Source organism: Juglans microcarpa x Juglans regia, chromosome 7D (assembly GCF_004785595.1).
Source record: "Juglans microcarpa x Juglans regia isolate MS1-56 chromosome 7D, Jm3101_v1.0, whole genome shotgun sequence".
Taxonomy (NCBI): Eukaryota; Viridiplantae; Streptophyta; class Magnoliopsida; order Fagales; family Juglandaceae; genus Juglans; species Juglans microcarpa x Juglans regia.
In genome coordinates, this window is record NC_054606.1 from 17019190 (window position 1) to 17080137 (window position 60948).

At 35.8% G+C, this 60948-nt stretch overlaps 1 protein-coding gene and 1 non-coding gene across 4 annotated transcripts; one reads left to right on the top strand and one right to left on the bottom strand.

The window, feature by feature from the left end:
- Window positions 1-32597: 32597 nt before the first annotated feature.
- On the bottom strand, window positions 32598-52486 carry LOC121239457 (ubiquitin carboxyl-terminal hydrolase 8-like). 3 transcript variants are annotated; one of them, XM_041136706.1, is made up of 14 exons: window positions 52309-52483; window positions 52160-52261; window positions 51515-51763; window positions 50928-51069; window positions 48591-48650; window positions 48426-48521; window positions 40507-40854; window positions 40207-40347; window positions 39912-40082; window positions 38676-38933; window positions 38398-38546; window positions 35250-35783; window positions 34190-34463; window positions 32598-33426 (listed from the first exon to the last, which is right to left on the bottom strand). In XM_041136706.1, the coding sequence occupies exons 2-14, from the start codon at window positions 52243-52245 to the stop codon at window positions 33310-33312; spliced, it is 2625 nt and encodes an 874-aa protein (XP_040992640.1). In that variant the 5' UTR covers window positions 52246-52261; window positions 52309-52483; the 3' UTR covers window positions 32598-33309. The 3 variants fall into 3 exon arrangements, with proteins under 3 accessions (XP_040992640.1, XP_040992641.1, XP_040992639.1); XM_041136707.1 differs by having other exon boundaries at window positions 40507-40833; window positions 52160-52486; XM_041136705.1 differs by having other exon boundaries at window positions 52160-52486.
- Window positions 52487-59095: 6609 nt separating this feature from the next.
- LOC121240128 lies at window positions 59096-59203 on the top strand. The gene has a single exon (XR_005935457.1). It is a non-coding gene; the product is annotated as a small nucleolar RNA R71 (small nucleolar RNA).
- The last annotated feature ends 1745 nt before the right edge of the window (window positions 59204-60948 follow it).

Below are 60948 nucleotides of genomic sequence, written 5' to 3' on the forward strand. Positions count from 1 at the left end.
CACTTCATATGTGCCTATCTACTTTCATGGCCAAGTACTTCATTAGAAAGAAGTCCAAAATCCTAGTGATGGTCATGTGTCATCTATCCTTCAAGGTTATTTTACTTCAAATCTTCCTAGTTGTGGTCCGGTCTCCTTGAGAGAAAAGCCTTAAACTCTCATCTTGACAACACCTAATATGGACATTCCACCATCCCCACGACTCAAGACAAACGGATGTCACACATCTCTTTCTCACTAAAACTGAAACTCTTGGACCAGCAAAACCCTTGTGAGTGTGTGTGTGATCAAAAGAAAATAAGTGGAGTAGAAGTGTGAAGGTTCCTCACCGTACAAATCCTTTGAGTGTGGTCTTCTTGTTTCTCTTCTCACCCTTGGAGTTGGATGGTAGGGAATGGTATGGGTGTAGGAGGTGTTTGGTTGGAGAGAAAGTGAGTCTTCCCCGAGGGTGGTCAAGAGAGAGAGAGAGAGAGAGAGAGAAAGGGAGTGAAGATGTGATCCGAAAATGCAAGATGACCAAATGACTCTTAGGTATCCCCTTTGGGTACCATCCCCATAAAGCTTCCCTTATATATCTCCTCGTTTTCCCACACAATCCTGATAGAGAATCCAAGAGTCTCCATGCATGGGCACCATGTGGCACTATACCTCTTGTTTGGCCGAAACCCTTCCTTTCTCTACTTCATCATTGCCTTACATTGGGAATTCCAAAAGTCCCTCTGCATGTGGCATGATCCTTAGGTGGTCCAGGTTCATTGAACCTCCAAGGACGTGTAGGTCTTTTGTGACCGAAACCCTAGTGTGACTCTTCAAAACTTGAACTTTCTTGTCCCTAGGCATATGCATGCTTGCCATTTGGCATTGGCATGTGGGTGTTTCTTGCCCTAGCTGACCCACTCTCTCCTTTTCTTGTCTTTTTCTCCCACTAAGATTCTTCTACAATCCTCAAAAGACATGTGCCATTTCCCAAAGCCATCCCTTCTTCTTCCTCATGATTGCATATCTTCTAGAAATTCTAATATCTCATGCATGCATGACAAGTGGCAAAGTGGTGGTTGGCTTTCTGGGTTAGGCATGTGGCTCCCTTGGCCGAAATTCTAGACTCTCTTTGGCACTTGTGCTCCATATTTTTGAAGCTTCCCTAGGCATCTCTTCCCATTCTCCCTCATCCAATTTGCTTCTTCTACAAGCCTCCATGCATTCTTGCCAAGTGGCAACTAGATGCTAGCCAAAGGTGCTTCTTCTCTAGGGTTCAAATGATGGGATTCTTAGGGAAAGCCAAAGACCTATCCCCTTCCAAGTGGGCGCCTTTCATGCCTAAACCCTAATTAGGGATTTTTCTAACCCTTAAGGCCTTAGTGGCTGCCTCTCACTAGCCCAGTATGGACCTCCTAGTGGGCTTGGGTGCCTCTTCTCTAAGATGGACAAGGCCCTTGCTGCAACTCAAGCTTCTTTTCATGCCAAAACTTGTGCAATATCTAAGTGGGCTAAGATTAAGGTAACAAAAATGGCAAGTAAGGTCTTAGCAAAAGTCTGGGTCTTCACATTTTCTCAAAGAGTCTCCTTCACAAAAGTTGTTCCTCTTTGATTCTAGTTTCTGTGGATATGTTAATGTTAATTTTTGTGGTCATTTGATCGGTCAAAAGTTTGGTTTAAACATGAAAAGGTTAGTATGGGCAATAAACTGGACAGTGTATGATATTTTGATGATTTTAACCAAGTTATTGGCAAGCCCATGGTCTAATTTTTTTATGGAGTATACTTAACATGCTTATATGAAAGTTTGATGAGGATTCATTGCATGTTATAAGATTTTGACGAAAGTTTTACTTAGATCAAAGAAGTTGAAAACTAGAAGGAGTAAAACAGTTTCTATCTTGTGTAAGCTTGAATCATTTGATGAGAATACATACACCAATGGCTTTGATCATTTTATATGATGATCGTAAGACTTTTATCTACATGTTAGGATGTTAGTTTAAGGATTTTTGGTGTTGGTTTTGAAGGTATGATTTTTTTATACATGAAAAGGTTCGGTTAGGTCACAGATTTGAGGTTTTTTTATAGATCCAAGTTTTGGTTTAATTTTGGCCATGGGATCTTGAGTTTAATGCTTGGATCCATTCTAGAACATGATTTTCTAAACCATATGATGTTGTTTGTTTATGATTATTTTCATGAAATATTTTAGATTAGGTGGTTTGATCAAAACCAAACCTTGAGGAAATCGGTTTGTGAGAAAGTGTTGAAGACAAAAGTTTATAAATGGATTTTTGTAACTTTTATGATTTTTACTTGATGATTCAAGGCATGTTAGCTCTTAGGAGTGTGTTATGAACAGATTAGAAGAAATGTTTTGAAATTTTGGAGTTCTTGGAGATGTTTTAAAAAGAGTTGTGTTTTTAGTGAAAAAGCTTGAAACTTTTTATTAAAAAGTTTTGTGATTTTGTGAAGCCAATTTTTGTTGGTTGTTTTATTATGCTATTTGGATATAGGATATGATTTTCTATGTTGCAATATTTTGGTTTAAGCATGCAAAATGTGGTTTTATAGAATTCCAACAAAAATAGGAAAAATGCTCTATGTGTGTTTCAGCTTTGAGAAAAATGGACAAAATTTACATGAAGAATGTAAATTTTAGTGAGTTTTGTAGTTAGGATGTAAAATCCTTAAGTTAGGGGTAAAATAGTAATTTTACTCTAAGATAATATTTTCATGTTTCTATACTATTAGTGATGAAGTTCCTAACGTTTAGAAATCCTTACTTACAGTTTTTTCATATTTCGCACATTACTCTGTAACGCAATAATCATTGTAAGTTAGCTTCTAACTTATTGTCAGATTACTATGTATGTATTTTGGTAAGGGAAATAGTGGTTATGTACTTATGTTATCATATATGTCATGCTATGACACGTCACTACATGTATGGCTGTTACATAATATATTCTGTCACAAAAGATTTACCTATCACACAATATATTTTGTCAAGCAATCTTTATTTGTTACACAATATATTCTGTCATGCAATGTTTATCTGTTACACATTATGTCATGTTATGAAACGTTTATCTCTTTTATGTTATGCCATGTCACAAAATATTTGTCTGTTTCATGTCATGTAGCCCATGTACATGTCACGTTACGTTATATCAGGTCATCTATCCTTTTAGTTTCATGTCACATTATGTCTTGAGTATAGTTTCCAAGTTAAGTCAATTCCTTTTATGCTTATTACGACCCTAAGTGTTAAGATGGGGTAATATCCTAGTGGAACTCCTTTGTTCACGCTAAAGTATCTAAATAAGTGTGAAATCTCCTAGGTTAACAAGGTAAATCAACAAGCTATGAATGGGGCCCAATTAACTGGTCACCGAAGCGCAACAGGCGCTAACGCCAATGGTTCCAACCACATTTCAATTTCATGTTATACGTACTCGTGCTAGTGCATATACCTAACACGGGATACATACATTAAGTTTTCCACAGCAGGTGCATATATCTATGAACAGATGTGTATCTTAACGCACTCATAGCTGGTGCAAATACCGATGTTGTGATGCGGTAATCGGTAAGGACACATGGCTCAAGGGAAACTGTGTCGCACCCATACATTCACTTTATTAATGATGTTATTTATTGAACAAGATTCCTAGTTCATGTATTTTACATTCAAGCTCAAGTTATTCAAGTTCAAGTTCATGTTACGTTAAGTTGAAATTCATATTCAGTTCAAGTTCATAATAAGTTCATTTCCAAGTCTATTCATGTTTAAGTTCACATCATGTCAAGTTCAGTCTATGCTCGAGTTCAAGTCAAGTAAGTTTATGCCATGTTATATGTCAAGTCATGTCAAGTCATTTACGATCATGTTTTGCATTCATGCTTTTACTACCATCCATGCATTTGTAACCTGTATGTCAAATTTTTTGCTAACTTGTTGTATTCAAATCTCAGCCATGGTAGTCCTAACTACTAGGATCAGGAAATACAATGGACTCTGACCGACTGGAGATGGTTGATTAGGTGACGCCAACACAACGCAAAGCTCGTAGCATCCATGATCAGATTTATAGATAGTATTTTGGCGTCCTTAGTCGAGTTACTCGACATACTATCCCAATAGTTTTGTTTTGTGCATGTACTTACGAAACTCTGTCTCTCGTACCTTTGAGATTTCAGACATTTTAGACTTATGTTGTAATCTTGGATATCTATCACTTTCATGTTTATGTAATATGTTTTAGAGTTATTTGGGATACTTATAGTTTGGTGCATGGTATCGCTGCAAATATTGCATCTTGCTAGATGCATGCTAGGTGTATTGCATCTTTATTTATCATGAACGGGGATAGGTAATCTTGTGTTGCATATCCCGACGCTTCAAATGTCATTCCAATCCCAAGCGGAATCTTGGTGCATCATAAGAACCAAACCCATAAAATCTTGGCCCATTGTGTCACCTGGAAACCCTGTGAGGAGCAGCCCAACCCCACATCAAGAGCCACATGCACGTTGCATTTTCTTCACCTTCATCATAAATTTGGGGTTGCTACATGTGTATAAGTTTACACTTGTGAGTCTCCACTTCCAATCTCTCTCTCTCTCTCTCTCTCTCTCTCATGCACGTTACAACCGGTTGGTACCTACTCATTACGAGTTGCATGGAACACGAGAGATCACATGCTATGGGTTATACATGGTTACGGGTTTGTATGGTTGTGTGCTACTTGGTTACATCGGTTTGGATTGATTTGTTTTGGTTTAATATGCTTTAAGATCTATCTTGATAATTTAAGGTTGATGAGTGGCTCGACTTGGATATTAAGGATTGAATATGTGTATTTTACTAGCCACGGTTTCATTATGGGTTTATCCAAATCCTTGAAAGCTCTGATGCCAAGATATGGCACCCTCGATCCCCGATAGTTCTTTGTAGAGGAACCGTGGTGCCCGAGATGTGATCTGGTAGGCTATCTCCCTTATGATCACGTAAAACTTGTGTGCAGATGAAGCAGATTAAACCATTAGGTTCGTATGAGTTTTTAAAATTTTATGGTACAATAAAAAGTTTTGAGATATTCGTGTGCCAAATGGGCCAATTGGAGAGCGTCACATGGCACCTAGCGCGCCATGTCACCAACCAGCTGTCACATTGCCATGTATGATGTCCAAATTAGCCTAAGATCTCTAGAGAATCTCATGGACACATGGCACCATCACCACCCTCCATTTGGAACCCACTTTACACATGTCAAGTGAAATACACTTGTGTAAGGAGGTTAGGTGAGAATCAAGCAAACTACATGCTCTCTTACATGACCATGCCTCTCTTACACCCACCACACTTATTCCACTCATAAGAAAGGTATGGAATCACCCTCTAAGCAAAACACACGTCTCGAAATTATTACAAGAATACCAGCTATGGGGAATCACTCACCTATTTAGCAAAGGGAATCTCTCTACCCAGCTAATACATGAAATACATTCCCCAAAACACAATGAGAAATCATTTTACCCATTCAACATGAAATATATACAACCAATCACGACGGAAACGTGCCACCTGATCAACATGGGGACTCTCTCTACCCGCATTATCATGTGAAACCATAGGGAAACGCCCCCACCCTGATCATCATGGGGAATCCCTCTACCCATATGAAACTCGTAGTAATGTTTCGCCAAGAATGGTCTGGGGAATCCTAAACCCAATCCCATGAGTACATAGCACATTGGAAGCACATCACTTTAAATCATATCATCTTGAATTCACATCATCAAATTAATCAATAAATGTAGTAGGAAAAGTATATACTTTCATGAGAGAAAGAGATGAGAAGCAGAATATGAAACCTTGTACAAGGCCATGAACATTTACTCCATATTTCTAGTAATGCTATAGGAGTGAACCTACCAGGACAACAACTAAATGCAAATGGTTGCGCTAAAATCGTCAATTATTGTTGATTAAAACTCTAACACCTAGTCTTCTCGAAGTCTTCAAATAGCATAAGAGAAAAGGGATAAATACTTTAAGATCTCAAAAGTAAGATGTTGACTATCATTTAAGGTCTTTTATGTGGTAGGATTGTCAGTTACAATCATAACGCTTCTTTGAACTCTATAACTCCCCAAAAGAAATTTGAAGGAAATAATTTCTTTCAGTTAGATTGTTAATAGGCCTTGAGAATTTAGGAGAGATTTCATGGACAGACGACTAGTTAAATTTCAATTCATTAGCATAGTCGGATTATGATCCGCTAAGGGAATGAAATGTTGTTTGGATTTTTTTTTTTTTTTTTTTTTTGAGGCACTTAGGATCATAATTAGATGATTCAGGTTGCACCATTAGGTTCGTATGAGTTTTTTAAAATCTTATGGTACAATAAAAAGTTTTGAGATATTCGGGTGCCAAATAGGCCAATTAGAGAGTGTCACATGGCACCTAGCGCACCATGTCACCAACCAGCTATGACATCACCATGTATGATGTCCAAATCAACCTAAGATCACTTGGGAAGCTCATGGACACATGGTACCATCACCACTCTCCATGTAGAACCCACTTTACACATGTCAAGTGAAGTACACTTATGAGGTTGGGTGAGAATCAAGCAAACTACATGCTCTCTTACATGACCATGCCTCTCTTACACCCACCACACTATTCCACTCACACATTTACTTCTTGGTCAGCCCTCAAAAGGAGGTTTGAGACCTCACACCCCTAGTGAAAACCGAAAGCCCAAATTGGCCAAATAGCCCCACTCAATTTTGACAACCTTTTTTCCTCTTGACTAAAGCAAGTTTTACAAGCAACCATCACACCTCCAAGTACTTATCTTACACACGCATCCACACTCTTACACCATAGTATCATCCATGAAGAACCCCCAATTTAATTGGAGTTTGAAACCACAGCAGAACCCCAACTAAACCCTAAATAGGTGCAATCGGGTGTTAAGGATTCTGCCCTAACCCCTTGGCTTCTTCGACAATCCATGACACCCTTATTTGACCACTTCAATGACCTACCAAGTACACCCATATCAGCCCAATTAGTGACCTTAAACTCAAGCAAAAATCACACACTTCATCCCCCTTACTCGATCGGTCAACACCTAGTCCAATCACCCAAGATCTTTGTCCAAGCCATCAAGCAAGCTTCCCATCAACCATGACCTTCCCTAACCACCATATGTAGCAACCTAAAATAAAATCAATAGGTGAATTTCTTTAGACTTCAGAGACGTGAGTGGAATTTCTTTAGACTTTAGACTCATTAGTATAATCGATCCTGATCCACTATGGTGATGGAGTTGTCTTTTTATTTAATTAAGGCACTTAGAATCAATTTTTTTAAAATGAATTGTACCATTATACTCGTAGGAGTATTTAGGATTTTATAGCGCAATAAAAATTTTCAAGATTTTTTTAGGTGAATAGTAATATCCGGGATAGTGCCACATGGCAACTGGTTCAAACAGCCATCAAATCACCATGTAGGATGTCCAAATTCACTTAGGATCACTAGAATTACTTTTTAGTTGGACACATGGCACAATCGTGTTCACCCATCTAGAAACCCTAAGACACATATCAAGTGGAGGACAAATGTTTAAGTGTTGGAGTGTAAATCAAGCCACGAGATCATGTCTCTTACACCAAATATTATTCCACCCAACCAAACACTATTTGGTCAACAAAAAATGGGGTTTCAACCCTAATGAAACTCCAAACCATTCGAATCCAACCAAACCCTAAACCCCATGTGATGGCTGAAACTCTAAATTTTGTTTTCCAAACCCTAAACCACTCAGTTTTGATTAAGTGTTTTATCACTTGGTTAAATCACTTCCTCATAGAATTAACCACTCAATTACACTCATACAACCTTAACCACTCCCTTAAATCTTGGTAATTTCATTTAACCATAAAAAGTTTGATTTGAACCAAGCACTAACTAGACCCCAAAATAAGTGCATTTTGGTTAAGCCCTTTTTAGTCCATTGAAAACCCCCACTTAGGCCAAGATTCTTGGACAAGTTTCTTCCCACTTACAAGGTGATAATTATGGTGTCATGTCACCTCATGATTGACCACAAATAGTGTGATCCCCCATATGATATAAATAAGGGTAGGTGGTATATGTGATCCCACATTGTTTGAAAATGAGAAGTTTTTGCTCGATACCATTTGTAACACCCAATGGAAGGCCCAAACCACATGACCTATATTCCAAAAGAACTAGTCAATGATATAATTGGAGCCTCATTGAAACCTTATAAAGAGCAAGAACTTCTCCTTCCCAAGCAATATGGGATCTCATACACCACCTACTCTTATCTATATCATATGGGGGTATCACAATCTACCCTCCTTAAATTCCTCACATCCTCGTCAGGCCTGTCCCTTGTAGACACGACTCAAGTCCCACATTTCTAGTTGGGATAGACTCTGATACCATTTATAATGCTCCAATGGAAAGCCCAAATCACATGACCTATACTCAAAAAGGACTAGTCAATAATGCAATTGGAGCCCCATTGGAACCTTATAAAAAGCAAGTGTAACGCCCCAATAGAAGGCCCAAACCACATGGTCTATACTCTAAAAGGACAAGTCAATGATACAATTGGAGCCCCATTGGAACCTTGTAAAGAGCAAAAACTTCTCATTCCCAAGCAATGTGAGATCTCGTACACCACCTACCCTTATCCATATCATATGGGGTATCGCAATCTACCCCTTAAATTCCTGACATCCTCGTCAGGCCTATCCATTGTAGGTGGCACGGCTCAAGTCTCATATTTCTAGTTGGGAACCTGGCTCTGATACCATTTGTAATTCTCCAATGGAAGGCCCAAACCACATGGCCTATACTCCAAAAGGACTAGTCAATGATACAATTGGAGCCCCATTGGAACTTTATAAAGAGCAAGATCTTCTCATTCCCAAGCAATGTGGGATCTCATACACCATCTACCCTTATCCATATCATATGGGATATCACACAAGTACACAAGTATACTTCTTTCACACAAAAAGCTATTAGGGTTAATAGGGACCAACTAGCACCGAACCATTATAGGTTTTACAAAGTAAAGGAAGTACTAGCACCATTCGGCCTAGGATTTTTCCTCACATAAGTAATACATAAGCATGTGTTTTCTTCATGTTCTAATTCTTTCAAGCTATAAATGTGATGCACTCTTAACATATGGTATAAGTACATGACATTGTTGCATGAAAGTTACATGGTCACATGTCAATGTTTTCGGGTTTTGCATTAAAAGAAAAATGGTTTTGTCATCACCCCAAATGGTAGGATGGGAGAATATCCTAGTAGAACTCCTATGTCCACTCTGGAGTACTTAAATTAGAGTGGTAACCCTCGGATTGATAAAGCACAATCAACAAACTTCGAAGGGGTTCTTTTTAAAAGACTCTGTAGCGAAGAAGCACTTAATGCTAGTGGGTACAACACATTGGAAATGTGGTGAAGGTGAATATCGAACTTCCATATCATACCATCTCTAGCCTACACTAGGTCAAAAAGGCCAACAATGTGATACGGTAACTAGTAGGGAGCTCACGATGCATAGGGGAGCCATGAGGTATCCACCCACATTGTTATATGGACTAATGGTTATAAGTGATTAACATGGATTGAAAAATGATATTTGCACAAGGTATTTTGTCACTCTGTTACATGATTACATGGTCAATGTTTTAAGAATAACACGTACAAGAAAGAGTAAGTTTTTGGGTCAAGTTAATGTCCATGCATTCATATTCATGGTTTGCCTATACTTGTTTATATTATCTTCTTGTATGTTATTGGTTCAACTTACTGAGATTTCTTAAAATCTCACTATGGTAGTTTCCACTACTATTCCCCCCAAATGGTAGAAGTTGTGATAGGTCTAGGAGAAAGCAATGGCCAAACACAAGAGAGAAGATCCCCCATGAACTAAGGAAGCCACTAAGAGTCCTGAACTTTTCCGCTGCAATTATTGCATACTGCTATAAACATGCTAGGTGCATTGCAAGTTAACTGTCATGAGCGAGGGGTGTGTAATATTGAGTTGCATGTTCTGACGCTTTAGTCTCCGTCCACTCCCAAGTGAGGTCTGGGGGCATCATAGGGCGTCACACCCCACACTCTCATCACTTCTGCTCACTTGCACACAAAGCCAACTTTCACACTTTTACAATTTGAGAGTAAACGGAGTGAGAGACTTGAGTGACAAAGAGCTAGGTTTTCTCTTAGTACTCAAAGCTTTGTAAGTCTAACTTTCAAGCCTCATCTCTTACATTTTATGTTACCTTAAGTCATGATCTCGTAAGTGGAGTGTCGGATTATTTCCCTTAAAGTTTTGGTGGTTGAATATTAAAAATATGGAAGTGATGTTTCAACTAGCATGTTTTGTTGCCTTGGAGTTTTTGTGTTGAAGTGTTGTTTGGTCCTATATATTTCGGTTCTAATGAAGTTAGTATTTGGTTGGAGTGCAAATATTTTGGTTGATTTATAGCAGAAGAGGTTTCATTAGAAGAGGTTTCATTAGAAAAAAAAAAAATTGCATGCTCCATTAGGGTTATGGAAACTGAAATAAGTATGAAACTCTTTGTTTAAGTTTATTCTTTAAGCCCTAGAGTCTTGGCTTAGTGATTGATCCTATCAACTCTTGCTAACAAGATTTGAGTCTATGTTTTAAATTCTATTTTGAGCCTTGTAATTAGGCTTTTAAGTTGAGTTTTTATTGAACATCCAAGGGCATATGATTTGATTCAAGTTTTGAGGATCTTGGCATGTTACGCGTTTTAATATTGAGGTTTGATGTGTTGATATGTTTTAAATGGTGCTAAGGCTTATCTAGGACGTTAATTTGAAGTGTATGAATGACTTAGTTCATAAAAACTTGCATGCTGCCTATGGATTTAGTCTAAATGGTCTAGAACAAAGCAAGAATGAATTGGTCTAGGGTTTATGGCACAAACCAATTTCTTTCGTTTGTTATCTTGAATTTTATCGCTTGGAGTAATGTACTATGAAGCTAGGAATGAGTACTTAACATGATAGAAGATAGGGTTGGTGATTTATTAAGGTTCTTGAAGTCATTTGCAAGAAAAATGCTAGAAATGCCATACTAAAGTTTCAGATTGCATGGATATTGATGTTTTGAGTTGACTTCTTCATATGAAAAGTATGTGACTATGATGATTGTATATATGGTGTCTTAACATGTACTAAACTACGAATTAAGAGTTGGTCATATGTTAAATTTGGATCACAGCATAAATGGTATGCAAAGACGACCAAAAATTACATCAAGTGGAAATAGGGTTTAGAGGTTTTAGCCAAGGTAGATATCTCATGGTAGATGTTTGATTTTGTAAATTCTAAGTTCATGAATGGATTAATAATAAAAAATACATGAGGTATCTGAAGTTTTTTTAAATTTAGGGCCTATTTGTAATTGTTGAAAGTTAGGGGCTTGTTTGCAAATTCTCAAAGTTAAGGGGCAATCTTGCAAATAATTCTCTAGGAATGGTAAGTTTTGTTTTTCTAAGTTAAGTAAAATTTTCTAACCTTAGAATATCTCTCATTTCTGCCCGTTCTACTTTTGTACGCAAAAAAGTTTGTAAGTTAGCTTCTAACTTACTCTCGATGTATGACAGTATGTTTGATAGTAAATTTTATGCAAGCATATCATGTTTTATCTTGATTCTCATATGAGCAATAATTAGGTATGCCATAAAGTCATTTGTCATACACATGAATATCTGTCAAATACCACGAACATATGTCCTGAAGCATCATGAAGTCATTTGTCATACGCATGAATATCTATCACATATCACGAACATATATCTTGAAGCATCATGAAGTCATTTGTCAAATGCATGAATAACATATGTCATGAAGCATCATGAAGTCATTGAACATAAGCATGAATATCTGTTATATAGCTCGAACAAATGACATGAAGCATGCAAGTCTGTCACGTTTCTGAGTCAAGCATGAAAATGTTAAATTTTATCACGACCCCATGAGATAAGACATCATTGTAACCCCATGATATAAGACTATGGCATGAAGTATGGAAAACTCTGATGTTGATAAAGTTATGTTTGGTAAAAGCAAGTCCATTACTGTCACGAGATTTGTTTATGAAAGCAAGCATGTCATAAAGTATGAAAAACTCTATAATGCCCGTTCTAGTGGTGGGACTTTAGAAAATAATTTTAGAAAATGAGACGAGAATTACTGAACCTTTTAAAACTTTTTCATTTCCTTCCCAAGATATAAAATATTCTATATTTAAAATTAAAACCTGCTTGTAAATTAAAAGAAAGTTTATAGCAAAAATCATTACATTAATTACAAAGTCCTTTTATTAAAAAAATATTCTTTCATACATTACATAAATAGGCCTAGGCTTCTGTCACCTTTCCCTTGGGCTATGTCTGTCTTGATGCTTTGTCCTCATTTTGTTCCTTGGAGGGGGAGGGACATAGATAAAACAAAATGAGTCAAATACTCAATAAGCATTATTTCATACTGTAAAAATATACTAACATAGGTATGCATTCATGCATTCATCATTCATCTACATACTTTACATAAAAAAATCTATTTCCTTTGAAAACATTACAAGGTGGAGTTTTTCTTTAAAAAAATTTTCCTTCCTGCTAAAACATTTCTCACACATTGTACATTCATTCATAAAGAAGCTAAACTATTCATACATTCAATTACTCTTATCACTTTTCCTCTGGCCGGTACACAATGTTATACCCCGTGTGTTGGGGTTAATAGCCCTTTGGACCCGAATTCCAACCATGGCCACAAGTTGGGAATTCTTTTCAATCAAGGAGCAGCACTCGGTACAATACAGTACTACTTACCTGGCACTACAATCTGTCCAGTCCATTGGTACCATCATTCATTCATTTAGTCATGGCCGTTACATAGTTTCATACATTAAAACATTCATTCATTTCCTTTCCTTTCATTTCCTTTCATTCATTCCTTTCAGTCCTTTCCTTTTTATTCTTTTTATTCATCAGTTCATTTTATTTCATAGCATAAACATAAACATCATCAATAAACATCATTTCATAGCATTCTTTAAATATTCTTTCATAGCATCATTTAAATTTTAGTTCATAGCCTCATTTAAATATCCTTTCATAGCATCATTTAAAAATAATTTCATAGCCTTATTTAAACATCATTTCTTAGCATCAAGTATAAACCTCAACAATTAATTTCATGAAAAATAAAGATAATAGCTACTACATATAGCATCCATCTCACATGCATACAACTATTTTTGAGGTGCATAAATAGGGGCTGACAAAGAAGGTCATTACATACATATACCTTTAAACATTAATGCTTCAGTGTCGTTTCATAAACAACATTTCATTTTCCTTCATTGCATAAAAAGGGCATTTTTCATAAAATTTTTTCATTTTCATTTTCATATCATTTAGAAAATTCTAGAAGAGTATGAACATAATACTTACCTAGAATTTATGTTATTTTCATTTCATGCAGTACATTCATATGCGTGTCAGACGGCAACCTACGTGCGTACATAACCTTAATATCATTCCCTCTACAAGTGCATATGCAACTTAAAATTAGAAATGCATAAAACTACCCTTGACTTATACTTCCTTCACTTAGACCCATTCAATTCATACCTCCAAACACAAGCTATTCAACTCCATATCCTTATACCTTAAAGTGAATCTCCATGGTTCACTTAAAATGTTAAAAGCACAATCCCATCAACTCCGTCACTCCCTTCCTCCGTTCATGCATAACCTAGCCAATACTTCATTATAAACCAAACCAAGCATAATATTCAACTTAAGACAGACTATCCATTACATATGGTAAATAAATCATGCACATGCATCCAACCAATTTATACATATATCCTACCCTTTTATCACATAAGATAAACATACAATTTACTAAAACGTCCACTTGTGTATACAAACTTCATATACACTAACACTAACATCCGACTCAAATTACACATGCACCCTGCCTTTTATCACCTAAGTTCAACATACAATCTACCCAAAACACCCATTTGTTTTTACAAACTTCCTACCAACCAACATATCCCTTAACACAGCACATCTAACTACATAGCTTATCCCTACACTTCACACAACATACAACCACATTACACTGCAAAAAAATCCCAGCACTTCACATGGCATCAGGCCACTTCACAAACTACATAATCACCCCATCACTTCACACAACACAAACTCAACTACACAGACATAATAATCCACTAGATAACGGAATAAGGAGTATACCAATTTAAGGGGCTGAATTGGAGATTCATGGTGGCTCTTCATGTTGTTGCAGTGTGGAGGACAAAATCATAAATCTAGGGTTGAACATTGAAGTTAGCTGCAGTGAAGGGTGATTCACGATGGGGGGAGAAAGAGTTGCTTTGTTTTCAGGTTGTTGGGCTTGCCATGCATGGTGGTGGAATTGGAGGAGGCAACCCATGGCTAGGAGACTCATGGTGGTGGTGGTTTAGGGTTGTTATGGTGGATGGAGGGTGCTTCGTAAGTGGTGGCAGGGGCTGTATGGAGGATTACAAGGTTCTCCACTGGGTGCAGTGGCCGTGGCCATGGGTGAAGGAGACAATGGGAGCTGGAGGCATGAGGCGTTGCTGCTAGTTCTTCATGGCAGTTGGTGGTGGCGCTAGATGAAGGAGAGAAACAAAGAGGGAGACGGACGATGAGAGAATGAGGAGCCAAGGAAGAGGAGGGTTGTGGTTAGCCAGCGACGTGGTGTTGGTGGCATTGCAGACCGCGGCAACGGTCAGTGATAACAAAGAGAATAGAGGAGGGAAAGAAAGAGTGCATGCAAGGGAGAAGAGAGATCTGAGAGAGGGAGAGTGAAACGAGATGGATGAGAGGAGGAGGTGGTTGCGGCGAGGCTTGGTGGCAGCGCGGGAAGAGCAAGGGCTGAGGCAGTGGAATGAGAGAACAGAGAAGGGAGGGGGAGAGAGAGAGAGAGGAGAGAAGTGGGGGCTAGGGTGCTGCAATGTGAAGGAGGGGTTGCTCATGGCAGCTTGTGGTGGTACGACGTCCTTCATGGCGGCGACACTAGTTAGCAATAAGGTGACAGAGGTAAAGATTGAGGAAGGGAGGGGGACGGTAGTTGGTGGCCGAGGACGTTAGAGAGGATGGAAGAAGAGATTAAGGTTTTTGGGCAATTAATCAAGGCCCTACATTTTGGGGTTCCTAACCTAGACCCAACTGTGAAGATTAAACATAAAGGGAATGAAAATAAACTAAACAAATGAAGTAGATAAATGAAAACAAAATGAAATGAAACTTTATTTAAAAACTCAACTTTGTTTTCTTAATCCCAAAATAATATTTTACATTATAAAATAAAATGACGAGTTTCTTAGGAGAAATAAAATCATCTAAATAAATAGAGTTTTTAACATAAAATAAAATGGTGAATATTAAATAATATTCCTAAAGAAATAAAATCATTTAAATGAAATAATTTTCTAAAACTTTATTACTTTCGGGGCTCCAAAAATTAAAGAGGCTTACTTTACAAATTAGGCTTGGTTCAATAATACTAAAATACCCTATTAAAATAAGTTTTTGACTCATAAAAATATTTAGAAGATTTCAAAACACTTGGCTCAATTTTAAAATCATCTGGTAAATTTAAAAACAATGATTCAAAATTTAAAACCTAAAGGCGAGACTCGTGACCAATCGAGAGGAAAAGAAGCGGTTGGTCACAAACTTTGATATGAATAAAGTTATATTTTTCAAAAGCAAGTTCATGCCTATCATCCATACATGCCATATTTATTATCATGAATGCTTGATATACTGTCGGTCACTTTGACATATAATTTGCTGAGATTTGTAAAATTCTCACTGTAGTAGTCTCAACTATCATTCTCACTCAGAGTGGTAGAAGCTGTGTGAGGATCAAATAGAGCAAAACACCCTAGACTAGACAAGGTTGAATATAACGATAGGCGGCGAGCCTGAGCTGACTGAAGACAAATATACAGTGGAAGCCCATTTTAAGTTAACTTATTTTTACATGGAAATTGTCACGCTTTTGTTAAAAGATATTCAGGAGTGTAGAGGGGGAGCATAAGCCCTACTAGATGTCGGTAGTTGAGAAAATTCTCACATTTGAGAATCGTTTTGACCTAGTCGACCATTTCATGAAACTTGTTTTGAAGTTGATAATTGAGATCCAAGAGATGTTGGGAGGCACAAGATAATGTTTTTAACCATATAACCTAAAACAATGTGCTTATATGTTTTTGTTATTACCTTCAAATCGAAGAAAAGAAAATAATCAGGTAAAAAAGCCTAGTGCTCAGCGCCTTCACTCAAGCTTGCTCTCAAACTTAAAATATCCTATTAAAAGCTCTTTTTTTCCTATCTACAATCTAGAGAGAGAGAGAGAGCGCTTCAAATATAGGTATGAACATTTGGGAAAGAGGGAAAAGTTGGAGGAGCTCACAACGTTAACTTACATTTCAGTGTTTGTTCGAATGTAAATAAATTGCTAGAAGGTATTTTACAATTTTACTAACAAATTATTTTTATTTTAAATATAAAAACCATCACAAAATATTGCTCAAATATATATCATGACATTCAAACATGAAAGAAAATTTGCTAAACTTTTGTAACGATTTATCATAATCATCACGAAAAATCATTTTTAGTGACCGTCACAAATTTTAAACCGTCATAAAAAGTTCAATTTGTTGTAGTGGTTTGAGCGGTTGTTAAAGGTCTAGTATTTTTTATTATGGATCATGGAATTAAAATTAGGTTTTTACGTAATAAAAATAATTTGTTAGTAAAATTGTAAAATAAAAATGAGTTATTTTAGGTCAATGACAGCCCCTTATACATTTATCCTAAGTATCACATCTGGTGTATGATTGGAATGACCTATATGTTTGAGTGTGATATATATAGTATCACTATAAATTGAATGAATGAAAGATAAGGATAGGAAATGATAAATGAAAGTTTGACTGTTTGATGAAAATGTTAAAAAGCGTTGACAGTGAAGATGGTACCATAAGGTTAAGAAGGGATTGCAACACCGAGATGCATTATTGGCAATGGACCTAGTGATACACATTCATGAGGAGGCTAGGTTCTTATCCACTCGCCACAGAAAGAGTCATGATTGCAATAGTCGTTAACCCTAATACATAAGGGTTAATAGTGTGTATCGACCATAATGTTAAAGGCATAATTGAGATTGAATGTGGCTGCATGACTGGACTGTATGACTGAGATCTTGAGAAGTCAAGAGGAACGGATGTATATTTATTAATGTAACTAAATGTGATTAATGTGACTGAACGTGATTGAATTTGATTGTGAATGTTATTGCATGACTGGAACCTACGTTTTTATGTGTTTACAACATGAAGTAGTTCTTACTGAGCGTTTGACTCATTTTTACTTTCATATATGATTGTCCCAAGTGATATTTAAACTAAGGATTGAAGCTATATATAGGATGGGAATTGGCTTAGTAAGAAGTGCAAGAGTCCTAGATCATGTACAAAGGTTTTTCAAATTATGTTTTTGATAAAACAAGATTTGAGAAATTTAAATAAATTCTTCCGCAGACTCTTTTTGATATTTAAAGTAAGTTTTATTTTATGAAATGAATCTTTCTCTTGGATATATACGCAAAATCCTCTTGCTAAGCTTATAATGGTGGCTAGTGTAGTGAGGTGTGGTTGGTGTGATAGAGAAATGAAGCACAAACTGAAGAAGAGAGAGTGATTTTTATTCAAGTGAAGATGGGCATGAGTTTTGATGTGTAAACGGTTTTCCAATGGTCTTTACATGGGCTTAATTTCTTACACTTGGATACAAGAGAGGAGAGTGGCTTGGAGTGTGATTGGAAGAGTTAGGAGGCAAATAAATGATGGTCTTGAGCATGGGGTGCAGCTGATAGTGGTGGGGTAGCGCCATATGAAGTGTATGAAAGTACTTTATGGTGTGGTAAGGTAGGGGTGGTCACTTTGGAGGCAGGTGTTTTGACACTTTGTGGAGTGGACATAGAGTGGATCTTTTATGACAGGAAAGTGGCAATTTTGTGGCTGCCACATCATCACACATTTTCTTTTTCTGAAGCCTAAATGTTCGAAATAGGATCAAACCATATTTCTTTTTGTTCAAAAATAATTTCTATTTGAAGATTTTGGTTTTCTAAATTTTTCTATCTTAGGTTTCCTACGCAATTCAAGTCAAAATCTACCTTTGTACTTTGTCATATATATTTTATTTTATCATATCCTTAACGTACTTTCATTTGTGCATGACATACTATAAACAAACATAATATAGCGTGCAAAGTATGCATAAAAAAATCTGTTGCCTACATTGCTTTCATAAATAATTGTACGAGTGCATGGAATAAGGGATACCAAAGAATGTGTCATATGTATAGTCATAGATTAAAAAAAAAAAAAAAAGTGAGATATGAGAAGGATTCATAACTTTCATTTGAGATCTTTTAAAATCGAAGGAAATGTGAGTTAAACACATTTAGGATCCCTAAGAGTTAGACAAAAAGGAATTGTGCTACGTGGCAATCAGATGTCACACCTACGTGGCGAACCTAGAATGCCACTTGGCAACCCTGAAACATCCTAAGAAATTAGTTTTGATTAGGACCCACTTCATCGGGTGCCTTGGACAAACCATCATAGATGTATTACGCTTGGCATCCACTTAGACTTATGGTAGATCACCACATCACCAAGTTGGCTTGCCACCTCACTTGGCTTCATTACCTACATGCTACATGACATGCCAACTCAGCCCATCAGAAAGATCAGACCACACACACTTGCATCATGGCAAGCAAATGGGCCATGTGCCCTTGTCACTCATTAAGCTAAGGTTGACGATGTGAACCAATCCTCCAACACCTCCCTCTCCTCCCTTGGCGAGCCATCACCCTCACCATTAGATTTTCCTTCTTTTTAATTAATCAATGCTTCTTACACACTTGAGCTCAATCCTACACTTGAACATGAGGATGGGAGCCAACCTTATACCCAATCGGAAATCATGCAAGAGAACCTTGTGATCTCTCTCTCTCTCTCTCTCTCTCTCTCTAAACCTCTCTTGTTGCCACTTTGACTCAAGCTCTTTCTTACTCTCACTTGCTCTCAAGCTCTCTCTCACTCACTTTCTCTCAAGTTTATCATTGTAAGCATGTTTTATGAAAAATTTCATGTTTTCTAAAAAGTGTCATGAGGGTTGGGTCATGAGCCGAAGTTGGGATGGGGCATTATCCCAATGAAACTCTTCAGGCCGCTATTGAGTGTTTAAGAATGGAATAGTGTGGTGGAGGCTAGAGAAGCTTATGGTGAAGGACGGTTACACAGTCTTAACTGTTCTTGAGATGAAGTCACACTAACAAACGTTAGTTGTAGTTGTGATGAAGGGAACTAGGACATCCATACGGATCTTTAGGGAAAGTCGTGGCATATGGTTAATATAAAACAAAATTGGGAGTTTAGGAATAGAGATATTGAGGAATCTAGAAAGAGTCTCACTGGTTGCATTTCATTCTCTTGCATTTATTTAACTCTGTTTAAAAATCTTCCCTGCTACTAAATCTCTTAGATTAATTACTTATCCGCTGTGCACTGTTCAGATAAGTAGCAACATACTAGGTGCAAACATATTAATGTCACGAGCATAAAGGGTATGCAACCCAATGCTACATATCCCGACATGTGGACAACTTATTAAAACACAAGCGGGAGGTCGGGAGCATCACAAGAACACATTATATTAACTTATAAAAAGATGATTACTTGCTATATGAAAAGAGCAAGATTTTAGAAAAAGAGGGATCCTGAATTCTTATATAAAATAGCAAAAAGGGTGAGATCACGGTTACGTGCCTCAAGTTTTACACATAACATCTCTTTATACCGTTAATAACAATTAAGCACGCCAACAAACATCTATACATACTCGTATCATGACGTTAAGATCTACTTATGATCAACACTAGAATGTTTAAAACTTAATGTCTCGTTTGTTTTCACAATACTTTTTAACTCATCTCATCTCATCTAATTATTACAATTTTATAAATTTTCACACAAAATAAAATAAACAATTGAACTTTTTCAAATTTCAAAACAATAAAATATTAAAAATATATATTCTAATAACATTTTATTCAATTTTTAACTTTTACCTCAACTCATCTCATCTGCATAAACAAATTTAATGGGGACTTAATAATTTAATGGAATTCGATCGTAACATATCCTTATAAATTGACCCGTGATATATAATTCAAATATCCAACCTGTGATAAGGCCAGAGCCGCTGATCTAATCCTAACAAATTTTCTTTTCTTTCAAGTAGAAAACTTGCCTAACATGATCACTAGATAGCTTAGGAAACCTTCCCAATCTGTCAGAACAACAGATTCTGAATTTCTTGTAGCGTATTAGGAATGCTTTTTGACTTATAATTAAGGCCTAGGAATTAGTTTTGGAAGTTTGTATGAATTAGAGTAATATAAAGAGTGATGAAAACGGGCTCCCCTTTTTTTTTTTTTTGCCCGGTTGGGTTTTTTATTTTTTATTTATTTTTTTGACCTAGTGATTAAGAAAATATTGTTTAATAATATTGTGAATTTTTTTCTTTTATAAAAAATATTTAAAAGTGTTGAAAAAATGATGTGAAAAAAAACATTTAAGACTTTTTGGTTTTTTTTCACATTATTTTTTTAACACTTTTAAATATTTTTTAAAAAAGAAAAAAAATCACAATATTATTAAAAAATATTTTCTTAATCACTAAGTCATAAAAAACTAAAAATAAAAAAGTCAATCTGGCAAAACGGGTTTTCTAATATAAATTACTGGGACATCACCTAGAATCATAGCTGCAGTAATTAGGAAAATCTCCGGTATGAGTCTACCGAGATTAGGTAAAACAAATTAGGAAAAAAAAAAATTGACTTTAGAGGATCTCCTAGTCCAGGGATAAAACTATAAATACAGAAAAGTTCATGCAAAATTGTAATCAAATAAAATATTAAGGGCAAAACTGAAATTTTTATAATTTATAGGTGATCAAGAGAGCTTTTAAACATTTTAATGGTTATAATTTTTTTACGGTGACTACACAAAAACCAATGACCACACTGATTTCATGAATTTAGAAAGTTAAAAGATCCAAGGTAAGTAGAGATTTGTAAACATCAATTTGGATATAAGAAAGATTTGATCTCATTTGATCTCATTTTATTTTATTTTATTATTAGAATTTTTTAAAATTTTTACACAAAATATAATAAATAATTCAAATTTTTCAAATTCTAAAACAATAGTAAAATTAAAAAATAATATTTAAAAAATATTTTATTTAACTTTTAACTTTTATTTAAAACCATATCATCTCATCTCATTATTCAAATAAGGCCTAAATACACCTGATATATTTATAGAATTGGATTCATGACTTGGGAATTTGTTGATTTAATTGAAATGTTTATTAATTATATTACTGAAAATCTATGACATATTAAAGAAAGATGCTTATTGAATGTGAATTGTAAATTTGGCATTTCTTCATAACCCATAACCCCACGTGTTAGGAGGGTGGAACTCTCATGATCATTTTAGAGTGAGTAAAAATGTAGTGCTATCAATTGGGTTGACGACAAACCCAAAGACTTGCCTTCTCACTGATCGGGGTTAGAGAAATTTGAGTGAAAGACATTTACGAAAAACCCTAATTTCTTTATATGAAGAAGTCACACTGAAAGAAGTTTACGAGAATGTGTGATAAAGAGAACCACTACACTTGCACGGTGCGAAGGGGCCATACCAGGTGGCTTAAAGTAAAAGTACGAAAAAGGGAAAAGGAGAAACAAAGAGAATGTTTGGGGGCCTTGCCCATATTGCATTATAATTGGGTGAGCAGTGCTACCTCTTGCTATATTTGAAGTACAGTAAACTTGATGCGTCAAACCAGATGACGAGTAGAGCCACACTTTAAGGTATGAAATCTTGTATAGTTTCAATATCCTAGTTTCTGTCTATAGCACCCCGCCTACTTATCTTTACAGATTAACTCTAATTAGATCAACACTAAAATTTAGAAGACTAGCTCATTCGAGTAGTCCATGACCCTAAGAGCTTTAGAAATAATAAGTTAAGTTTGGAATCTTGGTTAAGAGCATTGGTCGATCACAACACGATTAGTGATCTTGCAACCATGTTTAAGCTTGATTTTTATTCTTATCATTTCTCATCCTTTTGTTCTAAAATTTTCTTGTTTGGTTATCAATTTCTATTACTCTTAGATCATATTAGAATTTTAGATAAACTTTTACACATATCATTTAGGGTAATGACATGTCAAACCCTAAAACCATACCAATCGGCACCCATGTGTACTTTTGTGTGCAATGGACTAATGTGCCCCTAGCTCGAATACGGGGTCATCAATCACTGTCATTGACCCCTCAATTTATTCATGAAATTTCCTACCAAGTTTGATTTTCAAAAACCCTAGCCAAAATCCCAAATTTTGTCCAATCTGAAAATGTCCTTGGGTTTTTGGCAACCACCCATAAAAATTCTCCATTTATTTGATTTTATTTGATCACCATATCACCACCCAATCCCCACCATCTGCTACCTAAAGAGGATACTCAAGTATGCCTTAAACTAGCCACAAAATGCCAAGAGGATAGTCCAAATGAATAAAACAAAAAAGTTTCGCCTTGTAAATTACCTCATACCTGGCGGTATCATTAACCCTTAGGCATTTCATTAATTGCACCACCCTTTCACCACTAACACACGGCAAAGCCCCACAACAAAGCCCCTCTTCCAACAGCCATTTCAGCTTACTCTAAGGTGAAATGATCACCTAGTTAGCCAATCACCCAAGAAGGATCTATGCTAGGTGGCATCATCACCACCGCCCAAACCCCCCAATGGGAGGCCACCTTGCCAACTCCACACACACCCCTTGGAGCCTATATAAACTCCACTCCACCTCCACTTCTTCCTCACTTCACTTCATCAAACTCCCTTGAGTATTCTTGAGAGTTCTCATCCTCTAGTTCTTTGAAGTTCTTAAATGTTCTAAGTTAGTTCTTGAGTTGTGAGCTTTTGAGTGGGAAGCTTCAAAGGTTACGGAATCTTTGTAAGTTTTCTCTCTAGATCTTAATTTATATGTTAAGTTATGTTTTTGAGTGTTAGCATTAATTCTGAGTGATTATAGCATAAGATACCATGTTTAGCTAGAAGCCGAAATATTGGTGGATAGGTTTATTGTTTAAATTATTTTGGTGAAAAATTAGTTATGGCATGTCTTGATAATTCATGATATGATTCAAGTATGTCTTAGAATAATTTTTGAAGGTTTAGTTTGAGGTTAGAAACATGCCATAATAGGTTTTAATCTCTATCTTGTGTTTATCATCAAAGCATATATGGTTTGACTTTTAATCATGCTTCATTTGAGGAAATTGACTTATTTTACTTAGGCATTTAGGAAACCTTCTGATTGGGACAAGAAGAATGCATAATTTAATTCTAGCATGTCATTGATAGAAAGGTTATATCATGCATCACTTGATGTTTAGATAGAGTTTAAGGATTTTATTAGGCGTGATTAAGTGTTGGAATGAACTTGCTCAAAATTAAACTTTTTTTGCGTCAATGAGGATTTATAGTGATCATTTTTTTTATAGGAAGAATTTTTCATGCATGCATTCATGAGGATCAATACTCAAAATCTAGTATAGGCATCAACTAGAGAGCATGCCACAAATTGAAAATGAATAGACTAAGATCACTTTGATTTTTTTAGGCATGGACAGTATTAGAATGTGCAAGATATGAGGACTATGAATTTTGGTTAAGATTGGAGAGCTTTTGCATTAGTAGCAATATTTGGGAGTTTAGGCGTATTTTCATAATTTCCCTTTATCTAGAAAATTTTATTTCTTCCTTGAGCTCGTATAGATTCTAACTTAGTACAATTTTTATCACAGTCACTACCCAACTTCCAACTTCAACAGTCTGTAAGTTGGTCTCTAACTTACACTTTAATGATTATTTATGATTTATTGATAAATGTCGCATCCATTTTATAATTGTCATTTTGAGTATGAAATGTCATATCTAATGTTCTATTTTTGTCATTTCGTATACAACTATCATTTTGAAATGTGCCACATACATGCATATCATGAAAATTATTTTTAAAAGTATTGCATGAAAAATTATTTTATCACGACCCCAAAGGCTAGGATGGGAAGTATCCTGGTGGAACTACTATGTCCACTCTGGAGTGATTAAATATGGAATGGTAACCCCTGGATTGATAAAGAATAGTCAACATGCTTCGAATGTGTTCTTTTTAAAGAACGTTGGAGCAACGTCATATGTTACGACACCTCATGCTGGTAGGTGTACATGTTATGATTTTTATGATGTTATGTTATGTTATGTTACCAATGCATCGAGAACGAGTCTACAGACAATGTAGTTTCAACGTGAATTGTATTACGATCACCGGCAGGTACTCACAGTGCATATGGAGAACTGTGATGATACCATACGTTATGTTAATTTTATGATTTTATGTGATTCATAATAAAAAATTAATAAAAAAAATGAAGTTTTTAACGACGGAAATGAAATTATGTTCTTTGTGAGAAAATGTAGATTCTTGAGAAATCTAAATGGGAGACAAATACAGTTTTTCTGCATTGCATGCATTTCTTGTTTATCATTCTTCATGCATAATCTATCTTTGTGAACGTTGGTCATCTAACGTATTGATATTTCAAGTAAATCTCACCCTTTACGAACCCACTATCATAGATATTTTAGATGTAGATTAACCTAATAGACCAGTGGATTAGATTGAGGAGGAACCAGACGTAGATAGGAGACTTGATCTTATTTTTATATTTCATGTCTGGCCCTTCATACCATAGAGCGCATGAAGTAGCTAGTTTAAGTTTTTGGAAACTTGGCATTTTGGACTAAGATTATACTATCTGATGATTTGAACTTATGGTTTAATCAATATTATTGGGATGATTTTAGTTATTCTGGCATACGTTCATTTTCACCCTTACTTTTCACTGCGATTATTGCATACTGCTAACTATATTTCTAGGATACATTCCATATTAACTGTCATGTATGGGAATATGTAACATTGTGTTGTATGTCCCGACGCTCTAAGTTTTTGTTACATCCCAAATAGAGGTTGGAGGCGTCACACTGTCAAACCCAGTTGGGTAACAATGTTGTTATTTCGTAAATGGTCTGTCTTATGGTTTTGTAATATTCTACCTTGTGTTGTAGTTAAATTATCTGGTACGACATTATTGTAAATGTTTATTTCCATTGCCATCAACATCAAAACCTAGAACCATGCTAAATAGCCCGGAAAATATGATAGAATGTATGGACATGCGTCGACTATGGGATGTTTGTCGGACATCTTGATAACCCAGTCTTATAGTGACAGGGAATCGAGAGCAACACACGTATAAATTACTTGGACTGGCTCAAACTTGCTTGGAGCATAGATGTTATTTTTCCATGGATGTATGTTATTATTATGGAGTACTACAAAGAGACAAATCCATGTAATATTTTTATATTTTGAAAATGGACAATCCTGGGGTCCGCCCAGCTTGTACCACTCGGCTTGTCTCTAATGCATTTGAATTTTTTTTCATTTTTTTTTAATTATTTTTTTAATATCTTAAATTATTAAAAAAAATACATAACTTCACTAATAACAATTTTCTTAACTATTAAGACATAAAATAAAATAAAATATCAGAATAGTAATTTGAGAAGGCCAAGTATCATTTTCATTTGAAAATTGGTGGAAAAAGCATGAAAAGAATTTATACACGTGCATCATAATTCCTAATTTCCCTTTATATATATGCAAATATGGATAGTGATAGACTTACTATCCATCTACTACCTATTTACTATTTATAGTGTTTTTATTTTTTTATCGTTTTATTTTAAGTATTTTTTTAACATCCTTAATCACTAAGAAAAAATTAAAAAAATATATAAACTTACTACTAGTCACTTCCTTAACCATTAAGTAAAATTAAAAATTAAAAAAAAATCAAATACAAAAAGAGTAGTAAGAGGGTAGTAACCCTATCATTTTCCTGCAAATATTAGCCACAAATGGCAAGAGAAATATTTTAGCTACAAACGGTATAAAAGTAAACTCATAAATTGACATGATTTGATATAGTACGTTAGATCGTAAAATTATTTTTATTGTAAAGTATATCAACGTATCATATGAAATAATATCAGTTTGTGAATTTACTTTTGTGAGATTTTTTTGTGGTTGTAATGCTTCTCAATTGGCAAATGTATGTATTATGAAATGGAAGACGAAGAAACTTACAAAGGAACGTAGGGATTTTCGAAGGAATTAAAGTACATATTATTTTCTATGTAATATTAGTTCAATTCATAAAACCTTTAATCATTTATGAGAAAGAATTTACTTGAACAACTAAATAAAATCAAAAGTATTGCATAAATGAAACTCACCAAATCTTAGTTTTTTAATGTGTATTGCCACGTAAAGTTTATGTAAGGACTGGACCATGTCTTTGTTTTAATGAAAGCCTTGAGTTTCAACGAAAAAAAAAAACTAAAAGCCTAAAAACAGAAGGGTACTTACCATACAAAGGAAAAGAATTAATCATCACAATAAGATAAATTTTTAACATAGATGTTGAAATAAATTCCTACAAAATATACAAACTGAAATAGATACAAAATTGAAATAGAGTCTCAACCAGTTTGGACTCCAAATAAAAAACTACCAACCAAAAATACACAAACTGTGATAAAAACTACAAGACATACATACATACAATCCAAAAATACGATTTTTGAACACCCCCTGTTCAAATAAATGCAACCGAAAATATACAAACGGAAAAAATAAAACTGGTAGATATATACAAACTGAATCAAAAAATGAGAGTCATATACAAACCTCAAAGCAACTGAACTGCAAATCAGAAACTGGAAACTTCTTGCAAGAAACAAACCAATAAATCAAATCAATTAAAATGAAAAAATAATAACCAAATATGGACTTGTTAATTAGCTGATGCTCTTAAAATCTGGTCTCTCTCTCTCTCTCTCTCTCTCTCTCTCACTCTATTTTTTTTTTTTTTTTGGGACACCGGGTATCTGTTACAACCAAATAAAAGTACCCTTACAACATTAATAATTCCATATATAATATTGTAAATAAGAATTTTAGCTTTGTAATAAATAAGAATTATATAATATATAATTCTATCTCTCTCTGTATTATATTTTATTATATTTGATTATTAGTGTTTAATTATTTATTATATTGTGTTTGATGGTTTTTATTACTCAATAACAGATGAAAGAAGATTCTGTGAGTTGTAATGTCAGTACAACCCAAGGGGTTGGTGGTGACTCATCGTCTATTCCAGTGGATGTAAATGAGCATAGGAGTTTTCCCACCCTTTCATCCACATATACACAATAACCTACCCATTTCATCCCACATTTACCTAAGCAATAAAAAAAAAACACCTAGTAACCAATCGGTGGTTTGGGAACACTTTACTAAAGTGCAACCTATTGACCATAATAACCCAAAAGCTCAGTGTAATTATTTCACTTAAGTTATACAGTTGCCACTACAAGAATGACACTTCATCTATGATACACCACATCCAGAATGCATGTAAGACTTCCCCTCTTAGATTTAAAGGAGTTGGAAAAGGTCAGTCATCTAGTGTTAAGAGGGATGCAGAGGAAAGAGTGTGTAGCCCACAAAGTCTAATAAAGTATGATGCAGAAAAACTTAGGGTATCAACTGCTAAGTTTTTTATTAGGTATGAATTGCTTTTTAGGCTTGTGGAGAACGAAGGATTTGTTGAGTACGTAGCTGATTTAGAGTCTCGATTTACTTTGTCATCCCGAATCATTTTAAAAAGGGATTGTATTAAGATGTATAACAAAGAGAAGATACAGCTAAAAAAATTGTTGGATGGTCAAAGAATCTTTCTAACCACCGATACCTGGACATCGGTACAAAATATGAACTATATGTGCATTACTACACATTTTATTGATTGCAACTGGAAATTGTACAAAAAATAAATAAAATTTTGCCAAATTCCCAACCATAGGGGCGAAACTATTGGGAGAGTGTTAGACTTGGGGTTGCATGATTGAGAGATTAATAAGATCTTGACTATCACAGTTGATAACGCCTCATCTAATGATGTTGATTACATGAGGAGGAGAATAAAGGATAGTGCTTGTACCATATTGGGTGGTGAGTTTCTTCACATGCGGTGTGCAGCTCATATATTGAATTTGATTGTTATGGACGGCTTGAGAGATGTTTATGAGTTTGTAACAAGAATTAGAGATGCCATTAGATATGTGAAGTCTTCACCGTCGAGGTTTGCCAAGTTCAAGGCTTGTGCGGTAAAGGAAAATATTAGTGGGAGGATGATTTATTTAGATGTTCCTACTAGATGAAACTCCACATATTTGATGTTGAGTACCGCTGAAAAACACAAACAAACCTTTGAATACTATTGTATGTGTGTGGATAGTGAATTCATGAACCCCACTATTGATGATTGAAAAAAAACACATATTTTTGTAGAGTTACTGAAAGTATTTTACGATGTTACATTGAACATTTCTATTTCTTTGTATGTGACGGCTAATGTATACTTCCAAGAACTCTGCACAATTGAAGATACATTAAATGATATGTGCACTAGTCATGATATTATCACTAGCACCATGGGCATGAATATGAAAAGTAAGTAGGAAAAATATTGGGGTAACACAGATAGGTTCAACTTGATGATATATGTTGCTTTTGTGCTTGATCCACGATATAAAATGATAGCAATGAAGTTTTGGTTGAATCAGTGCAAAATGGATGAGTTGGCGGATAGGATATAGGCCAAGGTTAAATCTTGTTAAGCTGCTTGATTGAGCAGTATAACAAATTTCGTGTGGGTAATGGGGGGAGTTCTAATGTGGCTCAAGGGAGGCCAAACACTATTTCTACTTCTACTACTATCTCGACTAAATTTGATATCAGGTTAGAGAAATTTCTTTTGGAGCAAGAGTTTATGGAGTTTAGATCAGAACTAGATTGGTATTTGTCGGAGGGATGTGCACAAAAATCATCCAGTTTTGATATTTTGGATTGGTGGAGAGTTAATGCCATCAATTATCATGTCCTTGTTGAGGTAGCACGTGATGTGTTAGCCACCTCAATTTTCAGTGTTGCCTCGGAGTCTGCATTTAGTACTTGGATCCTTTTAGGAGTTCATTGTCTCCAGAGACCGTCAAATCCCTCATTTGCACTCAAAATTGGTTAAGAACCAAATTTGTCAACATCCGGGAGTTGGAAGAATACATACAGTCGATGGATCTTGAAGGTAAGTTTGAAACTTGAAATATTTTTTTAATATCTATCTATCTCGGTTTATTATCTATCTAAATCATTTTTAATATTTTTTTAGATGATTATCCAGCTTCATCTTCAATAGAGGCTGCTGTGAGTATTTCTTCCCATTCATGCTGAAAAAAATCTAGAGTAAGTGCTTTCTTCTTGCATAATCTTACTTTCTTAAAGTATTTAAACACTATCAACATATAATCTAGACCCGGATATCTCATATCAATGCACATGGTTTGCAACCCATAATAATTGGATTAAAGTGGTAGTTCACGGCCACTTAGTCTGTGTGTAGTAGTAATGGAATGAGATTTTATTTAAGGGAGCAAGTTACAAGACATACAGTGTGTAAAATTATTTAAATTCTTCATAATCACGGCTTAATAATTAGATTACCCACATCCAAATGTTTTCTTATCCAAACGGTGGAACTCACCATGGTAGAGTATTGGGGAAATTTTTAAAAATGATTTAGAAATAGTACTGACATACAATGTAAGATTCATATGTTCACAGTTTGTATTATCCATTATTGTCATTAACGTACGTATTTGCTTCTAGAGTTGCATGGATGCATGTGACAAACCAACTTCTTTCTACTTCCTCAACTTTTATTAATTCGATCGATTCTATTAATACTAGGAGGTATTGCTGCATATATAGCTAGTTAATGAAAATGATTATCTTACTTCTATTTTCTTTGCAAGTAAGATGAAATTCTAAGCACAAATATATTTATGTCGTATTGCAGTGAACATTGTAGCCTTGGCATTGGCAAACCTGATTGGCGGACTTTTCGTCATTGGTCATAATGTAAGTTCTTTTCTTATTTCTTATTTTTATTTTTTTTTCCAAAATTACATTGCACGATGTGTAAATATGTATCTATTCATGCAAAATCCTGGTTTCACCATATATAAATCCTACCTTTTTCAGTTTTTTTGTTCCATTTTCTTAATTGGCAGTACAAAAATTATGATGTGTTATGGAAGTTGTTTCTGGTTAATTAACTTTAAGCTCATTAATTGGGAACTTGCATTATAGCTTCTAGTTTGTACAGGTTGTAACAAATGCTCCTTTCCCATATGGCGTGCTACAGCATCAAATACTAGTTTCTGATTCAGCTAAGAGAGCTTGTCAAAACCACTATCATGTGATTGTTGGAAGAAAAGTTAATTGCTGGAAAAATTTCTAATTTTTTGCAAACAATTTATTGTGTATTAGAGTTTAATTAAAACAATGTATGTGTTTTGTAATATTCTTAGCAAATTAGTTCAAACAATGTAATATGTAGTTGATTACATCTTGCATGCCGCATGCATTTTACATGATGAATGTTGATTTTTTTATTTTTACATGCATTTAGCTAAAAAGTTTAATTAATTGTTTATAGGCTCATGTTATATAATAGGCTTATGTTGTATTGAGAATATGATTTGAAATTTTAAATGGAGACAAAATATTTGAAATCCAATTAATAATAAAAAAGCTTTTGTTAAAAAAAAAAAATCCAGATTCAACCCGAAACCCGGAATCCGAGTTTTGAAAAATCCAGATTTACTCAGGTTCCAACCGGGGTCTGACCCGAACCAACCCGGTCCAGGTTCCGGCCCGGGTTTGATTCGGGTATACCCAGGTTTCCGGATTGGAACCCTAATGAACATCCCTAATTAGTTGTGTGCATTATGAGCATTGTGTACTATTTTATTGCTTTGACTATTTTAACTATTTATTTAAGTTATTTTATGTAATAAATAAATTAGGAGTGGAAAGTTTTATTTATTATTATGTTATGCAAATAATTTTAAGGTAAAAATCTCAAATATGCTAATACTAGGCTTTTAATCCGGACCATTATTTGAGGATTGCATTTTTAAGATGGAATTGAGCCGGATCGGGCCCATGATTTTCAAACAAAGCCCAATTGAGCTTTACTGGGATAATTTTGAATAGACCATAACCCCAAAAATTATTTTAAAGCTCGAAAATATTTATTGGTTGAGTCGGACTTACTTTGGACTCAAACCGGGTCCATTAAAATGTATTATTCGATTTGGCCCACGAATTTAACTCGCACCTTTCTGTTGAAAAGAAATACGAGGATTTTGCTTGACATTCTCTACAATAAGTAGCAAATACCATTAATAGTACTCTACTGGAAAGTGAACGCTGGAATCCATCTTTAAGCATCAGTAGTTCATAACAGGTTTCCTGCCATTGTCCTTTTTTATTCTCATTGTAAACTAAGTATATTAATAATATACTATTTCTGTGTTATACATAAGAAATTAAGTTTATTTCTTGTTATGAGTAATGTAAAATATAATTTTAAAGTGTAAGCCTCTTTTTCAAATAGAATGCACGAGATTTACACATCCTAAAATTGTAAATATTATCTCTTCCTGTGATATCTTGAGTTTATTGCGCATGTACGTCACCTTTTTGTATAGACGCGTCCTCTCCAGCGGATGGCCAGTTAGCTATGAACACTTTTTTTTTTTTTAAGATAAATTCTCCTTTTAAGTGAAAGAGTGCATTAGAAGGTGACGGGTATAAGTCTTTAACCTGAAATAAAATGAGATGATTTTAAATAAAAATTGAATAAAATATTATTAAAATATTATTTTTTAATATTATTATTATTTTGAGATTTAAAAAAGTTGAATTGTTTATTATATTTTGTATGAAAATTTGAGATGAAACCGTTTTTGTATCCAAACGGGCCTTAGTTAATGGTCAAACTCATTCCAACGCAACTGTCACCCCTCAATGAAACAAAAATTACTTCCAATCATCTCCAGATAGTCGGGTCCTAAGCTCTTCATCAATTTTTATGTAGCCAACGAAAATAGACAAGCATACTGAATGTACAAACGAAATTGATGTGTTACCACTTTATACCTACTACACCAGTAATTGAACCTGTCAGAGGAATCATCCATGCTGAAAAGCTCAAATTTGTAAAAATCCAATACCAGAAATGACATGAATATAATACAAAAAGCATGCCATCGCTTGCCCGAGATATGACCTGAATAAAATACAAAAACCCTAGATCAAAAAATTTTCCCCAGCTATAGATAGAGCTTGATCTTTTACTTTTACAAAGCACTCAGCTTTCTAGTCACTCTGTTCCAGCATTTCAGAGACAAGCCATATGCAAAACAGAAGTTGAAAAGGCAACAAATGACACATTGAAAGTATCAAACTTCAAATTGGAAGACTTCATTAGTTGCCTATAAAAAATCCCACATCTTCTATCATCAACAATATAAAAAGGTAGCAAATACACGTATCCATGCGGTTGGATCATGGATGCAAATTCCCACTGCAAAATTTTCTACTCTTGAAGTGAAAGGTGTTTTCTTAGTACACAGCTACAGGGGTACATAATATCTTCCTGAATCCGGAGTATGCCTTTCTTTTTCTTTTTCTTTTTTGTGCTAAATCCTGGGCATGCCTTCATTTCTGCAGTTGTTACACTATGATACACTTATCTTCAGAACCTTCGTCAAGTGAACATCTCCATTTTCGTCCATGCCGGAAACTCCATCAATTAAATCAGTTACTGCTATTGACAAAGAATGCTACTTTAATTATAGTTGTAAAAAGATAAGATCCATAAATGTTGAAGATATCTTGCTTCAACAGGTGTTTTCAATTATCTATAATTATACTCTGATGTTACACTTCTACAACTCTTCTGTAGAAAAGAACATATGCCGCAGAAGACTTTATCTTCTCATGGCTGATGGGATAAACACGGGCATCATCAAATTCGTACCACTGGTCACCCCCTTGCTACATCAGAACAAAAACAATTAGAATACCATTTTTTTTTATAAGTAAAACACAGTTACTACTGGCAGAGCGAAGCTTAAACAAGATAAAGATTTCATGATAAATTAGATTAGAGCGGACTACGTCTACGAGTTAAAGAAGAATCTTGTTTTGTAGATAGTCTGCGTTTTTGGGCCAGTAAGTCTAACTGCTGCCAGCCATGACATGTGGCTAAGTGAAGCCCAGTTTTTTTTTTTTTTTTTTTTTCCGTTTAAAAAGTGCCTAAATAATTGTATGAAATGGTTTGAGTTTTTTAAGCATGCAATTAAAGCTTGGTGCTCATCTTCCTCCTTGGCAATCAACGAATGTAAAGCGCATTTGCAACAACCTAGAACCTCTAGCTTCAATACGAACTAAACAAGATAAAACATTGTTCAAAATAAAATAAAAAGTCCAAAATATGTAATATTTTTCACCAAGAGGATTCTAGCGATCACAAGAAATCATGAAAGAGTTCACTCATATAAAGTTAGGAATATATGTGACGGTCATTTAAAGTTAGGAATGTACATGACGGGCTCCACAGATGTACAGTAAATTCCTGTGTCTCACATAAAAGCAATTATAACACATAAACCAAGGCCACATATACGAAAAAGTAACTATAATATGGATAGGATGTCAAAATTTCCCTTCTACAAGTTATCGTATATTTTGAGGATACATGGTAAGTTTTTCAATAAAACAAATCGAAAGGTTAATTACTGACAAAAACACCACTTACATGGACAAATGCTGTGTAATGACCACCTCCCATGCTTCCGTAGTGATTACTAACTGCATAAAGCATGTAACGGTTACCTGACTGGCCATTCATCTGGGAAATATAAGGTGACAGATCAAAATTATCAACAGGAAAGTCGACGTAAGTCTCTAGCTTGTTCTTCGAGAACCGGCTATATGAGAACCTCTTCAAATGAATAACCAAAATCTCTGGCAGTCTCCAAAGATCTAACTTTTTAATAGCTTGACAATGCTTTTCACAGCCAGGACAGTACCTAAAATTACATAAAAAAAGAATTTGACATCAGAAAGGGTGCAATAACAAGCTGCAGTTAACAGAAGGAAGCCAAGAAATGCTAGAGGTTGTAGGGAACGGCATATGCTGCACAGGAAAGCATAAATATATACACTGATAGTGCACCCATTAAGTAATTTGGTCTTGTCTATTCCAAAAATAACAAAACAAGGCCATTAGTAATCCATGGACTAATATCTATAGTATGAATGGAACATTTAATGAGGCTGTTAAGATTGCCCAGTGATATAACTTTAAATGCCATAGATATAAGAGAAAAGGTTTCTTAAATGGATATGGAAAAGCTATCTATTATGTCAATTTTTTCATATGAAATAAGGACTCCAATGGCAAGTGAGTTTGAACAGTGTAGCTAATACACAATGGCCAAGTGCAGACAACTGGTGGACATTGTTCATTCAATTAGAAAAGTCAAATTATCCAATATCAAAGCCATGATCTTGATAATGATGATGATGAGAACACTACTGTAATAAGAAATGTCAGAAGGACGATTAATAGATTAAAATTAACAACTACCACATCCATTGCTTTTGGAAGAATGTGTCTGAATACCTTGATACTCTACCAGAAAGCAAGCCACTATATCAGCAAAATGTTAAAAGGATTGCCCAATCAAAAAAGTAGGTACAATTAACCCGTCAAAATATATCAACCCCCATATGTCAGACAAAATATTCTGGCTAGATAGAACATGAAAATATTTTCAAAGCACATGCTAAAGATTAATGAGGTACCCACTGACCACATGTCTTCTGGTCCAAGAGGTTCCTCCTGCAAGAATGCTTCTAGGCACTTGTAGAGAGAAATAGACTCCTGAGGTTTCTTCACATAGAACCCAGACTTGAAAACCTCTGGTAATGAGCAAAGAAGCTTTGTATCATATCGTTCCATATGTGACTCTGGCCAGCAAGCAAGCACATACAATCGGCTGGACACTCCCATGACTGTCACTGGCTCATTCATGGCTAACTTGGAGTGCTTGACAATTCCCTTTTCATCAGTCAAATAAAATTGCAGTTCTGCATTCAAAGCTGAGACAAACCCATTCATGGCACCATCTGTAACAGGACTTTCGGCACCCTCTACTTCTTCAATTGCAGTGCCCTTGGAGATATCAAAGTCTTCTATGGGATTTTCTGCAAGTATTCGGAATGAATTAAGCAATTTTAGATAAAGATTGCAGATATAAGACCCATCCACAGGCCTGCAAAGGCTTGCCACAAGAGGAACTCCAAATGCCTTCCAACTTGAAGTCAGCTTCCCATGGATGTACTTTCTGACAATATAGAATTAAAGAGAGAGCCAGGATTAATGGGGAGCCCTTCAAATCAATATTCTTTTAACACATCTTGAGAAAATAGTATTAATATTGAGTATGTCTGGAACCATGTTTGTTTGCCTGGAGTTCTCAACTTGAGCTTTGTAAGGGGAAAATGCTAGGACTTGTCAAATTAATCTACCCGCTTTTCTTTCAAGACTAAATCATTAAAGTAGCAAATTTAGAACAAGAGGGGTATAAACATTCCAATATGGTGATTCAGCTTCCACATGTTGGAGTTGAGCAAAGGGCACAAGTACAAAAAAAATTCTCCAAATAGATTTCACATTATAGAGAATCCATTTCCTCCATTAACTAAACTGGAGGATTAAAAAACAACAAACCCATAACCTCTATGAGGCCTTGTAACTTCACTCCCCTCCCCATGTTTGACTTCAAGAAAAATTATGTTTTTTCATCATACTATACCACTCTTCTTGAAAGATCACATAGTAAAGAAGCACCATATACACTTCCTAGAAAAATTATTAGACCTAAAAGCATGAAAATATGAAGGTAGCACACGGTTCAAAGATGGAAGTCTGGTGATGTTTTTACCCCAAGCCTGGATTCAAGTCCCCCCAAAGAGCAAAGATTTCTCTATTTCTCTATCTTATTTTTCATTTCATTATCTTTTCACTGCCAGGATGAAAAGAAAGCCAGTACAAAACACTGAAGGCAGAGATGGTACAGATTGTTATAGAACCTCATGTGGCATATAATATACTTTCAGACTGCAGGAAGGTCCCTGTCTTCAAAAAGTAAAATCGATATTTTCCAACATTATCAAATTCTGATTTAAGAATATATGTGGCTTCCCTAATTAGTTTGGGAAGGTTACACAGCTTGTTGAGTTGATTTGTATACATTTTTTACTTGAAATGTTTCTATATCTTAAATAAATTTATAAATAACGCACCTTACATTTAACTTCAATATTATAATGAAATGAAGCAGCCACAAACACCATTCCAAGTACAAGCACACACATTCCATAGGGTCTGGGACCACCAAGTTTCCAGTCCACGAATATAAATCAATATTTGCATGCTATGGAGAAGACACAGAAGCCAACTATTCATGGGCCAAAGAATGGTGAAGAACACCAATTCTTAACCAAGACTTCCACATACAATCACATCAAAGGAAAAAAGTTCACAGTTGACAAATATCATTGAGCTGATTCAGCCTCCTAAAATCTTATTATGTGAAGTTTACAATTCCATGGACTATGCGAAACTAATCAACAACGTATTATACAAAAAATTGACCACTATGTAGGATGATCATCTGATCCCAAAACCTGACCACCCTAATGGTACCAATCAACATAGGTCAGTTCTCAACAGTCCATTGGGGCACGCCAGTTATGTATTGAGGTGTATCGACGATTGTCAGGTTGGTCGTCAACTTTTAGTGTCAGTAAACCCAACCATACCAACCCAACGCACAGCAGATTTCCAACTTCTGACCAGAGTTGGAAGAGATTTTTCTATTCCGATTCTGCCCAACACCCTCCACCGCACCCCCCACAGCCAAGGGCATTTAGAAGTTAGGCTGCACCGCCTAAGACCACCTAGCCCCTAGGCTGCCAGATCTGGCCAGCAGCATTCCCAGCACTATTTCGTTCAGCACCATTGGGAAGCATCTCTCTCTCTCTCTCTCTCTCTCTCTCTCTCTATGCTTGGGGAAATGGGTGGGAGGCCAAGGGGATCAGTGGGTGAAGAATATGCAGTGACACACTACAGTTAGTGTACGTGTAAAACACCTCAAAGGGTATTGTTAACAAAACCGAAAGCCATTTCTCTTGCTCCATCGTTTTCTGATCTGAGGTGTCAGTTCTTCTCTAGTCTTCTCAAAACAACCATTAATCCTTTTTCTGTTTTGCTTTATACTATTAAGTGACAATTGGTCACGGGTGCCGACTGTGGATCTGATCATGACAGTTGAAAGATGTCATTGAAGATCGATCTAATCATGGCAGCTAAAGGAAGTCATTAAAGATGGCTCATCCTTTAAGAAGCCCTTTCTTTTCTCTGGAATCTTTATATCATAGCAAACGGTTATAATCGACCTCATGTTCCTCATTGAAGTGGTGTTAGGTAGATGAAACTCCCACCCTACAATGACCATATCAGCACTCCTCACAACCAGATCAACACCTTTCACGGCCAATTAATGCTCCCCAATCACCAAATCAATGCAAATGGCACCCCAACCCCAAAAGATGCTCCTCATAATCACAACCACTAGGTAGGCACTCTCACAGCTGCCACTGAGCAAACTGGTGAAAAGGTAAGCTCACCTCATAAACCACTCATAGTGCCATAAATCAGCCAAAGCGATGCCTAACAATCAACAAATTAAATGCAGCGAATGTCAGGGCAGATTGGCTGAGTACTGGTTTAGGGCCACCAATGACCATTGACTAAATCAAATTAGAAAGAAATTGCAAATAATCAAATTGGCCACTGAGACCGCCGATTTAGCACTGATTTAGGGATACCAACGACCACTGATTTTAGATCAAACTTGAAAGATATTACATAATTAAGAAACAAATTGAACTTACTCCTCCAGACGCTGATTTATGAAGACAACCAAAGGAACCTGCTCAATATCTTTTGCTAACCGATAGGCCACCAGTCGGTCATCATCTCTGATTAAGGATAATGAATCAGCTGGCTCCTCAAGATAGCGTATAATCCGGTTATTGTATATCTATATGGAAACCATGGCAATCAGAGATCAAAATAGCAAAATATTTACATCAGCATTTCCAGTAGTATAAAATTAAATATCAAGCATATGCAAGCTTTACTTTCAGAATATTAAGACACTGCAAAATACCTCAGCCACCAACAAGGTCTCGTCAGCCCCTAAAGAACACGCAATGCCTAGAGCCTTGATAAGATCTTCGCATTTTCCATACTTTGGTACAGCAATAGTGCATGGAGATGGCTTACTATCCCCATTGGTATTCAAAACTGTTAAAGTCATCATTCGCATTATTGTTGAAGGTAGAGGAAGTGATAGGTACATGAATGGATCAAAGGTTACAGAGATCTTTTTGCAAACAGGACAAACTAACGTTGATTTATATTGACCCTGCAACCAATCATGACAATAAGGCAAATAACATTAGTACTATATAAAATGAAAACATCATATACTTTCTATTCTCATGTAACAACTCAAGGAAAGCTCAAGCCAAATCCAGATCTATACTTCAAAGTTCAAAAGGACTGATAAATGCATAGGAGCCCCTTGGAATCAGTATAAAGAGTAAGAACCTTTTCGTCCCAGGCAATGTGGTATCCCATTCACCACCTTCCTACTCAATCAGGTGTATTACATCTCAACTTAAAAAAAACAAAAAACTACAATGCAGGTCTTCCTAAGAACAAAAATAAGATCTGTTCAAGCTTATATGAAGATCTGTTCCTATAAGAAATATTCCAAAACAGACTCCAACCTGGTTGTCTGAAAATTACAATAAAATTAAATAAATTGCCATCAAACCAAAAGCAGTTTGCCAAGTTAGCAACTTAACTATATATACAATCAACATGGGTTGAATCACTAGATAAATGGATATGTAACCTTGGTTTGATGTGGTCAATCTATTCTTCAATTCCTTCCCTTAATTCATGTCCTAAGATTTAAGTAATTGGATCAAAACCCATACAAAAGGTCAAAGAAATTGACTGGCCAAAACGTTTTGGTACATTGGAGTTGTCAGTCTACTGTAGCAATAAAATTAATGTCACATTCTAAACATAACTTTAAAATCTTGACATGAGCAAAAATTCAAATTTCATGCCATTATGAACACCTTTTTTCCTGTTCATATTTTCATTTGCTAGTCACACCCCAGGTTTGGCCACAGCAAAGCACGCCTCAGTTTCCCCAAATTTATGCATGCCCAACATTTAATCCCAGTACTAGCCACATTAGCATAATGCCACCCAAACCACCTGGAGAGGCTTTCACCATCCCTTACCAATAAAAATTTACAGCAAAAAGAGAGAGTTGGGAGTAACAGAGGGATGAGAAATTTCAAGAAAAAAGGAAGACAACACTTACTTGGCACACATCAACAATTATGGAGTTATTACGAGCCAAATGATTCTGCCAGTATTCATTGGCCACTTCTGCATCTGGTCGACCATCTTCATCTTTGGCTTCAATATAAGGCTTGCATTTTACACGATTGAGATCTTCATGGAGCCCATCCAACAGAAAAGCAAGAAGCTCCTTTGACAAAAACAAGAATTGTCATTTTATCTGAAGATAAATTTATGGAAAACCCACAGGCCACAACCCAGAAGATACAAAAGGGAAAACCAACACCTATTTTTGACATGTCAACTTCACTCACTTGGGAATCATGTTGATTATAGCCACTGAATTGAGGAGCAAATCGAGCTAGCTTTGACTTAAACAATCTTGGAGCCACTGGAGCTGCGCCAGGAGCCCATAACTTCCTTAACAGATCTCCAAATGCTAAAGCAATCTCACCCTAGTGAAGAAATAAATACCTATTAAGATTCTAAGAAACAGAACATTCGGCAAATGCTCCGAGCAAAATGAGGAACCTCTCATAGAAATGTACTCGCAGAAAACTCATATTAATATTAGAAAACAATGAATCTATGATCGTGGTAAAAGGATAACATACATCCATGCCCAGTAGGTTCTCATGATTTATTTCTCTACCATAATCTCCAAGAAAATAATCAACAAGCTTTGGGGTGTGGGCTAAGCATTGGAGAGCACTGTTCATGAAACATGTGTTTCCAAGATTTTGCAATCCAGTCAATCCCAAAGAACCCACTTCACCGGAACCTTTACAACTCAGATTAGAGTTCGTATTGCCTACACAACCATTCAGTGAAGGGGTGGAAGATGAAATTGACAAAGCAGAATGCTGTCTAAACTCAACTTTTCTTCCATCCACGGACTTCACAGAATCTGACAACCCATAAACTTGCAACTCCAGTATAATCTGTATAGAAGCATAACACAACTGGAAAAATATTAGAGTCCATAAATCAAAAAACCATAAATCACATGGAACAAAGACCAAGAAGTTAAAGCAGCAGTTGTAATGAAATAAACCTAGGAGGAACAATTGATTTAGTATTCTGGACTAATTTCCACTAGCCACTGAATGCACTTCCTTGTCGGGCAAGTGAGATAAATTGAGCAGCCCTAATTGATGGTCCATCCATAAGACTTGTACAAATTTTGTATGCTGCAGAAGTAACCGAAACAAGTTTTCCAGAAACTCTACCATAAAAAGTTCTGGACTTTTGCTCCATAGAAACTTGGAGAAGTACTCACAGTACCAGACCAGACACCAATCCAATGAAGGGGACAGGCCACTTATTAAAAAGCCACACCAACATATGGACTGGGAGCAATATAACTGCACTTGGCTAAAGACGCATGCAAACACATGTTAAGTAATTAAGTTTATTAGAAAACACAAAACATCCAACCCTGTTACCCAGATGTATACACAAACATAAATTTAGATATCATTACTAAGTAAGAAACTTCAGTACCTAGCAAATATATATTGTATGTATGTGGAGGGGACAGGGCTAGTAGCTCAGGGGAAAAAGTTTGAACATGCTAGAGTTACCCTCCCAGTCTTGCTGATGCAACAATAATAGCTTGTTCCCAGGAACAATACACCCATTCAAGTAAACCTACCATTAGCCAATTTAAGCAAGCAGTCATTCTAACAAACATCCTACATACATGCATGGAAAGCGACAAGAATCTTCTAACATCTAAACAATGACAATCTCCCTGCCATTCAATAATCCTTCATTTAATCGTACAGTAATGCAAATAATCTAATGCCAATACCATGATCAATATTGAGTGCAGAACCCTACCAAAAATATCTAATCTCAGATTCCAACTCTCCACATCAAATTTGAACCTGGTTATCACCCTTTCTAAGAAAGTTCTTAAACCGGAAAATTGGGTTTTGGGCGTGGTGGAAGGGCAGGGAGAAGATGATACTGTACCCTTTCAACTTCTTGTAGCCAAAGACCCAAAGTTTCAAAAACAATAATGATAAACATTTTTCTGTTTCTTTGGAAAATATGATAAAATAATGTTATAAATAATTAAGTGCATGAGAAAATTATAGTTGCCCTCCAAAACTACCACCTCTTTCGCAACATGATTTCTGAACTATTAATTTCAGCACATTGCAATTCAATTTCAAAATCCAGTAGCAATGTCCACTCTCCATCAGCCTTGGGTGTTAAGATTGAAAGAAACATAGTCACATGCAGTTCGTGCAATTTTTAGTTTTGAAATGACCAAATTGCCCCCATTTCAGGCCTTAAAAGATAATAATGCAAGTGAGAGCAATCTAGTCATTTCAAACCATAAAAAACACCTACACGGAAAGTAACCAAGTTCTTGTCAGACCTAACAGCCAACGAACGCTGTTAGGGGTTGAGAAGGTGCTGGAGTGGAAGGGCAAGGTGCTGGCAAGGTGTTTGGAGTGCTGTGTTGTATGCAGAAGAAGAGGGAAACAGCAGTTAGCCGTTGAAGTTCAATTGTTATTAAGGGAAGGAGGAAACGGAGTCGTGTTGTAATTGAGGAAAGAATTAAGTGGAACGCTTCCGTTTAGCTTAATGGTCTATTATGTGAATAAATAGAACGCTGTCGTTTTAGCTTAATGGTCTGTCATGTGAATAAATAGGACATTGTCATTTTGTAAGAGTTGAGTTTTGGAATGTTGTAATACAATGTCGTATAATGAAGAAGTATAAATACAGTGAGTGGAGGGAAATTCCAAAACTCAGATCATTCAACACAGTTATCTTCTTCCTCTCGATTCTTTCTACTCTCTCTCTACTCTCTAACCCTTCTGGAGATTGACTATCTCGAATCAGTCAAGCTTGGGTCCATTACAGTTGGTATCAGCGATGGCAGAAGGAACACATTCATATGCTCAGATGGTTGATTCGATGAATCACCTACGGCAACAATAGGATCGGCAACAAAAGCAGACCGAGGATGCAATTGGATTGTTGTTGAAGCAACAGGAAGCTGCGAAGGTTGACAGGGAGGCACAAGACAAGAAGTTCCATGATGTACTACAACAGATTTCACGGATTTCTTGTAATGTTTCTGGCAATCCTGGAACAGCTACTAGAAATATCAAGAACCTCAAGCTTTGCAGCAAAATGTTGATATGAATGAAGGCTTGGGGAAGTTCATCATTGTGAGAATTATGAAAGAGGCTTTATTAAGGGAATTAAGTTGGAGTTTCCTCGGTTTTCTGGTGGACATCCCTCGGCATGGATCTATCGTGCTAATCAATATTTTCTGTACCATCAGGTTCCTCCTGGTCAACGCATCTTCATAGCTTCCTTTCACATGGACGAGGAAGCACTGAACTGGTTTCAGGATGCCAGTGAGGCAGGAGCATTTCACTCGTGGGAGGACTTTATTCAAGCTGTTCAAATCAGGTTTGGCTCTTCTCCATATGATGATCCTATGGAGGCTCTAACACGCCTGAAACAGGTCAGTACAGTTACTGAATATAAGGCAGAATTTGAGATTCTTTCAAATAGGATCAAACGTATATCTGAGAAAAACAAACTTAGTTGTTTTTTGAGTGGCTTGCATGATGATTTCAGATTACCCGTTAGAATGATGAATCCTATAACTCTAAATGATGCATTCAGCTTGGCTAAAATTCAATAACATGTATTAAGCATTAGAAGACCTTGGAAGGGCTCATTTACTGATTCTAGTAAATTTAGCCCAGAGTCTAGTTTGTTGAAATCTAGACAGACTGCTTCTATCTTAGGAGCACCAAAAGCTCAGCCTTTAGCCAAAGTTCCTTACTAGAAGGTTTCTGATTCACAAATGCAAGAAAGGCGTAAGAAAGGCCTTTGCTATTTTTGTGATGAGAAATGGCATCAAGGCCATAGGTGCCTCAGGCCAAAATTGTTTTTGTTAGAAGGTATGGAGTTTTTTGGAGACACGGGAAATGAGGTTGGCATTGATTCAGGTGGTGAAGTTACAGATGTGCATGTTGAGAATGAGGCTGAGATAGCTTCTATTTCACTACAGACTATTGTGGTGCCTCAGGGCCTAGAACTATGAGACTTGTGGGTCAATTGGGTAAGAAAAGAGTGGTGATCTTAATAGACACTGGCAGTACCCACAATTTTGTGGATACTGCAGTGGCATCTCGAATCAGCCCTTTGTCTCTGTGTTTTCACATCGAGAATTCTTTGCAGATGAAGAGATGCCAAAGCTTCCCAAACAGATCTTCCAATTCAGTCACGTTTCATTCATTTGGAATCTGGGCTCTTCTACTTCATTTTTATTTACTTATTTTTTTTATTATTTTTCCCTCTCTTTTCTTTTTTTATTTCTTTTTTTATTCCCTTCCATCATTCTGGTGCAACTGAAGCAATCTATTAAAGTAAAAGTAGCCAGTGGCAAAGTCATTGAAAGTAGTGGGAAGTGTGCTGCAGTGCCTGTGCAAATACAAGGAGTACCTTTTTTGGTGGATTTTTTACTCTACCCCTGGGGGGCAGTGATGTTGTCTTGGGTGTGCAGTGGTTATCATCACTTGGGCCTGTATTGTGGGACTTTGTAGAGCCACAAATGCAGTTCCACTATGAGGGGAAGAAAATTTGTTTTAAAGGCTTGACAGCTTCTCAGACTGAGTTGATTGGTGATAGGGAATTTCTGAAAATCTCTAGTTGTGGGAAGAGGGGTTTATTATTGCAGTTAGTCACTTTCTGAAGTAAGTGAATCTGATTTTTAGGGGGATGAGAGGGTTATACAGATCCTGAATAACTTTCAAAGAGTATTTGATGAGCCAAAAGGGTTACCACCCAGCAGTCTCATGATCACCAGATTCATTTGAAGCAAGAAAAAGGAATTGAAAAAATTGTTAAGGAGTTATTGAACTCGGAGTAATTAGGCCAAGTCAGTCTACATTCTCCTCTCCTGTTTTGCTAGTCAGGAAGTCTGATGGCACATGGAGAATGTGCATCAACTATAGGGCCTTAAATGAAGCTACAATCAAGGATAAATACCTCATTCCTGTTTTTGATGAGCTCTTGGATGAACTTTCTGGTTCCACTTTCTTTTCCAAGCTGGATCTTAGAGCTGGCTACCACCAAATTCGTATGAAAAGTGAGGATGTGCACAAAACTGATTCAGAACTCATGTGGGGCATTATGAGTTCCTTGTATTTGGACTCACAAATTCCCCTTCAACATTCCAACGCCTTATGAATGAGGTTTTTAGGCCTTTACTTTGAAAGTTTGTGATAGTAATCTTTGATGACATCCTTGTTTATAGCAAGGATATGTCATCTCACTTGTTGCATTTAACCATTGTACTACAGACTCTTCAACAGCATCAGTTATATGCTAAGCAGTCAAATTGCAAGTTTGCTTGCCATGAAATAGAGTATTTGGGCCACTTGATCTCTATGGATGGGTTAAGGGCAGATCCCAAGAAGCTGGAGTCCATGGTTATTTGGCCAATTCCCAAAAACCTTAAGTCATTAAGAGGGTTTTTGGTGTTGACATCTTACTATAGGAAATTTATAAGGGGCTATGGTCAGATTGCTGCTCCTTTAACTGCAATATTGAAGAAGGATGACTCTTCACCTGGACTGACACTGCTACTCAGTCCTTTAAGGAGTTGAAGATTGCAGTAACCAACCATCCTGTTCTTTCCCTATCAGATTTTTCTAAAGTGTTTGTAATAGAGTGTGATGCATGTGCAATAGGAGTTGGTGCAGTTTTGATGCAGGAGCAGAAGCCTTTGGCTTTTCTAAGCCAAGCCTTAAAGGGCAAGAATTTGGCTCTATCCACATATGAGAAGCAGTTACTAGCCTTAGTGCTAGCTGTTAAAAAGTGGAGGCCATATCTTTTGGGGAGTGTATTTGTGGTCAGAACTGACCATCATAGATTCATAGTCTGAAATATTTGTTGGAGGAGAAAATTGGGACAATTTCTCAGCAAAAGTGGCTTTCTAAGCTACTTGGATATGAGTTTTCCAATGAGTATAAGAGGTGTGGAGAACAAGGTGGCTGATGCCTTGTCCAGAAGAGGTCAAAAGGAAGAGCTTGGAGATTTTGTTGCCTTGTCATTTCCTACTCAAACTTGGTTAGCAGATTTGAAGACTGCTTATGAAGAAGATCAGACTGTGCAGCAGTTGATTTCTGCTCTACAGCTTGATGCAACTTCCAACCCTTCTTTCAGTTTAAGACATGGGATATTGTTTAAAAAAGGGAGGATTTATGTGCCTGATTCTTCTCTACAGTTGAAGTTGAAGATTTTGAATTATATTCATGCCAGTCCAGCTGCTGGCCATTCTGGTTTTCACAAGTGTCTGCACAGAGCTAGAGTGGACTTTTATTGACCTGGTTTAAAGGCTGATGTGAAAAAGTTTATTGGTGAGTGTGAAGTGTGCCAAAGAAATAAGGTGCAGAATGTCTTTCCCACAGGTTTTTTACAGCCTTTGCCAATACGTGAGTACATGTGGACTGATCTCTCAATGGATTTTGTTAGGGATTGCCCATTTCAAAAGGCTATTCAGTCATCATGGTGGTAGTAGATCGATTGTCAAAATATGCCCACTTCATGCCTTTGAAGCATCCTTTTATAGCTGCTACAGTAGCTTCACTCTTTCTGAACAATGTCTTTAAGCTGCATGGCATGCCAAAGACCATTGTTTCAAATAGGGGTTCCACCTTTACTAGCTCATTTTGGAAGGAGCTGTTTAGATTGCAAGGGGTTAATTTGTCTTATTCCTCCGCCTATCACCCTCAAAGTGATGGCCAAACAGAAGCTGTGAATAAGTGTTTGGAACAGTTTCTTAGATCTTTCACTGGAGATAAGCCGAGGTTATGGGTTGACTGTCTGTCATTGGCTGAATGGTGGTACAACTCCACCTTTCACTCTTCCACAAGATTTACTCCATTTGAGGTTGTTTATGGAGTCCCTCCCACTCGACTTCAATCTTACATTCCTGCCATTACCGGTAACCCAGCAGTAGATAACCTCTTGAAGACTAGAGATCAGATCATGGCCACACTGAAGTCTAATTTGACCATTGCTCGGGACAGAATGAAGTTCCACTTTGATAAGCATCGAACTGAAAGAGAATTTTCAGTGGGGGATTGGGTCTATCTTAGGTTGCAGCCTTATAGACAGCAATCTCTGGCAGTGCGAAGAAACTTAAAACTATCCCCTCAGTTTTTTGGGCCATTCCAAATTACTCAGAGTGGGACAGGTAGCTTACAGACCAAACTTGCCCTCAGATTCCCTTGTGCATCCTGTTTTCCATGTATCATGCTTGAAGAAGAAGGTTGGGGAGAATGCTACTCCCTTTTCTACTTCGCCTCCAGTTGATTTGCAGGGGGAATTCAGGCCTCAGCCTGAGAAGATCTTGCAGCGTAGAAGTGTTAAAAGTAACAACAAGGCTGTGGTTGAGATGTTAGTTCAATGGGAAGGTGCTGGAGTGGATGATTGCACATGGGAACCCTACTAGAAGCTTCGGCAACAATTTCCTCACCTTGTGGGCAAGGTGTTCTAAAGGGGGGAGGGTATGTTAGGGGTCGAGAAGATGCTGGAGTGGAAGGGCAAGGTGTTTGGAGTGTTGTGTTGTATGCAGAAGAAGAGGGAAGCAGCAGTTAGCCGTTGAAGTTCAATTGTTATTAAGGGAAGGAGGAAACGGAGTCGTGTTGTAATTGAGGAAAGAATTAAGTGGAACGCTTCCGTTTAGCTTAATGGTCTATTATGTGAATAAATAGAACGCTGTCGTTTTAGCTTAATGGTCTGTCATGTGAATAAATAGGACATTGTCGTTTTGTAAGAGTTGAGTTTTGGAATGTTGTAATATGATGTCGTATAATGAAGAAGTATAATAAAGTGAGTGGAGGGAAATTCAAAAACTCAGATCATTCAACACAGTTATCTTCTTCCTCTTGATTCTTTCTACTCTCTCTCTACTCTCTAACCCTTGTAGAGATTCACTATCTCGAATCAGTCAAGCTTGGGTCCATTACAAACACTAATAGAGAGTTCGCATTACAATACATCCAACGTGTGAAAGAAATAACAAAACAGATTTAGTCTTGTATAATCTCATATGATCAATTAGTTATGCAAGATACCACCTCAACCTAGCTGTTTAAAATGGGTAACGACTGATCTTAAGCCTTATAAACAACAAACTTCAGAACAAGGATTTGCTCAGAGAATGCACCTAAAACATATAGTAACTAGTGGGCACTAATTAGGAAATGCCCATCAAAGGATCCAAATAAAAACTCCTGGGTTTTAATACTAAACACCAAGAATCAAATTTCATCACATAAACATGCATAAATCACCAAAGTTCTACTGCAGGATATAGTAGTCCAGACCACAGTTTGCTTGCGAAAACTCCAAATTCTCAAATCCAGAGAATATGAGGGAAAATATCCACTTCCAAATACACAGTGAGAAAATAGTGTCAGAGATGCACACTGTTTTAAGAGCATTACAAGCTAAACAGATGTTATCAAACAGAACTACCACTTACATCATGATCTGACTGTCGTTGACAATCGCTTAGAAACATATTTTTTTCATTTGTGAAAAACGGTATTGTCTGCCCACAAAGGTCCCAGATGCGTAACTGTACAGAAACAGAAGTTAGAAACCATTTACCTCTTCTTAATGCTGACCAAATAAAATACTTGATTACCAGCTCAGACTCTACACCGAAGATTTTACAGGCTCTTCTGAAGAGCTCGCCCGCATTCTCCTAAGACAAAAGAACCACAAATAACATATGACAATGTAGAATGTCCTCGAATAGTAAAATTATTCAGAAAATGGCAGCATCATAATGAGAATGCATGCATAGTCTGTGGTACCAAAAAATATGTGAAATTAGAAAAAACTAAAAGGTTTCATCACCCAAGGCCAGTCCCGCTTATATCACTTTTCAGGCTGCATAAAGCATGAGCTCCACTTTTTCCCAGTGTAAAAGAAATAAATAAAACCTCCCCAAGGCAAGACACCTTTTACCATTTGAGCCAAGCTCAAGGATTACATATAGATACACCACTCCAAACATATATGACATCAATAATTTGTGATGCACTCAGCATGTAATGTTGTTAGTAAAAATTCCACAAAATATCTTCCACCTCCTATCAATAAGGGACAGATTACAAGTGATGTCAAATTGTCGGGTTTTATGATTAAATGTGTCTTCATTTGTAATAAATATCAATTTACCATATCCCTTTCTATCTGAAAGCCAAACAAGGATATTAAAAACTAATTACTTGGTGCTGTGTGTAACAAGCAAAACCAAACCATAAAAAAAGTTAGTCATTCAACAGTACATCTGAAATTATTAAATATATACATGTATGCATTGGATGGAAGTTACAAGCAGATCGGGTATTTTATAAAGATGGAAGTAGCTAAAATCCAACCAACCCACCTCCAGCAATCAAGTGAAATTTAATCCTAGTGGGTTGATGATGCAGGACCTTAAAGGTGGAATTTTGCCAAGTTTAATTTAAAAAATCATTAGTCAAATGTTGGTGATTTTGGGGAAGACAATCTATGAATATGAGTCTATGATGTTTAAGTCATAGGCAGGTCTAGGAAAATTCACTGCTCAAATTGAAGTTTTTCAAAACACATGGTAAAAATTTCAATAGATTGGGTTGACGGTGGTAGGGCACAAACAAATACTAGTGTTTCCATTGAAGTCAAACACAAAAAGGTCAACCACTACCTTTAACACGAATTTTCTCCTTATTAAAATGTGAAGAAAAGGGGGCGTGCATATTAGTTGGGTTATGCCTTGTCATGTAGTGGAACTTTTGCCATGTTGGAAAGGGAGGTTTACGCGTCTACAAAGCGAAGCATTGTGGAAGATGATCCCAGTTTGTTTGTTTTGCGTATACAGAGAGAAATTGGAACCTGAAGTTATGGGAATAAGGAGAAGTCAGGGGCAGACCTTAAGTATTTCTTCTTTAAAGCCCTTTATCATTGGATGTGTTCCCATTTTGGTTTTTCTTTTCCAAGTTTTCAGGGCTTCTTTACCTTTTTCACGTTTTCTTAAGTGGTGTTTCTCATGTAAACACCCAGTATGCTCGACCAACAACTTGTGATAGGTAAACAAGATTAACTTATCAAAATAATAAATAGTTAGTAGTTGGCTAGTAAAGACTTAGTGGATGGGAGGTCATCATTAGCAAAAGGTTGATTAGGAGGAACATCCAGAAATTGAAGGTATAAGCCTGCAACAGTTTTGTAAAGCCAGTAATTTGCTTTCATTACAACACATTACCAAAATCTGTTCACCGGTTCCCTTGGTTGGACTTTGCTCTAGTTAACTAATTTGACAGCATTGTAAAAATGACTTCCAACATGAGTAGAGAGAGGTATAAAATGAAGTATGAAAGTTCTTCTGAAAATGAAGGAAAAACTTCAAAGAGAGTTCCACAGATGTCGATAAAGTGCACCATCAATAAGACTATTCTAAAGCATTGCACTAAGTGAAATGCAAAGGTCAGATTTCTGGTCAGTACAAATCTGTATTTTTTTTTTTTTTTTTTATAAGTGGGAGAGTTTTATTAATATGAAAATAGACCCAGCCCAAGTACACAGGTAGAAGTAAAAAAACTTAATACTATAAATAATAACATGAACCTTGCAAGATTATAAAAATAATGTGAATCATTTGTACTTTAAGCATAATAAATCCATTGACTTGAAAGCTTAAACCTTATTGCAAACTCGTAGCTTCATCCTTTCCATGAAATCCAATATTAACATATATTTTTTTTATAAATTCCAATGTCAACATAAGAAGATGATAAAACTGCATTTAGTTTATATTTTGTACGTATATATGATTATGAATGTATGTACGTACTTAAAATAACCAGTAAGCAAGATCAAAAGTTCATGAGACAATATATAGAATAGTCTTCTTGATCAAATCAATATAATCAATAGGTATAGGCATTCCATACCTCAGAAAATAAAAAAGAGTTGGTTAATTAAATTAACTAACCTTTTTGCATATTCTTATTCCAAATGAATTTGTTTCCCGCAGAACTGAAAGCCGTAGTTTGAGAGGATACACATCCGAAATATCCTCTTCTGCAGCTGAAAAGCTCCCAGCATTTTTCATTGCTAGTTTAGAATCACTATGCCTACAGAGAACAACAAACCGCCATTGACATTCTAAGCAGCTTTAGTCACTAGCGACAAACAAAAACACTCCATGAGTTGCAACTGAAGGCATATACATAATCTTAATGGTTGGATAAATTTAAAATAAAACCACTCCATATAAGCGGAAATGAATGGAAATTATGATTGATATTATTAAGTCGCTTTCATTAAAGCATATATAGGTTGTTTAAAATGTAAACCGATCCTTGCGCACCTCAACATAGTGTACTCAGTTACAATCCAGAGTCAAGCCAGCTACTTAAGTTATTCGAGAGCATCTAAACCATAGATGACGTCAAACAAATATTAATATTAACGCGCATTCTTATAAAACCTTTTTTCATCTCACAATTAACTCTCGCTTATAATCATAGAACGAATTCAAGTCAAAAGAAAAAATCCAAATCAATACAGACCACTCACCATCTGAGTGCCTGAACCCACATTTCGCTGGGGACCAATGCATAGTCCCGTCCGGAGACACCCGCTTCACCATTTTCCCTCTTCTCGGAATCATCCTCCCTTCTCAGACTCAAAACAAGATCCAAGCTGAATATGTTGTTGATGAGCTTCATGGGACCCGTATATGAGGAACCTGTCGACGCCGTGTACACAACGGCTCCCTTCGAACCCAAAACATCCGGTATTGAATCTTCCGCTTCCTTCCACCACCTGAAAAACCAAATCACACACACACACATACACCATTCTAAGATTCAATACTTCCCGCTAATGCAGCACACCGAGATCACAGGAATTCGAAAAAAAAGGCTGAAAAGATAAAAGTTCCATTTGGTTCCCAAGAACCGGAAGAAAAGGGAAAGATAACGAGAAATTGGAATAAAATGGCAGCCCAGTACTATCCAGTATCCAATAAGTTTCCAATTCCGTGTCACATTTTCCCGAGTTTTCTTTTACTTCCCCTGCGTTTTCAGGGCAATCAAACATACCATATTGAGGAACCAGAATGACCCCATTGGAATTTTTGGTTTAGATTCGTTAATGGTGGTGAAGAAAGCAGAGAATTGAAAGGGACTGAGAGTGAATCTGGTGAGGCAGAGATGAGACCTGTAGGGGACGAAGTAGACTCGTTGGTCGTTGTCCAAGTCGGAACGCTGGGTGGAATTAGAGAGATCTTCTGAGAGACCGTCCATTTTAGAGAGAGAGAGAAAGAGAGAGACGCGTTTAGAAATGGATTCGGAAAATGTAGATCATTTGAGAGAGAGAGAGAGAGACAGAGACAGAAACAGAGACAGAGACAGAGGAGGATGGCGGATTTGCAGAGACAAACGGGCGGACCTTTTCTGTGAAGAGGGTTCGAGGAGGGAAGAAAACAAAAAGCAAAAGGTCTATACTGTGTTTACATTCGCTTGAAAAATTGAAAAACTTCAAATTATTCAGGCACAATACACTCAATATGCGGAGAAAAAGTATAAACTGATTTTTCTTTTCATTTTTTTCTTTTTATTTTAAATCAGGTTAATTTTAATAATTATTGGTTAATCAAAAAATAGTGAGATTAAGGAAAAATACAGCTGTTTTCAGATATTCTCAAATTACTTCATTATTACTCACAAATAGCTCACTATTATTAATTACTAATCACAAATTATTCACTGCAATTTACAGATAATTTGATATACTCTTAACATTTAAATGGAGTCTAAAAAATGTTGAAATAATTTGTTTAAAATTTATTGCTAAATTTTTCTCTACGTTAGCCTTTAACACGGGACAATGCATTTTGAGTTTCATCCGCCAATTTGGTTAAGAAGTTTTTTAAAAAAATTTAACTTAGACTGCGTTTAGATGTTGACCTGAGTTAAGTTAAGATGGTAAAATATTATTACAATATTAATTTTTTATATTATTATTATTTTGAAATTTGAAAAAATTGAATTGTTTATTATATTTTGTATTAAAATTTAAAAAAATTATAATGATAAGTTGAGATAAATTTAATAACAAAACAAAACCCAATTTAATATTTTGTATTGGAATATAACTCGTGATTTATAAATTATTAGTAACCAAATAATTTCCTATTTCAACGTAAATGATTCAATTTACTTAATCTTTTGGGAATTAATGCCCTAATAATTACATTTGAGTGGCATTTGGTAATAACATATATTATTTAATAAAATATTTGTTAAAAGAATTGCATGAACGTTGGGCATTGTATTAATTTAGTCTATATAAGTTGGAAAATGCTACTTATACCAAATAAAATTAATCGATTATGATTTTTATTTTATTTATTTTTACTTAATGGTTAAAAAAGTGACTATAGATTTATTAGTATTTTTTTATTTTTTTAAATGTTTAAAAATATTTTAAAAATAATTGAAAAATAAAATTAAAAAAAAATGCATTTATATTTATCGGTACAATGCGGAGACACAATTCTCAATCCCCTAATATTATTGTCCATATAAGTTATTTGTACTTGATTTATATATAATAAGGAGATAAACATATAGAATATATAAATCACGAGTCTTCCATCCAAAAGAGAAAAAACTCTCTACTTTCCCCAACCAAAGCCCAAAGTACAATCCTCCTCATCTGTTTTCTACTCCTCCTTTCCTTCTCGCCATCTCCATTTATGACCATGTTTATAAGCTTTTTTCCGATATTTATTTATTTTTCCTTCCACTTAGCTCAGTTGAGGACTAATCTACTACTCTTCAGTGACCACATAGCTGCTGATCTCCAAATACCCATGAAAACGTCGAAAAAGATTCATTTGTGATGTCCATGTGTTGCCGTATCTCCAAGTATATTTTGGAAACAAAAGGCCATGCCAGGAGCTCCAGTGCCTTCAAATCTACCAAATATGTCCCACATACTAACAATTGTGCATTAACTATTTTGGCCATCATTGACTCGAATGAGGTCAAGGGGCGGATTCCAATGCCAAAATGCCTAATTGGCGGTGCACTAGTATGCCTAAACATGAGGAGGCTAGGTTTTTTCCCATTAGCCACAAAAAGAATCATGACTACAAGTATTGCTAACCCTAACACACAGGAATTAACAGTATGTACTAACTATGAGGTTAAAAGAAGAAAGATGATAAAGGCATGTATGAGGCATAAATGAGACTGAATGAGATTTGAGGTTACAGGACAAGACTTAATTCAAGGAGAAGAGATAGAGACCTAGATTATGCACGAAGGTTTTACTATATGTTTTTATAGAAAGAGATTTGAGTAAATATTTAATAAAGGCTTCTGTAGAGACTCTAATTTTCTTTTATAAATTACATTTATTTTTAAGCAATTGAATGTTTTATACCTAATGCTTCGTTGAAAAAGAAAAAGTTTTAAAAAACGAGTAGCATTATGATCCTTTTTCTTTCTAAAATTAACATTATTAAGTAACTCTTGATGTAGGAGGTTCTAGGCCATATGATGAGTATCCCTAAGATTTAGGTGAGAGGCGGTAGATTTGGGTGATGAACGACTTATATCTCGGTTGGGTGAGGCAACTTATCTCTTGGTTAGGCGAGGAGAGTTATCCCTCGGTTGGGCAATGAGACTCATCCCTTGGTTGGGCAAGGAGACATATTCCTTGGTTAGGTAAGTAGAAGTGGCGACACCCATATTTTAACTATAACTTTGGTTACATGTGTCAAAATCGCGCATATGATCTCAATATGAAAAGCTCTATCCGGCACGTACATCATGGTCACCATGTTTTGCCTGGTGGGCCCCTTGTCGGCCCCAAAATCAGCCATTTTACCATCAAAATGTAAACTTTAGTCAACTCTTCCATTTTTTGTTATTTTTCTTTTATGGTAATCTTTATCTTTAGTAACGATTTTATTCCGGATTCTTAGGCTAGATCTTAGTCATAATTATCTTATTCCATATTTTATTGTTTGGCCTTAATTACTAATTTGCCATTTTTCACTAGCTATTTAAGTCCGATGGTGCAAATTTAGTATTTAAAATGCTTGTTGGAACTATGTGGCATATTTTCATGTGTCAAAATTTTTTTAATCTGCATCACACATGCATCTTTTTCACATGTGTACTCATTCATAGCCATCTTAGTGAATTCACTAAACCCATCATAATCATTTTTTTTTTTTTGCGAAAGCAATCACAGAACCCCTAATGCACTCATCTAAGCTTTGTGGTAAGATGGTGGTTTGACACATGTAGCTAGAGAAGTCTTTTGCTTAAGTATTCATGTGAGTCTTGAAGAGGATTGAGAGCCTATAAATGTAATAAATTGTGATAATCGTTCATTGATTTGTTGAATTGGGCACTTCTTTTAAGAATATCATTACATGGTTTGTGGTAAGATTGTGGATATACTTGGAATTTCACGAAGGTCAACTTAGGATCAACGTTTGAGCCTTTCAAACTAACCATTTCCATCATAGACCCCTAGTAGCCAACTTTGAGTCATAAACACATGTAACTTTTTGTTTTCATATGCCCACATCATTCATGCCTCTCCGTATTGGATTATAGCCTATACATTGATTTTTTTACCCTTTTTACTTCCAAATGTATATTAGGTGTGGAATTTACATTTTCGTTCTTTTGTGTTGAGTTTTTCAATTAAAAAAAAAAAGGTCAAGGTTGGGTAGAAATGCAAGAATACCAAAGTGGTGTATGTTTGTTCATCAAATGATTATGAATAAAGAGAGAGAGAGAGAGAGAGATGAGGAAGAAGAAGGAAAAGCATTATTATTCGAGGGTATGAAAAGTTGGAGAGTACGTCAAGTGAGAAGTATGGTCTATTGAGATATTTAATAAGATTCCCCTTGTATGTACTTGAAAATTTTTAAATCATTTTCATCTTTTTTTTTTATATAGCCCCGAACCTAAGCCACGTTACAACCTTTTGTGTTGATCGTTCTGATCCTAAGTAAACTTTTGGAAAGAGTGGTGGGAGTTTCATTTTTTAGTATTTCTATCATAAGATCAATGTTTACTTGTTGCTTGTACATAATTTCCTATTTTCCCAGAAAGTGCGTTTACACCCATTGTCAACTACATAGAGAGAATCCTCACACGAAACATTTTTATACCCGTGAGTTATAGAGTTGAACTTTTGCTCGATATGTTCTTGATGTTGCATGTGTCAGGGCTTCTGGTTAGATGAATATAGTTTGGAACACATACTTTGTGGATTGCTATAGGTGGATTGCTTGTGATAAGGTTATTGAATTCCTAAGAAACTTTGATATGTGAATCTGGAAATTGTGACTTGGTGGCCTTTGTGTGTGATTTTCTTTGGTCTCTTTAGTTGTTTTGGCATGAAAATTGCTTAGAACTAGCAATAAGCAAGTTGGGGGGTGTGATGAGTGTACGAAAGTGCACTCTAAATATCCTATTATTGGACTAAAATGCTAAAATGTGAATAGAAATCATAGGAATTAATGTGTATTCTTGAATTGAGTTTCTATTTACTTTGGGATACTCTTGAGCAGATTTTTATGTTTAATTTTAAAGTTTATAAAAGAGCGAGTCAAAATCCAATTAAATTCAAAGAACTTTAAGTGGGCAAGACGTTGGAATAACTTAAAAATTTTCAACGAGTGTAGGAATCTTCAAATAAAGATAATGATGGGGTTTGAGAGTAATTTGGATCAAGAGAAAAAGTCATTCTAAAATTCGATGGAAGACAGGCTGTACATATATTTAGTATTTTGATCGTAATTTTCCACTCAAATATCGGATTGATATGATTCTTAATGTGTTAGAAATTTATCTTAAATGGCTACAAATTTGTCTCTAATAAGAATTTCTAAATTTGAACTTCTGAAGCACGTACATGGCTGCCAATATGAGTCCTAAAATTTAGGCAATTTTGTAGGTAAGAATATGAAGACATTAGGGTTTCTTTCCTACCCTATATAAGCATTTTATTAGCATGAGATTGAGAGTTTTTTAAAGAGGGAGATGGCTCAGTACTAAAGAAGGAAGAGTAACATCTTTTATAGTAGCAATGCTCCAACCTAAGGCTGACTTATGCTCGCTTAGGGTCTGAATTAATTTCTCACCTTAAGACTCAGAAAATTCAGATGAGATAATAACATGAAAAGTATCACTTGGACCAAGGAAAACATGTTTTAAACCCTTAAGCAGAGGCTTCAATTCAACTTTGGGTGTTTCCACAGTTGAAAGAATTTGTTTTTCACATTTCTCAAGCAACTCCTCAAACTTCAGTTGCCATGCTTGAGTGTCATAATTCTGAATTCTATAAAAAGTAGCACAAATATCAACTACATCAGATGTATCACTAATAGAATCAAACTCATAATTAATAAGAAAATACTCAAGGGGATCAAAATAATGAGCTGTAGAAACTCCCATATCCATGAGTGAGTCAATCCTGTATGTCTGGTGGCTCTCGTCATCATCTTCTGGTTGTTTTGCAATATGGAAGATATTCACCTCGAGAGTCATGTTTCCAAAAGACAGTTTCATGAGCTCATTCCTGCAATTAATAAGAGCATTAGCAGTGGCAAGGATATGTCTACCTAAAATCGAAATAATTTTAGAAGTAGTATCAACAACAGAGCTAGTGTCAAGAATTAGGAAATCAACAGGATAATAAAATTTGTCAATTTGAATTAGAACATCCTTTACCACACCCCGAGTTACCTTGACTGAACGGTCAGCCAATTACAATACCACAGTGGTTGGTTTAATTTCTCCCAACCCCAACTGCAAATAAATAGAATATGACATTAGATTCACGCTAGCTCCTAAATCTAGCAAAACTTGTCCAAACTCATGATTTCCAATGCTGCATGCAATGGTTGGACAACCAAGATTCTTGTACTTGAAAGGAATCCGCTACTCAATTAGAGCACTAACTTGCTCTGTCAGGAATGATGTCTTCTTAACATGGTGCTTCCTTTTAACTGTACACAAATCCTTGAGAACTTTTGCATAAGTAGGAACTTGTTTAATCACATGCAAAAGAGGAAGATTGATTTTTACCTGCCTTAGATTCTCTAGGATTTCATTGTTAGGATCCAGCGTTCACTTGTTTGATTTTAAAGCTTGAGGGAATGGTATCTTAACAGGACTCTTTGTCACCTCAGGTTCCTTGGACAGTTCGGCATCACTACCATCTTGATTCTTTTCCACATCTTCAGATTTGTTCGTTATTGGGATGTGTAATGACTTACCACTTCGTGTCACAATGGAATTCACATCCTTCAAATTCTCTTGAGCCATGTGTTGACCATGGGGTGCGGATTGAGCTTGAGAAGGGAACTTACCTCGCTCATTTACACTGAAGGAGCTCATCAATTTGGACACTAGGCTCTTTATCTCCCTGTTTTCTTCAACAACTTGCATAATCAAAGATTTAAACTTTTGGTTAGTCTTAGCCTATGCCTCAATAAAAGCATGCAAAATGTCTTCTAAAGGGCTCCTAGATGATGAGGGTGCATGATATGGTGCATGATATAATCTAGAGCGTTGTGCAGGCAGCTAGTTGTCAGACTTCTAGCTAAAATTAGGGTGATTGCGCCACCCCGGATTATAGGTGTCAGATTAAGGTGTAAAAGGCTTCTTGTACATATCTAAGGCATTACATTGTTCCTCATACATCCATCTTATCTCAACAAGTGTGGGACACTCTTGGGCGATGTGATCTATCCTGCCACAAACAAAACATGGTCTGAAAGACTCTGCATGATTAACCATGTGTGATGACTTTAAGTCCTTAGTCTTTTACACATCTAGCTCCTTAGTGAGCATCTCAACTTTAGCCTTTAGGTTATCCTCTTCCCCGAGATAGTAAATTCCACCACCATTTGGGTTTTCTGCAGGTCGTGACCTATTTGTACTCTCAGTAGCACTAGATCCAGTCCAAGTGTGAGCTTTTTCAGCAAGATCATTGAGGTATTCTATGGTCTTATTAGGATCTTTCTATACGAACTCACCATTACACATTATCTCCACAAATTGGCGCCCTATAGGTGTAAGTTCATCATAAAAATAGCTCAATAAGCGCCAATTCTCATACTCATGGTGAGGACACATACTCAACAACTCCTTAAATCTCTCCTAAGACTCATACAAAGTCTCATTGTCCTTTTGTGTAAAGGTGGATATTTGCCTTTTCAAAGCATTGGTCTTATATTGGGGAAATTATTTATTAAAGAAGACTTGAGTCATCTCATTCCATGACCTAATAGATCGTGGTCTCAGTGAGTATAGCCAACTCTTAGCTCTATTCTTCAAAGAGAAAGGAAAGAACTTAAGTCTCACAACCACATCAGTTGCATTTTGACTATGAAAAGTCACAACTACTTCCTCAAACTCTCTAATGTGCACATATGGATTTTCATTTTTCAAGCCATGAAATGTAGGGTGTAGCTATATCATCCATATTTTAAATTCCAGTTGGCGAGTATTAGGTGGAAACATGAAGCATGATGGTGTGGTTGTGCGTGTAGGGTGGATATAATCTTGAAGAGTTCTAGTGGGTTGATCTTCATGTTCATTCATTTCTTCGGGACTAGATGGATTACCAAATAAAGGATTTAAAAATTTTGATTCTGACTCTAGTACAGGCCTACAAGTAAATCTACTTAAGGTGTCTTTATATCTATGCATGTAAGGTAACAAAAAACTAAAAATAAATAAAAATAATATAAAAAAAAAGAAGAAAAAAAATGCAACAAACTAAAAGAAAGAACAAAGTTACCGCCTTTACAAATTGTTGAAAAGAAAAATTATCTAGCAATTTTTCTATCGTCTCCCCGGCACTGTTGCAAAAATTTGATTACCCCCAAAGAATAATGCGGTAGTTGTAGCATAACTTTGAGGTGTTGATTCCGCAGAGAGACAAATTAAAAGAATAGTAGAAGGAATAAAGAAACTAAAAAAAAATTAAATGATTAATGGAGGACAAAGGTTAATTTTAAATGCAAATTAAGGTGAAGCAAAGTGACTAATGGAAAAAGTACTCAAATTTGACGAACAGTAAAGCGTCGGGAGTCCTTTGCACAAATCCGATATTTTAACTATTCTTAATTTATTGAATAACTCAATTGGGAACCCAATTTCCAAAATTCTCAATCGGAAGGTATAGTTTATAAACCAAAATTAAACCAAATGTAACCCTTTGAAAAATCATTCACCGCTTTTAAAATACGTAAATTATTATTATTATTGAGAAAATTCAACAACGACAATATACTCAGGGAGCGATATTGCAGCAAAGAATTAAATCAATATAGATAAATAATTGATCCAAACATAATCAAAGAACTAATCCATTCAATAGAAAAAGTATGACTAAATCCATAAACAGAATAAATTATATGATTATTCGGAGAAGAGAACATCAACAATGAATTGAGAATGATAAGACAAAAGAGTTTTAGTAATTGAAAGTCAAATACATAAATTAAAAATAAATTAAAAATACTATATAATGTGCAAGTTCATTCCTAACCCTACTTGAGAATTTAGTTACTCATAAATATAATAGATAACAAAAATCTCAAGAGAAAAATAAAATAAACAACGGCCATAAAAATTAATTTTATCTCTTCCTTCTTTAATACTGAGCCGTCTCCCTCTTAAAAAAACTCTCAATCTTGTGTAATGAAATGCTTATATAGGGTAGGAAAAAAATTCTAATGTCTTCATATTCCCGCCTACAAAATTGTCTAAATTTTAGGACTCATATTGGCAACCATGTAAGTGCTTCAGGAGTTTGAATTTAGAAATCATTATTAGAGACAAATTTGTATCTCTTCAAGATAGTTTTCCAAGGCATCAATAATCATATCAATCCGATATTTGAGTGGAAAGTTACGATCAAAATACTAAAGTATGTACAGGCTGTCATCTAGTAAATTTTAG

Bases quoted from the DNA above. Each gene is read 5' to 3' on its own strand.
- LOC121239457 (XM_041136705.1), bottom strand. From the start codon at position 52,245: ATGGACGGTCTCTCAGAAGATCTCTCTAATTCCACCCAGCGTTCCGAC. The intron at 51,764-52,159 runs GTCTCATCTCTG...TTGGTTTTTCAG, and splicing joins GTCTACTTCGTCCCCTACAG to GTGGTGGAAGGAAGCGGAAG. The intron at 40,855-48,425 runs GTAAGTGGTAGT...ATATTTTTCCAG, and splicing joins AACGACAGTCAGATCATGAT to TTGTGTTATGCTTCTATACA.